General features: G+C 43.2%; 2 pseudogenes across 1 annotated transcript; both read right to left on the bottom strand.

Annotated features, from left to right (window-relative positions):
* Window positions 1–52,204: 52,204 nt before the first annotated feature.
* LOC135970334 (class I histocompatibility antigen, Gogo-B*0101 alpha chain-like) lies at window positions 52,205–55,499 on the bottom strand (annotated as a pseudogene). The gene is made up of 8 exons (XR_010586034.1): window positions 55,407–55,499; window positions 55,008–55,277; window positions 54,492–54,767; window positions 53,640–53,915; window positions 53,419–53,535; window positions 52,949–52,981; window positions 52,795–52,842; window positions 52,205–52,629 (listed from the first exon to the last, which is right to left on the bottom strand). The product of XR_010586034.1 is annotated as a class I histocompatibility antigen, Gogo-B*0101 alpha chain-like (transcript).
* Window positions 55,500–71,216: 15,717 nt separating this feature from the next.
* LOC135970444 (dihydrofolate reductase pseudogene) lies at window positions 71,217–71,777 on the bottom strand (annotated as a pseudogene).
* Between the last annotated feature and the right edge of the window lie 312 nt (window positions 71,778–72,089).

Below are 72,089 nucleotides of genomic sequence, written 5' to 3'. Positions count from 1 at the left end.
TGGTAAATCTACATTGTATGTAAGATAAAGTAAGCTTGTGAAAATACAGTTATCTGCAAATGCTACTATTTCTGGTATTAGACTGCACAGTTTAAGTTTTCTAGCTTCAGTTTACAGGGCTGTGAGAAAAGCACAATTTTAATTTTAATTTCTTTCTTTCTTTTTTTTTGAGATGGAGTCTCACTCTGTTGCCCAGGCTAGAGTGCAGTGGTGCAATCTTGGCTCACTGCAAGCTCCACCTCCCAGGTTCATGCTATTCTCCTGCCTCAGCCTCCTGAGTAGCTGAGACTACAGGCGCCTGCCACCACACATGGCTAATTTTTTGTATTTTTAGTAGAGATGGGGTTTCACCGTGTTAGCCAGGATTGTCTCAATCTCCTGACCTCGTGATCCACCTGCCTTGGTCTCCCAAAGTGTTGGGATTACAGGTGTGAGCCATTGCACCCAACCAGAAAAGCTGTAAATGTTCAAAAGAAAAGTTTTCTTGACTCTGAAAAACAAAGCAAAAAGAATCAGCAATGTTTCCAACAAAAAAAGTTATAAAAGATTATTTCAGCCGGGCGTAGTGGCTCACACCTGTAATTCCAGCACTTTGGGAGGCCAAGGTGGGTGGATCACAAGGTCAGAGGTTTAAGACCAGTTTGGCTAATATGGTTAAACCTCATTTCTACTAAAAATACAAAAAATTAGGTGGGTGTGGTGGTGCGTGTCTGTAATCCCAGCTACTCCAGAGGCTGAGGCAGGAGAATCGCTTGAACCTGGGAGGCGGAGGTTGCAGTAAGCCGAGATCGCACCATTGCACTCCAGCCTGAGCAACAGAGCGAGACTCTGTCTCAGAAAAAAAAAAAAAAAAGAAAAAGGTTATTTCAGTTTCTATTACTTCAGTTCCATGCAATTAACTTGTTTCCTTTGATACTGGGATTAGCAACCCTCATGAACACATCAACTCTCCAATGAGAGTCCTGGAAATTTTCTCTCTAGTCCAATGACACAATCATCAAAGTTATCAGAAACCCGTATTCTAGAGCACCCATGAGAATCCATCTCATGAACTTCTCTAGGGAAACAAGTTTTGGATTGTAACTCATTATATACAGCTTTTTGAGAAGAATAAAAATAAAAAAATCATTGTGGATGACAAAGTCTTATAGTACCATCACTGGTTAAAGACACAATTGACAAGGAAATTTGGTCATTTCTGTGGCATACAACAATTTAACACAATAATATTAATTATTATTACTGGTTGCATATACTAAGACATGAGAATTATAGGAATCTCATACAATTATGGAATATATACTAGTAATACATTTATATAAATATAACCCAGAGAAAGATAAACATTTTATATTTGGCAATGCTTCCTGTTTGATTTTAACATACCAAGTAAGCTGAGTATGTCTCTCTTGGACTTCTAAAAAAGTTATTTTGAGATCCAAAAACTGTATTTAGAACTCGAAATTTTTATTTTAGAAAGTTGGTCAAGTATCAATGGTTTAAAAACTTGATATCACAAAATAAGATCACAGGCACCCATAAAACAAGTCATTCATTTAGCCAAAAGGATAATTCAGAAGCTTTGAAAAGCAAAAATCTTTACTCTGATAGAGGGGAGACTCAGTTTCTCAAACAATAAGACCTAATAAAGATGACATGAGGCCAATGGAATCTTTCTTTCTTTCTCTCCCTTCTTTCTTTTGTAGTTTACTCAAAAGGTAAACAAAAATCTTTTATCATCTCTAATATTATACAAAAATCTTGCTCAAAAGAGAAAATCAAATATTACGTTTGCATTGTCAATTATTAATGCTAAAGCTAATTTTAATAAAATCTTACAAACAAATCCATTCAATCTCAGTTTGAACATAAGGTAAGATTTCCATAAACCTTTTGTAATCTTTTATAATTTTTTTCTACTTTCTTTATCCATTTAGTCTTACGTATCATTCTTTTTTTTTTTTTTTTGGAGACAGGGTCTCACTGACTTACCCAGGCTGGAGTGCAGTGGCATAAGCTCAGCTCAAAGCAACCTCCACCTCGCGGGTTCAAGTGAGTCTTCTGCCTCAGCCTCCTAAGTAGCTGTGATTACAGGTGTGGGCCACCACACCTGGCTAATTTTTGTATTTTTTGGTAGAGACAGAGTTTCACCATGTTGACCAGGCTGGTCTTGAACTCGTGACCTCAAGTGATCCACTCACCTCAGCCTCCCAAAGTGCTGGGATTAGAGGCATGAGCCACCATGCCTGGTCTTCTTTAATTTAAAAAAAAAAAACCCTCGGCTGGGTGCGGTGGCTCATGCCTGTAATCCCAGCACTTTGGGAGGCCAAGTCAGGCAGATTACAAGGTCAGGAGTTTGAGATCAGCCTGGCCAACAGAGTTAAACCCTGTCTGTACTAAAAATACAAAAATCAGCTGGGCATGGTGATGTGAACCTGTAGTTCCAGTTACTTGGGAGGCTGAGGCAGGAGAATCGCTTGAACCCGGCAGGTGGAGGTTAATGGTGAGCTGAGATGGCGCCACTGCACTCCAGCCTGGGTAACAGAGTGAGACTCTGTCCCTCACCTCAAAAAATAAAATAAAATAAAATAAACCCCTTTAACTAGGCAGAATTGCTTTTCCTTTAACAAAAGCCCTATTTCCATACCTTCTTACGTTTTTACCAAAAACATATTCTACTTTTCTTTGCATGTTGCATGTAGAATTATTTATCTTATATCTAGTAATTTAAATTACATATATGAATTGTAATGTTAATTCTTAGCAACTCTTATTTTTAGTGAAAAACCTAGAAGGTAAGCAATTTTTGTTATTACCTCCTGCAGAATGCAGGACAAAGAAAAATACCTGAATCTAGGCCTTTTCATGGTCCCTAAAAGGCTGAAATCTAAAAATAGAAATTTATAGACAAGTTAAACAAGTATCAAAAGTCTTACAGAAGCAAAGTTTTATACCTTAAAATATCTAGGCTGGGCGTGGTGGCTCACGCCTGTAATCCCAGCCCTTTGGGAGGGCGAGGAGGATGGATCACTTGAGGTCAGGAGTTTGAGACCAGCCTGACCAACGTGATGAAACCCCATCTCTACTACAAAAATACAAAATTAGCGGGTGTGATGGTGCACACCTGTAATCCCAGCTACTCGGGAGGCTGAGGCAGGAGAATCGCTTGAATCCGGGAGGCAGATGTTGCAGTGAGCCAGTATCACACCATTGCACCCCAGCCTGGGCAACAAGAGAGAAACTCTTGTTTGTCCGGCGGGGGGCAGTGGGTGGGTACCTGGCAGAGACAATATCTGACCTAATTCAGACCAAATGTCTAAATTTTGAAGTCATTTCTATTGTATTTCACCAATAATTTTAAAATTATCTTTATATACTGAAGACTACTAAAGTCACATGAACTAAAAGGCATTTGAGTTAAAGTTTCTATTTTTCTGATAAAATATTTGATTTAAGCACTTTCATTTTCTTTTCTTTTCTTTTCTTTTTTTTTTGAGACAGAGTTTCGCTCTTGTTGCCCAGGTTGGAGTGCAATGGCGCAAACTCAACTCACTGCAACCTCCACCTGGGTTCAAGCAATTCTCCTGCTTCAGCCTCCAGAGTAGCTAGGATTACAGGCACCCGCCACCACGCCCAGCTAATTTTTTGGATTTTTAGTAGAGACAGGTTTCATCATGTCGACCAGGCTGGTCTCGAACTCCTGACCTCAGGTGATCCACCTGCCTCAGTCTCCCAAAGTGCTGGGATTACAGGTATGAGCCACTGTGCCTGGCCTACTTTTTCTTTAAGCCAATTTATTAGAGCTCTTCTGTATATTTCGGTAGTGGAACCATCACATATACAAATGACACATATAAATACTTAAACATACAGGCACACAGATAGAAGTAGATCTTATATAAGACTCTTCATTTGCCAGTTTTATTGTTATTTTTATTCTTATTTTTCTCAAGACAGGGTCATGCTCTGTCACTCGTACTGGAGTACAGTGGCACGATCCTAGCTCACTGTAACCTTGAACTCCTGGGCCCAAGCGATTTTCCTTCCTCAACCTCCTGAGTAGCCAGTGTTGCAGAATTCTGTCCTTAGTTCAACTAAGACTGGGTTCTTGTCACATGACCAGGAAAGATAGGCTCATGGACACATTGAGGGGTGAGTAGAGCAGGATTTATTGGGTGAAAAGGAAAAAAGAAAGGAAAAAAAAACTCTCAGAAAATTGAGAGGGAGTCCTGCTAACAGGCCCCCACCTCACAGATTGAATTCCAGGCCACCACACACACGCTGAAGAGACCAGGCTCCTCCCCGCCTGCCGAAGGTGGGAATTTCTGGAGGCTCCACCCTATTCTCCCAGTGTGCAGGCGGGTTGGCGATTCTCTGGCGACCTTTTTTATCTGCATAGATATTTGGCTGTCTCACTAGGACTATAGGTGCACAATGCCATGCCCAGCTAATGTTTTTATTTTTTCTTTTTCTTTTTTTTTTTTGAGATGGAGTCTTGCTGTCTCCCAGGTTGGAGTGCAGTGGCGCGATCTCGGCTCACTGCAAACTCCGCCTCCCGGGTTTATGCCACTATCCTGCCTCAGCCTCCCGAGTAGCTGGGACGACAGGCGCCCGCCACCATGCCTGGCTAATTTTTTGTGTTTTTAGTAGAGATGAGGTTTCACTGTGTTGGCCAGGATGGTCCCGATCTCCTGACCTTGTGATCCGCCCACCTCGGCCTCCCAAAGTGCTGGGATTACAGGCGTGAGCCACTGTGCCCGGCCTTGATAATAGAAGTTTTTAAGAGCCAGAGACTTGAACTTGTGGGCATCAGTTTGGGGAAAGAGTCAGTTGGAGTAACATTGTCTTGAGGCATTAACTTTTTTGCTTCTTAAGGCTGTTGGTCTTTTATGTTAGTCTTTCTACAAACATAACATGAGGAAACACCTAGGCTGCCAGCAATGTTTTCAGTCAGCTGAGCAAATAGGTTTTTGGCTAAAGGAGGAGGCGCTGGTAACTTCTGGTTTATATGCTCAAAGAATGACTTAAAGCCTCAGAATTGCTCCTGGGCTGACTGCTTGGTTCGAGTCTTCTTTATAATATATGAAGTTATTTTAGCTTTTTGATCGTAGCTTTGTAATGCCATGGAGTAGCCTGTAGTCCACACAGGTAGATTTGGCCTTAAGATAGTAAGATTTACAGGATTGCAAGTGCTTGTCTTACAATCTGGTTTTGCTGGTGCTTTGATGAGCAAGATTGGCTTTGGCCTCGGTGATGATGGGTCAGTGAACTGCATTGTGCAGTTTCAGCAAGCTATTGCTAGGGCCTTGGAGGGACAAACAGGGGGTGCACATACAATTTTATACTGGCAGTGTGTATAGTACTTTGTAGGACTAGAGATTGTGAGATAGGTTGGGTTTATGGATGTTAACTGACAAATATCAAAGTATATGGATATAGCCCCTGCCCTAGGGAAGAGAGGCTTGGGTTTGACTTATAAGACTTCTTTTTTTTGACTCGTATGAATCTTAAACTAAGTCCTAGGTAAAGACTTAGGGTCATAGCATATATAAGGCTGGTCATTTCTTGGGTCACAAATGGAATAGGTGGTCTGATTATAAGTACGAGTTCTTAAGGGAGTCTTTGTACACTTTTAAGTATAGTACAATAGGGTTCTAGTTATACTATTCTTTGACTAAGTAGTCTGTGTACAGTGGGGACACTTTTCTGTAGGTGTTTCTTCTAGTATGATTAAGGGGGTAACAACAGCAAAACAATGTACAGCGTATTTAAATCTAGCAAGGACAAAAGAGGTCTTTACTTGGGGGAGGAGGTTGAGCAGTGACAGAACAATAGGAAAACAGTTAGTATTACAGGAAAACTACTAGTCTTAAGTTTTTTTTTTTTTTTTTTTTTTTTTGCTTTTTGAGACGGAGTCTCGCTCTATCCCCCAAGCTGGAGTGCAGTGACGTGATCTCAGCTCACTGCAAGCTCCGCCTCCCGGGTTCATGCCACTCTCCTGCCTCAGCCTCCCAAGTAGCTCAGACTACAGGCACCTGCCACCACGCCAGGCTAATTTTTTGTATTTTTAGTAGAGACGGGGTTTCATCGTGTTAGCCAGGATGGTCTTGATCTCCTGACCTTGTGATCTGCCTGCTTCGGCCTCCCAAAGTGCTGGGATTACAGGCTTGAGCCACCGCGCCTGGCCTAGTCTTAAGATTTCTGACTACATTTACTTGCTTGATGAGTCTTTAAGCTTCAGCTCTGTGTAGACTAGTCAGCTTCCGGAGTGACCAGAGCAAGGCTTGTGGTTTCTTCAAGCTTCAGCCGTACATAGACTGGTCAGCCTCCGGAGTGACCAGAGCAGGGCTGTCGTCTTCAGCAGCAGCTTGGTCTTGTCTCAGGATCAGCCGGGTTGGATGATCTGGGTGTTGCTGGCTGGTTCACTTGTCCTGAGCTGCCGATTTTAGCTGACTATGATGGATCTAAGGCACGATTCTTGCAATTGTAACAGCAGTGGGAGTGGCCAAGATTACTGTATGGGGCTTATCTTACATGGGTCTTAGAGAAGTTGGGTTCTACTTTTTAACTTAAACAAAGCTACTAGGTTTAAAGGGTTGTACTGTGTCTGTTAGACTTCTAGGCATTGTTTTATGTACTTAACTATGAACACTTTGCATGGCTATTTCTAAAGCCTGCATTTGCTTTCTTAAGGTTAATTCTTTTAGTTCTTGGAGATCACTTTTAATTTGATGGTGGCTGACTGAACAAAATCTTATCGGGTAAATACTTTATTGGGTGGGGGTGCACTTGACTCAGAGGAAGACTATAGGCAAGACTTGATTCTGTCTCAGATGAATTTCTTGGCAATATTTCTTCAGTAGCTGCTTGAGTGTCTGGTTCATGCGTTCTACAGTAAAAGAATCTATTTTTCTCTTTTTTTCTTTCAATTTTGGTGTAGAAAAAAGAAGTGTCTAAGGCCTATTTTTTTAGCCCTAGCTATTCAGACAGCGTTGTCTTATAACTGTCCTTGGGCTGGGCAAGGTGGCTCACGTGCGTAATCCCAGCACTTTGGGAGGCTGAGGCGGGTGGATCACAAGGTCAGGAGATCGAGACCATCCTGGCTAACACAGTGAAACCCCATCTTTACTAATAATACAAAAAAATTAGGTGTGGTGGCGGGCGCCTGTAGTCCCAGCTACTCAGGGGGCTGAGGCAGGAGAATGGCGTGAACCCAGGAGGTGGAGCTTGCAGTGAGCTGAGATCGTGCCACTGCTCTCCAGCCTGGGTGACAGAGCAAGACACCATCTCAAAAAAAAAAAAAAAAAAAAAAAAAAAAAATATATATATATATATATATAAAACCATCCTTGAGGTAAGCTTGCTAAGCAGAAAAAAAAACTTGTTCTTTCCTTTTTCTTTTTAACTTTTGCCTTGCCACATTCTAAGCCTTAGCTTTAACTTTTTTAAAGTAAATAAATGCAATACTTATTATTATTTTTAAATTTCTGCCTCAGAATGAATAAATAACATGTATTTTTTTTTAAGTCAGGCCTTTGGATTAGGGTAAACTCTAGGATATTTAAGTGAATTCCCTGAGGAATGTGGACACTGTAAACAGGTGAGGGCATTATTCTCTGCTTCTCTGTCCCCACAGAGTCGTCGTTCACCCTCCTCTCACCTTGTCCCCTGCACTGGGAGGCAACCACGACAGGCATGGCCTGTGCTCCTTCAACATCTGGCTTCTGCTTGGGTTTGGATGATAACAGGCACCTGCAGGAGATGGGGGTGTGGGAGGAGAAATAACTCAGGGTTTTCGTTTCCCTCACTCCCTCTGGACAGCTCTGTGGTTCTGTAATCATTGCCGTCCTCTACCTACAGCCACAGGCATGCGGGGCTGCCCCTAGTGAAAGCTACAGATTTCCCTGGGTTCTGGAAACTGCTCCCTTCCTTGCTCTTCCAAGCTCAGAGATGAAAACAGTTTCCTGCCAGGAATCATCCCAGGGAGCTTCAGCACCCTAGTGGCTGTCTTATCCCTGCCAGCACCTGTATAAAAGGTGCCATCTCAGGCCAGGTGCTGTGGCTCACACTTGTAATCCCAGCACTTTGAGAGGCCGAGGCGGGAGGATCACCTGAGGTTGGGAGTTCGAGACCAGCCTGACCAACATGGAGAAACCCATCTCTACTAAAAATACAAAATTATCTGGGCGTGGTGGCATATGCCTGTAATCCCAGCTACTTGGGAGGCTGAGGCAGGAGAATCGCTTGTACCCAGGATGTGGAGGTTGTGCTGAGCTGAGATCGCGCCATCACACTCCAGCCTGGGCAACAAGAGTGAAGCTCCAACTCAAAAAACAAAAAAAGGTGCCATCTCTTTCCTGCCAGGTCCCTGACTGACCACAGGGTGCTCCCCCAAAAGGAGAAGTGACAAGAATGTATTTAAGACATTGCACTAACATGTCTATTCATGATGTTATTTCAAAAAATTGACTTACTACAATAAAATGGAATAATAAGAGTATGTTGGAAACGGAGCAGGAAGAAAGACAAAGATTAAAGCAATCAATCTGGGCATCTGAGAAGCCCCAAGTGCAGAGGCTGCCCTGAGCCTTTAGAGGACAAGAAACAGAACACACCACCCAAAAATGAGAGACAGAGCCTGGCCAGAGCAGGATGATAACGGCTCTCCTACAGAGTACTATTCCTGTAACTCTCTGATGAGAGGGATGAGATCAACATGTAAAAATACATACACACACAAAGTGGAGCTGAGGGCAGGATGGAGGGCTGCCATTCTCAGCCCTTGACCTCCATGGACTTGGAGAAAGGCTCAGCCTGGAGATGTGTGAAGCCTCCGACCTGGAGCAGCACCCGCCCCTAAAGACCAGGCACAAATCCCAGCACAAGGAGGGATCCAGACAAATACACAAGAAATGACCACAGCAGGAACTTTATTGAGCACTGAGCGAGGGTGCACACACCACTCAGCACCTGCCCCTCCACCCATCCTTCTCTCCCGACCTGCCCCTGCCCCAGCATAGCAGGTCCTCAGAATCCAAAAAAAGAACCTAACCTCCATGTTCTCTCTCTGTCTCTGTCTCTCTCTCTCTCTTTGTTTTTTGAGACAGTTTATCTCTTGTTGCCAGGCTGGAGTGCAATGGTGTGATTTCGGCTCACTGCAACCTCTACCTCCTGGTTCAAGCAATTCTCTTGCCTTAGCGTCCCAAGTAGCTGGGATTACAGGCAGCTGCCACCATACCCAGGTAATTTGTGTATTTTTAGAGATGGGGTTCACCATGTTAGCCAGGCTGGTCTCGAACTCCTGACCACAGGTGATCCACCTGTCTTGGCTTCCCAAAGTGCTGGGATTACAGGCATGAGCCACCACGCCTAGCCTCCGTGTTCTCTTAATAGTTTGTAATATCTTAGTACAGTTTCAAAGAAAGGATATGAAAACAATAACTCATAGAGCAAGACATCTATCTAGAGTGTGTGAGTCACAGGGGAGATCAGGGAGGGAAACACTGTAACTCTTTCATTCCCAGAAAAGGAAGGTTGATCCAGGGAAGGGGACCCCAGACCTGGATATTGGGATTATGTGGAAGGGGTTCTGGGGCATCAGGGGAATTGATCCCTCTCCCTATATCATCCTTGTGCTGTGCTTGGGAGTAGACACAGTTTATCAGCTGTGCAGCTCGGGGAAGGGAAGTCAGTGTCCAGAGACACGGGGAGCTGAGAACAATCTATGTCTTACTCGTCTGCACAGGCAGGTCTCAAACTGTGGAGAACATGGTAATGACCAGATTCAGCTCAGCCACTCTCAGCCTTGACACCCAGAGCATTGCGGACAGCCCATTGCCACCCCCTACCTTCAAATCCAAAGATCCCCTATAGCCCAAAGCTGCTCCCCGGCCTCAACTCGTGTTGGCATTGGGCCCCAAGGATCATACTTCAGGAAGCTGTTAGCACCACATCAGTGTCAAGAACCCTGTCACCACTTGGAGAATGATAATAAAGAGGACCCGTCAGAGGCTGCAGGAAGAGACTGTATTTGAGGCGGGACGATGGGATGGGTGAGGCACAGGACTGTGGCTCCATCCTCTCTATTCTAGGGGTTAGAGTTGAGCTGCCTCTGCTGCCCCTTCCATGCTGGATTTTATAGAGTAGACCCCTCCTGAAGTTCTTATGAGGACAGAAGACCCTGTTAGGTGCCATGGCAGAGAGAGGCCCAAGGGTCAGGAATACCTGGTTAATATTGCTCCCAGGTGAGATTAGAAAATTAAAGCATTAAACCCAGGACCCAAGAGAGACGGAAAAGACAATGCAGGACCCTGCAATCAGTCTCTTGGATGTCTGTTTGCAACGAAGGTCTTTCCTTCAGGGAAAGGCACCTGGTATCGTGGTCCTGAGTGTTGCTATCCTGCTGTTCTCATCTGTGAATGGGGCTGGACCTCTACCTTCCTCCAGTATAAATAACTGGGAGGATCTGTCTACATACATTTGGTACCTACATATTAATTAATACTGTACAACAGTTTGGTTTAATATTTTATATCTTATAAGAAATAAACAAAATAGAAGGATGATATTTTTATTAAAGGTAATTCAGATTATATGAGAATCAGATTCCTGGGGCCCTGGGTACCTTATCTCCATGTTTAGAATCCTCATGGAGGATCAGGGGAGTACAGAGCCCCCAAAATGGTCATGAGGCCTGAAGCTCCCTTGTGTAAAGGACCCTCCCCTGTACTTTGGGGCTCAGGGCGAACAGCACAGCTGACACCCAGGGTCTCCAGCCTCTGGCCTCTGCTGTCAGCCTGAACTTGCTCGGCCTTCCTGGCTGCCAAGCTTCTGGTTCCCAGCAGCCTCCTCTCTCACCCTTCACCTCTTCTGATTGGGGCCATTGGCCACTTGACAGGCAGTGCCCTCCTTGTCAGTCTGCCTGTCTGCCGGGTTCCCTCTCAGGGTTTGTGGCTTGACTGGGTTCACTATCCCCAGCCCCAGCGGGAACAGGGAGAAGTGACTCGGCAAGTCTCCCACTCACAGTGGGATCCCTACAGGTGAGACGGGGCAAAGCCATCTTTCCAGCCTCTTCCATACCTGAGAACTTCTTGCACATCACAGCTCCAAGGACCAGAGCAGGAAGTAATGTTAAGCCAGCAATGGTTCCCACGATGGTTAGGATGAGCTTGGAAGGTGGTTCTGAGAAGGGAATGAAAGGGGCCTTGACTTTCAGGTTAAAATCCTGACCCTGTCACAGGGCCTAGAGCAGCTTCCACTGTGCCAGTCCTGTGAAGGGATTTTCACCTCATCCCCCTCTTTACCCACCTCAGTATAAGGGGCCTGAGTAGCCCCTCATGCTCCACACAGCACGGGGATCCCTGCTTCTCCCCAGAAGGCACCACCACAGCCACCCACTTCTAGAAGGTCCCATCCCCCAGGCTTGGGGTCCCCATGCTGTGTGTCCTGGGTCTGGTCCTCCCCTTCCCACGGTCAAATCAGCATAATTTCTGCTGGGTAGAAGCCCTGGGCCCAGCATCTCAAGGTGACTTTCCCATTAAATCCTGAGTGAGGGGTCACAAGCGCTGATGGCTGCTCTGAGGAGAGTCAGAGACTGAGCCATCTTGAGTCATAGACAGTAGGATTCTCACGGATAGAGAAAATTTAATGGATATCTTAGCTATCAGCCTCCTTGTGAGAGGTCCAGCAACAATTTTCAAAGTTAAAAGTAGGTTCAGGATAAGCAATTTTCCTAACCTCTAATGCTCTCTTTCTACAAATGTGTCTCATTGTCTGCAAAGTCACTTTTTTTTGCTTCTAATGTTGGCAATGTTATTTTTCACTTTTAAAATTTCTGTTTCCTTTCTAATTTGCACTCAGATTTTATAAACTTCTGATACTATCTGTTACAGTCTGATATTAGGACCTAGAAGTTGTTTGTAGGATTGCTTTCATTTGCTGTGTCTCTGCTGATTCTCTTTTTCTGGTGTTTTATCTTCTGGTTGGGTTAAAGAGCCCCGGGTGAAGGTGGACCCAAGTACATCACTGTTGATGAGGGTAACTGCTGTCCTTTCCTATTTACCTCCTTGCACTCCTTCTCTCTGTCCTCCTTCCACACCCACCCTCAGGACAGCCTCAGGATCCTGGACAGAATACTCTACCACAAGAAGAAGAAAGAAGATAGAAAAAAGAAGAAATAAAAGAAGGAAGAAGGAAGAAGAAGAAGAAAGAACAAGGAGGAGGAGGAGGAGGAGGAGCATGGTGCTGGGTTTAGCCCCCTTCCCTCCCACAGGTATGCCTCCAGGGAACATAATTCCAACTCCAGGAGGTCCTGACGTGCGTGCGGCCCTGAGGACCCCAATACCTGCCTGCAGCAGCGTCTCCTTGCCAAGCTCTAGGCTTCTGAGCAGCCACCTAGTGCAGTGACCCATCAGGGGTTCCCTTGTGGCTTCCACAATCCAGAACCTCTTCCAGGTACGATTCATCCTCTGAGCTGCAGTTTGTGCCGCTGTCCAGGTCTGTAGGTCCTGAATCGGGGACATGAAATCTCCCCTGTAGTAGGCAGACTGAAAGTGTCCCGGGAGGAAGCTCTCGTCCAGAGCCACGCGCAGCCACACAGTATCCGCAGGTGCGGGCCCTGGACCTGTCCTGGTGTCAACTCAAGGCAGGGCTGGGGAGGGGAGGGAAGTCGTCCAGCCCCTCCTGCCTCAGCCTGCACACCCCCAGTTCCTCCCTCTCTCTGTGATTGGTCACAGCAGAAGTCAGTCATGATCTAGATTGAAGGAGAAACCTGGAGCAAAATGTTGCTTGCACTTCCCCATCCATGAGGGGTCAGCTGAGGCCCTGCCCCCTATGCCTGGGAGACCCTGGCCCAGCAGGTCAGTGTGGGGTTTGGAGGACACCTGTGCCTAAAGCTTGACGTCACTCACCAACTGGCCTGGGTGGTGGTGCCTGGAGCAGCAAACTTTGGACAAAGGGAGCTGCAACACTCATGTCCTGCCTGCTGCCTGGCTGGCTCATAGTGTTTGTGATAGGTGGGGCTGGCTAGTGGGGGAATGTAGGAGTCAGAGTGGTGGGAAAAATGATAGAGAAAGGAACAGACCTTCTGAAAGGTCATAAGGCTCTGCAAAGCTCCAGGGGAGAATAGCTGAAGGCAGCTGTTCTATAACCCTAAGGCAGAGGGCAAGGAGTAGGTACAAGGGAGTGTAGGGGAATTTATCTTAAACAGACTTGTTTACTTATGTTGACTGAGAACTGACCTTTGATCATCCACACACCTGAGGTTCCTTGAAAGGGGAACAATAAATGTTAATTACCCACAGATTGTGTTTGCTCCAGGCTTTTGGCATTGTGCCTGCACTGAACAAAAACAAGCAGCTCCAGCTTCTCGGTACTGCTACACTTTGGCCACTTGATCTGGGCAGTCCCCTAGCTGCTCTTACACTGCGTACCTGTGTCTGAGTACTCCTTTCATCCATCGGTTGGCCAGGGTTTGCAGGACAGACCTGGCAGGGGAACATGTAGTGCCCTTAGCCTGGGTGCTGCACTGCATAGAACAACATTAGGGTAACACCATGTAAGATAGGTACCCGCCATGACCTGTGCAAACATAACACGTGTCACCACACCAAACATGTGGTGGAACACATGGTCCCACCAAGGTTGAGCCCTGATGGACTTTGTGCCCTCTGGGAGTTTATGGGTCTGTGGGTACACAGGGTGGCCTCACCTGTCAGTGAACTGGACTGGACGTTGTTCCTGGGGGAGGCCTTATGTGTCTGCCACTGTCCTCCCCACGTTATCCAGATGCCTGCATAACTGAGAGGCATTACCCTCCCAGTTTTCACAGGTGCGATGAACCGCCTGGCAGTTCTATCCCTTGTCATTAACTGTCTCTGCAGCACGTGTTATGACTATAGAGGCACAAGTGACGGCTCTTGCAGAGCATACCACTCAGGTTCTGAATTACAGCCGAATAGCCCTCCTCCTGTTAACGGATGAGGTTAATCAGATTAGAAAAGTAGTGCTGCAAGACTGGATGGCCTTAGACATAGTACCTGCTGCCCAAGGAGGCACCTGTGTCCTTGTAGGAACACAGTGCTGTACATTTATCCCGGACAATTGGCAAAACATAACAACATACCTGCAAGGGATCACATGGAGAATAAAGGTGGTCAAGAGCCTTACTGATGACCCCTGCAGAGGTGGTGGGCATCCCTAGGTTCTGGCCTATGCTGGACCCTGATAGTCATAAGTAGCATAGCTGGAATCTTAGTAGTGAGCTGTTGCTTTCTGTATTGCTGTTGCGGGTTATAGGTTCAAGGCTCCACCCTAGGGGCACATGTCCCTACCCAGAAGACACCCTTGGCCTAGGGAGTGGAATGTAAGAAAGATGACTGCACTTCAGTCAGGAGTAAGCTGAGGCAGCCTTCCAATGCAGCATGACACAGTGGATTTGGAGCGCAGGCATACAAACCCATGCGTTATGTAACCACACCATGTAAGGCACATAATGTAACTACTCACGTGAGCTCGTGCTTGGCTCAGAAGCATTATTGTCTGTAAAAAGTGTAACTGCTCTGCTAATGCTATGCATAGTGCTTGCTTGCTCGCTCGCACACCCAGAGAGAAATAAAGCTATGTCCCACCTGCCTACAATTGCTCAAGTGGTCTTTCAGCTACCCGCCACCTGTCCACTGACTCCCCTAGGACTCCAGCTTGGGCTGGAGCCTAACATATACGTACCACAACTAACACTTAAATAAATCCAACAAAGAAAGAGATACTATGAACAGTAGCAAAATATTTCAAGATCTTTGGAATAAATGTACTAAAAAATACACAAGTGTAAACAGCAATGCTTTAAGGGTATTTAATAAAGAAACATTCCGTATTAATTAATTATAAGTCTTGATGTGGCAAAATTTGTCAACGTTCTCCAAATCTGTTTACTGAACATAATCTCTATTAAAAATAAAATTTTTAAAAGAACTTGGAAATGTGCTTCTCAAACTTGAAAAGTTGCCAGTGATAGAAAAAACACTCGTGAAGTCGAAATGCAAAATTTATGGATTTACTTCATTTTATAGAGAGATACATTCTAAAGTCATCATCTTGGGATGATGAAAATATTCTAAAATTAGATATAGTGAGTTAAAAATCTGAATAGGTGAAAAACCATCAAATTGTATACTTTAAATGGATGAACGGTATGTGAATTATATCTTAATAAAGTTTAGTGAAAGAAACATATTGAGATGCCATGACAAATCCACTAGAATTTCTAAATTAAAATCACTGACTATTCCAAATATTGGTGAGAAAATGGACCATCAAGAGCTGCCACACACTGCTGGCCATAGTGCAAACTGATACTGTCACTTTGTCTAGCAGTGTGGCATCATCTCTCTGGGTGGGATATCATACACACACACCAGTAAATCCACTCCTAGGCATATAATGTTGAGAGATATATGCTCATTGTACCAACATACATGTGCGAGAAGGCTTACAACAGCATTGTTTATAATTTTTAAAATCTAAAAACAAAGTCACCACAAACAGAGAAGGATTAATTTAATGTGTGGTTTATTTGTTCAATGTAATTCGACAAATAGTAAAACATGAACACTTTAGAGACACCTATAACAACTTAGCAAACATACATTTGAGCTAAAATAAGGTCTCATAAGAGTTGCATAGCACGATTCCATTTGCATGAAAATTTCAGAATTTATATGAAGTTTGAGATAAGCTTTACTGTTTTAGAGATGTATGCATCGGGGTAAAACTTTAAAGAAAGGCACCAACAGGATTACTATGAAATCAGGATGAGGGTGAACTCTAAGGACAGCTGGAGCCGTGCCTCCAGCTTTTTTACTGGGAAGAGGATTTGCTTCCGGGCAAAAACCTCTCCTGCTTTGCAGGCTTATTTTCTTTATATTTGTAGAACAAAAACGTTGATGTAATAAAAAGAACGTATTTGTCCAAAGTGAAAACCGGAAGGGTAGTGCCTCTCAGTTATGCAGGCATCTGGGTAATGTGGGGAGGACAGTGGCAGATACATAAGGCCACCCCCAGGAACAACGTCCAGTCCAGTTCACTGACAGGTAAGGCCACCCTGTGTACCCACAGACCCATAATTTTTATATTTTGTATCCTTTATATTTTTACATTTTTCTATCCTTATCAATACCCCATATTGTGATGAATACAGTGGCTTCATTTTGTTGGAAGGGACATGACAATGGACCTTTTCAGCCAGGATTTCTCTGGGCCTTTCCATGGGATTCAGTCCCTGCCATGGTAGGTGAAGGGAGAGCTCTTGGTATAGGGTTTGGTCTTTATAATGAACCATGCTGTTTGGGCAGCAGGTTTATCTCTGGAAGTTCGAAGGTTAGTCAGGAGTGTGATCCTCTTCCCCATTCAAAAGGTCAAGGTAGAGCAGGTTCTTGTTCAGGGTGCAATGAGTGAGAGAAGGGAAAGTGACAGAGAGTATTCTTTCACCCCTTTGTGACCTGCATGCATCCAAGTCTCTGGTATTTTAAATAATTGAAACTGAGACCTAGATCCACTTATCTGTAAAGTAGAACTGTGGAGGAGGAAGCATGTCATCCCTGCCACTGGAGAGATCCCTGAAGAGAGATTTGTGAGCCCCCTCTTAATCAAAAATGACATAAAATTTCACCAAAATAAAGTGAATTTGTGGCTGTAGATGGGGATTTATTTAGAGCTTTTACTCCCCACCTGCTTCCTAAGACATGGTCCTTCCCCAGGATACCACAGATTCACAGGACTTACACTGGAGGGGTCAGGCGTGATGCTGTTCTTCCTTTATGGCAGAGAGGATGTTTTGGATTGCAGGTATTTTCCAAAGACGGCTGCAAAAATATCTTCCATCACACCTGCTTTTCTTTAGTTTGACCCACCACTCCCTCATCAACAGGTAAGGTCTCTCCACTCCTTAAACATAAGCAGATCTGATATCTGCATTAGCTAATAAAATATGGCAGAAGTGTGCTTGTGTCAGTTCTGGGCACTTCCATTAACCATCCTGCCTGCATCTGGTTCCTTCCACTTCAATCCCTGAACCATGTAACACTCCCAGGCCATCATCTGAACCCAGTCAACACAGAATCCTATGAAGAGATCATAAAAAATTCTTAGTTACTATTTTCATGAATATCCTTTTCTATCCTTCCAATTTCAACTTCTGTGTGTTGTTAGATCCAAAGTGAGAATCTTGTAGCCAGCATATGGTTAGACTCTTTTTATTCTTTCTTTTTTTTTTTTTTTTTGAGATGGAGTCTCACTCTGTTGCCCAGGCTGGAGTGCAGTGGTGCAATTGCGGCTCACTGAAACCTCTGCCTCCCTGATTCCAGCAATTCTCCTGCATTAGCCTCCCTTGTAACTGAGATTACAGGCACCTGCCACTACACCCGGCTAATTTTTTTTGTATTTTTAGTAGAGATGGGGCTTCATCTTGTTGGCCAGGCTGGTCTCGAACTCCTGACCTTGTGATCCGCCCGCCTCAGCCTCCCAAAGTGCTGGGATTACAAGCGCGAGCCACTATGCCCAGTCACATTCTTTTTATTCTATCCATTGTGATAATCTCTGAATTCTGATTGGGGAGTTTACATTTAAAGTAATTACTGATAAGGAAGGATTTAGTTCTGTAATTGTGATGTTGGTTTCATGCATGTCTTATAGCTGTTTTGTCCCTCATCTCCTTCATTCCAACCTTTCTTTGTTTTTAGTCAATTTTTTTCTAGTGATATGCTTTAATTGCCTTCTCATTTTCTTTTGTGTATATTTTATGTCTATTTGTTTGTGATTACTATGTTATTGCACATAACAATACAGTTATGACAATCTTGAATTGAAACCAATATGAAATTCTGCTTCTTTACGTCTTTTCCCACCCCTCATTTTACATTATTGATGTCACAAGTTACACCTCGGCAGGCTGGCAGGCTGGAAAGTCACAATGTTGCAGGCTTCAGGCTTCAGTCTCAAATTTGTAGACCAGGTTGGCAGACTGGAAACTTAAACTATAGTTGCTACTGTCATCTTCAGGCAGAAGTTTTCCTCCTCTGGGAAGCCTCATATTTTGCCCAAAGGCCTTCAACTAATTCAAAAAGTTCCACGCAGATTTTTGAGGGTAATTTCCTTATCATAAAATCAACTGATACCAGATTTTAATCACAACTGCAAAACACCATCATAGCAGCATATAAATTTAGCGTTTGATGAAATAACTTGGTGCTATGGTTTAGTCAAATTGACACATAAGACCCACAATCCCAGTCCATGCTGGTGAACTTGGCGCCCATTAACGTTTTCTTAAACCATACTTAGTCTCCAAATAAAAACAACTATGAAGTCATACTTTTGTCAAAGATGATACAATTAACTTGCATCCAACTAAAAACACACTAACCCTTTCCTCAGAAAAAGATTCAAACTGAATGCATGATATGCACTCTTCTCTTTGATGTACTGTAACCTAAATACCAAGTGTAATAAAAGTTACACCATCATTAATAAAAGGGAACTATTGTTAGCACGTCTTATGTTTTATTACAAGATGATCAGGAAAAGATGAAAAGAAAGGTATTTGCTCAATACATGTCTGGATACATACACACAGACAGAAATATCATTATAAAAACATAAGGAAGTAATGCTGATAACATTTACTGCCTTTATTTCTGTAAGTGCTCACATGGTTACAGCTGGTTATTTATTTATTTATTTATTTATTTATTTATTTACTTATTTATTTGAGACAGGGTCTTGTTCTGTTGCCCAGGCTGGAGTGCAGTGGCATTACCTCGGCTCACTGCAACCTCCACCTCCTGGGCACAAGCGATCCTCCTACCTCAGTCTCCTAAGTAGCTGGGACTACAAGCACACCTCCAAGTCTGACTAATTTTTTGTATTTATTTTCAGTAGAGATGGAGTTTCAGCATTTTGTTCAGGTTGGCCTCACATTCCTAGACTTACGCAATCCACCCGCCTCAGCCTCCCAAAGTGCTGGGATTACAGGCATGAGCCACTGTGCTGGCCACAACTAGTACTTATAAATATTTTTGTTGTTTTTCACTAACCATTCCATATTTCCTTTGCCTTCAGCAAGTCCGTCAGCTGATCAGGTTTCTTTTCCTGCTTAGGTGACTCAAACCTTCATTTCTGAAGGGAATGGGTCATTAGAAGTCCTACCTGACTTAGGTTGTTGTTGTTTTCATTGATTTTAATTACAAGGCAGAGTATTACTAAGAGATGCTCTAAAAGATCTCCTGTGTTCCAGACATAGTCCTATTACTGCCATTGTGTAGTAGCAGACCAATTCCCCATGATGACCAGGACCGATCACCTGAGACAGTGCAGTCACTCCTTCCTTTGTTGATTCAGAATCATGAGGAGCTGAAAGGCCCAGGTGGCTGTCTTAGCTTCCAGCTCAATGGTTCATTTCTGTGTCTCCTGAGGGAGAATTCCTCCTTTTGTAAACCTCTAGATCCTGATCCTGTTCCTCCTGAATGGGCAAGACCTCCCAACCAGGGTCTCCAGCACCTCTTAAAGATGTGTTCAGTCTGGCAATAGGTCTGTACTTTCCTGGAACAGACCTCCCAGAGGAAGGGGCAGACCTTCATCTTTGCTGTTACATAGCCTTCACTGGTGATACCTTCAGGTACTGGAAAATCTGAGGCAACTATGGACTGTAGCAGATCCTCAGCAAACTGTACAGCCCTACAGAAAAGTGGCCAGACTGTTAAAAGAGAAAACAAAAGAAGAGAAAAGAAAACCCACTCAAAGGCCAGCAACCTCAAAGATTGAGGGTAGATAAGCCCACAAAGGTGAGAAGAAATCAGCAAAAGAATCTGATAACCAACCTGACAGAGATGAAACACACGCTATAAGAATTTCACAGTGCACTCACAAGTATTAATAGCAGAATAGAGCAAGTGGAGAAAAGAATCTCAGTGCTTGAAGACTGGCTTTCTGAAATAAGACAAGAAGATGAGACTAGAGAAAAAAGAATGAAAAGGAATGAACAAAACATCTGAAAAACATGGGATTATGTAAAGAAACTGAATATATGAATGATTGGTGTACCTGAAAGAGATGGAGAGAATGGAACCAATCTGGAAAACATTTCAGGATATCATCCATGAGAACTTCCCCAACCTAGCTAGAAAGGCCAACATTCAAATTCAGAAATGCAGAGGACCCCAGTAAGTTGCTCCATGAGAAGATCATCCATCATCCCCAAGACTAATAATCATCAGATGCTCCAGGGTTAAAATGAAAGAAAAAAAGGTCAAGCGCAGCCAGAAAGAAAGGCCAGATCACCTACAAATGGAAGCCCATCAGACTAACAGTGGATCTTTCAGTGGAAATCCTACAAGCCCGATGAGATTGAGGGCCAATATTCAACATTCTTAAAGAAAAGAGTCTCCAACCCATAATTTCATATCCAACCAAACTAAGCTTCATAAGCAAAGGAGAAATCAGCTTCTTGTCAGGCAAACAAATGCCAAGGGAATTCATTACCACCAGATCTGCATTACAGGAACTCCTGAAGGAAGCACTAAACATGGAAAGACAGTTCCCAGCCACTATAAAAGCACAATGAAGTACACAGACTAGTGACACAATAAAGCAACCACATAAGCAAGTCTGCAAAGTAACTAGCTAACATCATGATGATAGGATCAAATCCACACATATCAATACTAACCTTAAATGTAAATGGGCTAAGTGCCCCATTTAAAAGACATAGAGTGGCAAGCTGGATGAAGAACCAAGACCTATCACTATGCTGTCTTCAATACACCCATTTCACATGCAATGACACACATAGGCTCAAAATAAAAAGAAGGAAGAAAATTTACCGAGTAAATGGAAAGCAGAAAAAAAGCCAGGATTGCAACCCTTGTTTCTGACAAAACAGGTGTTAAATCAACAAAGATGAAAAAAGACAAAGAAGGGCATTACAAAATGGTAAAGGGTTCAATTCAACAAGGAGATCTAACTGTCTGAAATATATATGCATCCAACACAGGAACACCCAGATTCATAAAGTAGGTTCCTAGAGACCTTCAAAGAGACTTAGAATCTCACACAATAATAGTAAGAGATTTTAATACTCCGCTGACAACATTAGACAGATCAAGACAGAAAATTAACAAAGGTATTCAGGACCTGAACTCAGCCCTGGATCAAATTGACCTGATAAATATCTACAGAAGTCTTTACCCTAAAGCAACAGAATATACGTTTTTCGCATTGCCACATGGCGCTTACTCTAAAATCGATCACACAATTGGAAGTAAAACACTCCTCAGCAAATGCAAAAGAACTGAAATCACAACAAATAGTCTCTTGGAGCACAGTGTAATCAAATTCAAAATAAAGACTAAGAAATTCACTCAAACCATAAATTACATAGAAATTGAATAATCTGTTCTTGAACGACTTTGGGTAAATAATGAAATTAAGGCACAAATCAGGAAGTTCTTTGAAGATAATGAGAACAAAGACACAATGTACCAGAATCTCTGGGAAACAGCTAAGGCAGTGTTAAGAGAGAAATTGATAGCATTAAATGCCCACATCAAAAAGTTAGAAAGATTTCAAGTTAACAACCTAAAATCACAACCAAAAGAACTTGAGAACAAAGAGCAAACATATCCCAAAGCTAGCAGAAGACAAGACATAATAAAAAAAATTAGCAAAGACATTGTCTCCTGAAGGAGGCAGAGACATGAAAAACCACTCAAAAGATCAACAAATTCAGGAGTTTTTTGGTTTTTTTTTTACTTTTTTTTTTGAGATGGAGTTTCATTCTTGTTACCCAGGCTGAAGTGCAGTGGCACGATCTCGGCTCACTGAAACCTCTGCCTCCTGGGTTCAAGTGATTCTCCTGCCTCAACCTTTCGAGTAGCTGGGATTATAGGCATGTGTCACCATGCCTGGTTAATTTTTTTGTATTTTTAATAGAGATGGGGTTTCACCGTGTTGGTCAGGCTGATCTTGAACTCCTGACCTCAGGTGATCTGCCTGCTTCAGCCTCCCAAAGTGCTGGGATTACAGGGGTGAGGCCACTGCTCCTGGACTAGGGTGTTTTTTTTTTTTTTTTTTTTTTTTTAATTAATAAAATCAATAGACCCCTAGCTAGGCTAGTAAAGAAGAAAAGAGAGAAAATTCCAATGAACACGATTAGAAACAATAAGAGAGACATTACCATTGACCACACAGAAATTCAAGCAACCACCAGAAAATATTATGAACACCTCTATGCAAATAAAGTGGAAAATCTAGAAGACAAGGATCAATTCCTGTACACATACACCTGCCCCCTCCAAGACTGAACCAGGAAGAAATTGAATCACTGAACAGACTAAAAATGAGTTCTGAAATTAAGGCAGTAATAAACAGCCTACCAACCAAGAAAACCCAGGACCAGATGATTGACAGGCAACTTCTATTAGATGTACAAAGAAGAGCTGGTACTATTACTACTGAAACTATTCCCCCACCACCACCACCACCAACAACAACAAAAAAAAAAAAAAAAAAAAAAGGAGGAGGAGAGACTTCTCCCTAACTCATTCTATTAGGCCAGCATCATCCTGATACCAAAATATGGCAGAGATACAATAACAAAAAAGAAAACTTCAAGCCAATATTCTTGATGAACATTGATGCAAAAAGCTTCGACAAAATGCTGACAAGCCGAATCCAGCAGCGCATCAAAAAGCTTATCCACCACAATCAAGTAGACTTCATCCCCAGTATGCAAGGTTTGTTCAACATACATAAATTAATAAATATGCCTCATTATATAAACAGAACTAAAGTCAAAAACCACATGATTATCTCAGTAGATGCAGAAAGGGCCTTTGATAAAATTCAACATCTATTCATGTTTTAAAAAAAACTCTCAATAAACTAGATAGTGAAGGAATACACTTCAAAATAATAAAAGCCAATTATGACAAACCCACAGCGAGCATCATACTGATGGGAAAAAGCTGGACGCATTCCCCTTGAAAACTGACACAAGACAAGGATGCCTTCTCTCATTACTCCTATTCAACATAGTATTGGAAGTTCCAGTCAGGGCAATCAGGCAAGAGAAATAAACAGAGGTATTCAAATAGGAAGAGAGGAAGTCAAACTATTCCTGTTTGCAGATTACGTGATTCTATAACTAGAAAAACCCATAGTCTCAGCCCAAAAACTTTTAAAGCTGATAAACAACTTCAGCAATGTCTCAGGATGCAAAATCGATGTGAGAAAATTGCTAGCATTTTTACACACCAACAACAGGCAAACTGAGAGCCAAATCAGGAATGAACTCCCATTCACAAATGCCACAAAAAGAATACAATACCTAGGAACACAGCTAACTTGGAAGGTAAAAGGTCTCTACAAGGAGAACTATAGGCCACTGTTCAAGGAAATCAGAGCTGATGCAAACAAATGGAAAAACTTCCTATGCTCATGGATAGAAAGAATCTATATTGTAAAAATGGCCATACCGCCCAAAGCAATGTATAGATTCAATACTATTCCTATCAAACTGCTACTGACATTATTATTTTTTTTTTTTTTTGAGACGGAGTATTGCTCTGTTGCCCAGTCTGGAGTGCAGTGGCGTGATCTCAGCTCACTGCAAGCTCCACCTCCTGGGTTCATGCCATTCTCTTGCCTAAGCCTCCCGAGTAGCTGGGACTACAGGCGCCCACCACCACACGCAGCTAATTTTTTGTACTTTTAGTAGAGATGGGGTTTCACCTGTTAGCCAGGATGGTCTCAAACTCCTGACTCATGATCCATCGCCTTGGCCTCCTGACTCATGATCCTCATTCGGCTGGGATTACAAGTGTGAGCCACCGCATCCAGCCACTACCACTGACATTCTTTACAGAACTAGAGAAAAACTATTTTAAAATTCACCTGGAACTAAAAAAAGAGCCTGAATAGCCAAGGCAATCCTAAATAAAAGGAACAAAGCTGGAGGCATTACACTACCTGATTTCTTTCTTTTTTTTTGTTTTTTGTTTAGACAGAGTCTCACCCTGTCATCCAGGCTGGGGTGCAATGGTGTGATCTTGGCTTACTGCAACCTCAGCCTCCTGGGTTCAAGTGATTCTCCTTTTCTCAGCCTCCTGAGTAGCTGGGATTACAGGTATGTGCCACCACACCCAGCTAATTTTTTATATCTTTAGTAGAGATGGGGTTTCAACTTGTTGACCAGAATGGTCTCAAACTCCTGACCTCATATTCCACCTGCCTCTGCCTCCCAAAGTGCTGGGATTACAGGAGTGAGCCACCACATCCAGCCTATGCTACCTGATTTCAACTATACTTCAAGGCTACAGTAACCAAAACAGCATGGTACTGGTACAAAAACAGACATATAGACCAATGGAACAGCACAGAGAACTCAGAAATAAGGCCACACCTACAACTATGATCATTGACAAACCTGACAAAAACAAGCAATGGGGAAAGGATTACCTATTCATAAATGGTGCTGGGATAACTGGCTAGCCATATGCAGAAGATTAAAACTGAACCCCTTTCTTACACCATATACCAAAATCACTTAAAATGGATTAAAGACTGAAATGTAAGATCCAAAACTGTAAAAACCCTAACACAACCTAGGCAATACCGTTTAGAACATAGGCACGGGCAATGATTTCATGACAAAGATGCCTAAAGCAAGTGCAACAAAAGCAAAAATTGTCAAATGGGATCTGATTCAACTAAAGAGCTCTGCACAGCAAAAGAAACTATCAACAGAGTAAACAACCTACAGAATGGGGGAAAATTTCTTTTGCAAACTATGCATCTGACAAAAGTCTAATATCTATAAGGAACTTAAACGAATTTACAAGAAAAAATGAAACAACCCCATTAAAAAGTGGGCAAAGCGTAGGCCGGGCGCGGTGGCTCAAGCCTGTAATCCCAGCACTTTGGGAGGCCTAGACGGGCGGATCACGAGGTCAGGAGTTCGAGACCATCCTGGCTAACATGGTGAAACCCCGTCTCTACTAAAAAATACAAAAAACTAGCCGGGCGAGGTGGTGGGCGCCTGTAGTCCCGGCTACTCGGGAGGCTGAGGCAGGAGAATGGTGTAAAAACCCGGGAGGCGGAGCTTGCAGTGAGCTGAGATCCAGCCACTGCACTCCAGCCTGGGCAACAGAGCGAGACTCCGTCTCAAAAAAAAAAAAAAAAAAAAAAAAAAAAAAAAGTGGGCAAAGCATGTGAACAGACGCTTCTCAAAAGAAGGTATACGTGCAGCCAACAAATGTGAAAAAATGCTCAGCATCACTGATCATTAAAGAAATGCAAATCAAAACCACAGTAAGATGCCATTTCACACCAGTCAGAATGGCTATTATGAAAAAGTCAAAAAATAACAGATGCTGGCAAAGTTGTGGAGAAAAAGGAATACTTATACACTGTTGGTGGGAGTGCAAATCAGCTCAGCCATTATGGAAGACAGTGTGGTGATTTCTCAAAGACCTAAAGACAGAAATACCATTATACCCAAAAGAATATAAATCATTCTATTATAAAGACATAGGCACACATATGTTCATTGCAGCACTATTCACAATAGCAAAGACATGAAATCAACTTAAATGCCCATCAATTATAGACTGGATAAAGAAAATGTGATACATACATACCATGGAATACTATGCAGCCAGTCAAAGGAATGTGATCAAGTCCTTTGTAGGGACATGGATGGAACTGGAAGCCATTATCCTTAGCAAACTAATGCAGAAACAGAGAACCAAATACTGCATGTTCTCACTTATAAGTGGGAGATAAATGATGAGAATGCATAGAGACACATAGGAGAATAGCACACACTGGGGCCTTTCAGAAGGTGGAGGATCGGAGGAAGAAGAGGATCAGGGAAAATAACTAATGGGTACTAGGCTTAAAACCTGGGCGATGAATCAATCTGTGTACCAAACTCCCACAACACAACTTACCTGTAAAACAGCCTGCACTTGTACCCTTGAACTGAAAATAAAAGTTAAAAGAAGGAACTGATCTGTGGATTTTGCCTGTTGCTTAGTAGGTCTGTTTCAATTATGCAAACCAGAACTGAAGAAATAATCACAGGATGGGTCAGGGGCCCACTAGACCCACTGTGAGAATGGTTCATGGATGTAACAGCTTCAGGTTTTCTATTCTTCCTAATTTAATCTTGGTAGGTTGTTTGTTTTCGGGAATTTATCCCTTTCCTCCAGGTTTTCCAGTTTGTCAGTACAGAATTGTTCATAATAGTTTCTGATCATCTTTTGTATTTTTGCAATATCAGTTGTAATGTTTCTCTTTTCTTTTCTGATTTTGTATGACTCTGTTAGAAATAAAGCTTGATGTGGCAAAGAAAATGAGCACTTGAACAAAGGATTTCTCAGCAAGGCAATTTTTACTTCTGCAGAAGGGTGCTACCCGTAAGCCTGATTGCCACGAGAGCACCCAGAACAAGGGAAAGCAGGGGTTTTTATTCCTAACACAGGTTGTTTCTACTATTGTGTCCTGTCTCCATTGGCTGGAGCTGGACTACACAGTCTGAACTGATCCCAGTTGGCTAAAAACTTTACCTTTCTTAAATAAGGTAAAGGTTCAATGGGGAACAAAGGAAAGGAGGGGGTCACTTATGGGAAACCAGGAAGAAAATAAGATTTCCAAATACGGCAAGAGCATAGGCTGCAAGCTGGGACATGTCTGGGCACGTCAGGACAGATCCAGGCAGACTAGGAGTTAGGCCTTGGTTCAAGTACAAGAATATAGAATGTTTTTATTTCTTTACTGTATGTAACAACTACTTGGAGCACAATAAAGAGTCATTAGTAAATCAGAAGATTTGTTAGTATAAAGAGCAAGGGAAACTTAAAGAAAGCTTTTAAGAGGAACTATCTTCTCTAAACTTATTCTTTTTTTTTTTTTTTTTTTTTTTTGAGACGGAGTCTCGCTCTGTCGCCCAGGCTGGAGTGCAGTGGCCGCATCTCAGCTCACTGCAAGCTCCGCCTCCCGGGTCTACGCCATTCTCCTGCCTCAGCCTCCCGAGTAGCTGGGACTACAGGCGCCCGCCACCTCACCCGGCTAGTTTTTTGTATTTTTTAGTAGAGACGGGGTTTCACCGTATTAGCCAGGCTGGTCTCGATCTCCTGACCTTGTGATCCGCCCGTCTCGGCCTCCCAAAGTGCTGGGATTACAGGCTTGAGCCACCGCGCCCGGCCTCTAAACTTATTCTTAACCAAAAAGAAAAACTCTGGAGAGGACTTTTATTCTTTACAGTTTCCCCCTCTTGATTTTACAGTTCTTCCTCTTCAGATCTCCTTAACATATCTTGACTTTGTTGCTCTTCTTGATCAGTTAGAAGGAACAACTTATCTGAGTAAGGGGGAGGAGAATTGAAAGGGGTTTGGTAAGAGCCTTTTCTATAAGCCTTTGCACTAATCCACGAATGCAAGGCATAATAAAACATTCTACAAGGATAAGTACACTGATTATGAGAGCCAGTGAGGTGCGAATTGAGGACATGAGTCGTTACCACTTACCAAACCACCTTTCTATTAAGCTAGTGAAAGGATCATTTATTCCAGAGTTTTTAGCTAGTCCATTTGATAAAGCAGTAAGACCTTGTAGTGCTTTTGTTATAGTTCCATCAGGGGCAGTATTATTAGGGATAAAAGTACAGCATTGAGTTCCAATCATAACACAAACCCTGCCTTTTTCTGCTAGTATCATGTCTAGTGCTATTCTACTTTCCCAAGACGTCTGACCGGTAGGTCTTAGTTGCTCAGCTATTCCCTCATAGCATCCCTTGTGCAATTAATGAATCACTGCTGATTGTATTAAATATAATTTATACAATCTACATTTTTTTTTCCCAAGATGGAGTCTCAGTCTGTCACCCGGGCTGGAGTGCAGTGGTGTGATCTTGGCTCATGCAACCTCCGCCTCCCAGGTTCAAGTGACTCTCTCCTGAGTAGCTGGGATTACAGGAGCATGCCATTGCGCCCGGCTAATTTTTGTATTTTTAGTAGAGACAGCGTTTCACTATGTTGGTCAGGCTGGTCTCAAACTCCTGACCTCATGATCTGCCTGCCTTGGCCTCCCAAAGTGCTGGGATTACAGACGTGAGCCACTGCGCTGGGCTATTCAATCTACATTTTTATTGATAGTCACCCACCTGAATAATGACTTAAATCCTGCAGCTATTTGTTTTCAAGCTTTAAATTCATCTGGTAATCCAATAGCATCTATATAAACATTGGGATCAAAAGACCTATGGGAACACTTCTTGTACTACGATGCCTGGTTGTTAGTTTTTTTGGTGAATTAAATGCCAGTGTGAAAGAGATAGCCAATTGAATTAGAGTGCAAGTACCACTCCAGTTATTTGACAGAGTATCCCACAAAGGTCCACCACAATACCACCATACATCTGCTCGGGGATGGATAAGGGCAGACTGATGGGTTAGCTCTTGGAAGTGCTTGACTTCACTGCATCCCGTCAGGTTTCCAAGAAAAGCCAAATTTTCTCCCTGTTGTGAGAGAGACAAAACAAATTTGGTCCCAGAAGATTGAGGCAGAATGGCCTTCGGGGGCTGACCCACAGGATGCTGGACCTCAGGGAATAGCAGAGAAAGTGTTTGACATGATTTATTACTCCAGACTGTGGGGTCTTGGAGCAGAGCTACCATGCAGTCCATATCTGGTCTATTACAAGACCATCTGAGTGGAAAGAGGACAGTTTGGGCCTTTGGTCTGCCATGCACCCAGCATAACAATCGTTCTTCTTTTGAATGTGGATGGAATATTTAATCCTTTCCAGGCATTTGCATCCTGAGACCCTGTTTCAATGGCTAGAGTTTGCCTCAGGTCTTTTACTTCTACTATAGCTACTTTGGTTTTGTCACTGGGTATAGGTGGGGTGATGGTCAGAGGAAGATGTGATAGAGAGGTGGAAGGGGCAGTAAAGCAGATTTCAAAAATTCCCCTAGGATCCTTTCCTGAGATGTTGGCCCGTATGCCATAAATACGACTTAATGAATGGGAAGAGTTTTGGGATGTTGCAATAGTAATAGTAAGCTGAATAGGATTACATTGGTTATATAGACAATTAGAAGTGGCATTCCCTTTTGAAAAATGGATATATGGCTTTAAGGACTGGCAAAAACTGGTGGGAGCAGTCTAGCCTGGACCTTTGGTGTTCCATAGGACATTAGACAAGTATAGCATAGGGACTCTGTTTTAAGGGGACAAGAGTCCCATTCCCACCAGTTTATACAACTACTATTTTTGGGGTTATCATGATCTTTACAAGAATTTACTATGTCTTTCCAATCTGAGGAAGTCCAAGAGGGACAAAGATATTTATCTGAGGCAGTAAGCTGTCTTTGGTCCTGTAAATTTCCACAAGACATGACTAGACAAGTATCAAAGGTAATAATTTTGGGCAAACTTGATCTAGTTACATTAATGATGAGATGGGGGCAGTTAAGGGAAAGAAAAGAAGAAAAAGAGATAGATAGATTACGTTTTTCTTTTTATCGTTATTCTGGTGGGAGTCGATGGAATAATGATCCATTGTCTCCAGAGAAGGTGACGCCTTCTTGACTCGAGTATAATGGATTCACCCTTTCTCAGTGGTCTGAACTGTTGTTTCAGTCGTTGTGAGCACCATATAGGGTCCTTCCCAGGTAGGCTCGAACTTTCCCTCTTTTCAGCCTTTGATAAGGACATGTTCTCCGGGTTGATGCTGGTGGGCCAGGAATTCAAGGGGTGGAGTCTGTGCTAGGAGACCTTCAGTCCTGAGGGAAGAAAGGGTGGAAGACAGACCAAATACATCATTTCTAAGGAACTGATCTTTTGTTTTGTTCGTAGGAAGGTCAGTAGTAGTGTTTAGATAAGGTAACCCATAGAACATTTCATAAGGCGACAGGCCAAGATCCCTCTGAGGGGCAGTTTGGATTCTTAGTAAAGCAATAGGAAGACATTTTGTCCATGGTAGCCGAGTTTCTAAAATTAATTTGGTTAGATGATTCTTTAAAGTTTGATTCATTCTTTCTACTCTCCCTGATGAAGGCAGAGGCCAGGAAGTATGATATTCCCATTTTATCCCTAATACTTGGATTAGTCCTTTAATAATGTGTGCAGTAAAGTGGGTCCCATTATCTGAATTAATATTCTCTATTATTCCAGACCTGGGTATGATATGTTCTAATAGGGCTTTGACCACATTACTGGCTGTTTCATTTGGAAAAGGGATGGCTTCTATCCAGTGGGTGGAAGGTGGGTGGGTAAGATGATCTACTATTACCAGTAAATACTTAAGGTGGCCTATTGGGGGCATTTCAGTACAGTCGACTTGGACACTTTGAAATGGCCTTAACCCAGGATTTCTCCCTCTGAGAGGTTGTCTTTTTAGCATCTGCTTATGAGATTTTCTGCACACTATACAACTTTCCACTATTTGCATGGTGAGGGTGTATATTCCTATGCACCCATAAACCCTAAGGACTACATCACACATGGTTTGAGGACCCCAGTGAGATCCTTGATGAAGCTGTGACAATATTTCCCTCATAAGAGGTTTGGATAACGTTTCCCTTCCATCTGGTAGTAACCACTTTCCTTTTGAGTTTCCTCAGCTCCTAATTTTTTTTAGTTTTTTCTGATCTACTTGAGAGAAGATAGGGAGTGCAACTGGAGATGGAAGACAAGGGGTTAGTGGAAAAATGGGTTCTGCTGAAGAAGAGGCAGCTTACTTAGCTATTTGGTCGGTAAGATTATTTCCCTGGCCTTCAGATGAAGGATTCCTTTGATGTCCTGGGACATGTACAACAGCTATTTCTTTTGGCAATTGTAAATTTTCCAGTACTTGTATTATTAGGTCCCTGTGGACTAAATTTTGACCTTTGCTGTTAATGAGGCCCCGCTGAGTCCAAATTTTTCCAAAAGTATTGACTACTCCAAAGGCATACTTGGAGTCTGTATAGACTGTTCCTTCTTGATGTGCAGAAATTTTAAGGCCTGATTTTTTTTTTTTTTTTGAGATGGGGTTTCGCTCTGTCGCCCAGGTTGGAATGCAGTGGCACCATCTCGGTTCACTGCAAGCTCCACCTCCCAGGTTCACGCCATTCTCCTGCCTCAGCCTCCAGAGTAGCTGGGACTACAGGCGCCCGCCACCACGCCTGGCTAATTTTTTTGTTTGTATTTTTAGGAGAGACAGAGTTTCACCGTGTTAGCCATGATTGTCTTGATCTCCTGACCTCATCATCCGCCCACCTCAGCCTCCCAAAGTGCTGGGATTACAGGCGTGAGCCACTGCGACTGGCCTAAGGCCCGATTTAATGTGAACAACTCGTATGTTTGTGCAGACCAGTTATTTGGTAACCTTTCAGACTCCCTTTCTGTGAGGGTATCTCCATCTATCATTGAATACTCGTTATGCCTTTTTCCTTTGATTACTTGGGAGAAACCATCTACAAACACGTGTTTCCCAGTCTGAAAGGATGTTTCATTTAGATCAGGTCTCACTTTTGTTTGATAACTAATTAAATCTAAACATCTGTGTTCTGGGCAAAGATCAGGGGTCTGTGGGTTGGGGTTTCCTGTTAAGAAGGCAGCTGGATTAATTGAGTCATCAGTGGTTAAGGTTAGATCATCTCTTTCTAACAAGGTGGCTTCGTACTTAAAAATTCTTGAATCAGTAAGCCACCTTCCCGTCTTCTGATTGAGAATTGTTCTCACTTGGTGAGGAGAACTAGTGATATGATTTCTCCAAAGGTTAATTTTTTGCTCTCTTCTCTGAGCAAGGCTGTTGCTGCCACTGATTGGACACACGGGGGCCATCCATGGGCTACTGGGTCAAGAATTTTTGACAGGAAGGCTATGGGTTGCCAATGGCCTCCATGTGTTTGAGTAAGTACCCCTAAGGCTACTTCATTACCTACATTAACAAAAAGATGAAAGAGCATTTCTAAAGAGGGTAAGGCTAGAACATGGGCTGTCACTAGTAACTCTTTTAATTTTTTTGTCTGCTGTATTTCTGGTAAAAACCATATAAGGGGGTCCAATTCATCCTGTGTAAGTTCTTTTATATAGAGGTTTGGTTACTAAAGCATGAGTCTATCCATAAGCAACAATACCTTACTAACCCTAAAAACTTTCTAAGTTCCTTCTTCGTCTCAGGCAGAGGTAAGGATATGATGCCTTCAATCCATTCAAATCCAATTCTCCATTTTCCCTTACTGATTAAGTGCCCTAAGTACTTGACTTCAGGTTCTACAAACCAAAGTTTGCTTTTTTGACACTTGTAATCCCTCCAGTTGTAAATTATTTAAAAAACCTATTGAAAATCCTTCTTTTTGTCTATCCTCCCCTGAAATAAGCATATTATCCATGTATTGGAGCAGGCATATATATGGCAGTCTGTAAAACTTTTCTATGATCTGTTGTAGTATTTGTCCAAACGAATTTGGAGATTCTGTAAATCCCTGGGGAAAACTGTCAATCAATACTGTTATTTTCTACTGGAGTGAGGGTCCTCCCATTTAAAGGCAAACAGGTCTTGGCTATCTTCTGTTAGTGGGCAAGCCCAGAAGGCATCCTTTAGATCTATTACTGTGAGCCACTCATGGTTGTATGGAATTTTACTAACAATAGTATAAGGATTAGGAACAACAGGGTGAGTTGTTTGAACTGTTTGGTTAATAGATCGAAGATCTTGCACTAGCTGATATGGCCCATCTGGCTTTTTCACAGGTGGTATGGGAGTGTTATAAGGAGACATACAGGGTTCAATGACTCTGTCATGGAGAAGGCTTTCTATTATGGGTTTTAAATTGATCTTAGCTTCTAAGGGTATTGAATATTGTTTTCTTTTTACCTCTTCCCCCGGGTTTTTCAATTTAACTTGGATTGGGAAAATTCGTAATTTTCTTTGGTTTCCTTCCTTTGACCATACATCTGGATGGATGTGTCCCTCATTTAGAGTAGTAAATAAATTTAAGGAGGGGAGGAATTTTCCTTGATTAACATAAAGGCCTAGGTTTAATTTTAGCATTAAATCTCTTCCTGGTAGGTTTGTTCCTGCCTCCTGGATTAACAGAAGTTTAATATTTACTGAGTGGTTCTGATATTTAATGTTTGTTTCTTCTAAGACTTTTGCTTTAAACCCCTCTCCTTTTGCACAAGAAATAAAAACTTCTTGTGACCAAGTTACAGCAGGGGGAAGATAACAAACTGAGGAATGAGCAGCTCCTGAGTCAATTAAAAAGGTGATATTCTCAGGTTTGGGTCCCACCTCTACATTTATCAGGCGCACTTGGTGGGACTCGAGGTAGAAAGAATAGAGCCCCTGGCCCCCCATTCCTCCTGAAAGATCGTAAGTCGGGTGATTTCCTTTTCTTTTTTCCATTCAGGACATTCTATTATAAAGTGACCTTCCTTCCCACACTTGAAGCATTTCTTTTGCCCTATTCGTCTTTTTATTCCCTTGTTCCCTGGTTTGATTCCTTTACCTCTGTTATAGGGTCTGGCAGTTGGGTACCTAGAAGATTTACCAGCGACAGTTCTTTGAGCTGCCTGTTGGGGAGTTCCCTGCTGTAAGGACAACAGAATCTTTGCTTTGTGCTTTTGCTTTTCTTCATCCATTTGTACATACAACATTTGGGCCACCCTTAAGAGTTTCCCTGTGGGATGGTCCTTCAAATTTTCTATCTTTCGTAATTTCTTGGTAATGTCTGGCCAGCTATTTGTGACAAAGTGAAGCTTTAACATTCCTCGTCCAAGTGGGTCTCCTCCATCCAAACCAGCATATTTCCTCATGTGTTCCTTAAGCCTATTAAAACATTCCATAGGCCCCTCATCCTTTTCTTGCTGTATGTTAAAAGCTTTGGTCATATTCTGGCTGCGGGGTACTGATTCTCTAATTCCTTTTATTATCATTTCTTGTAGGTCTCTCATATTCCTCCTATGAGCTATGTTGTTATTATCCCACTGGGGATCTTGAGCAGGAAATTTCTGTTTGGCTGCAGGGACGTTTTGACCGGGAGGATGCTCATGCTCCCAAATGGTCATAGCAGCCCTATGCATCCTGCTCCTTTCTTCCCCTGATAAAAGGATGCCTATGATGGACATTAACTCAGCCCCAGTATACAACTGAGGTCCTAAAAATTGATCAATTTGATCTTCCACTCCATAGGGATGGTCTAAGAGTGGCTTAAGTTCCTTCTTCAAGCTTTGTACTTCTGAACTGGTCAGGGAGCACTTACAAAGCCAATGCCCCCTCCTCCTAGAGGCATTTCCCTCAATGGGAAGAGGTTTGTAGCCAAACCCCTAGAGGAAGGGGGAAAAAGGAAGTTTTGGATATCCTTTTTACATTGTTCTAACTCACGTTGAAGTCTTCCTGAGGGAGGGCATTCAAGCTGGTAATGAGTCCAAGAATCAGAGTTATAAAGAGGGAGAAAAAATCTGAGTAGGGGAAAGGTCTGGGACTGTTATATGTACTGGAGGGGGAGGTGGGGGATGTTGGTCTACTGGGTGGGGGGAAGAAGGTTTGGTGGGGGAAGATGGTCTAAGGGGTCCCACGTGTTGGCGGGGTTCTTGGAGTAAGGGGTATTAATTTCATGAGAAGTAGTTTCTGGCTTGTCTCCTTTAGTTTTTAGATGACAAAGGAGGATGGGCCCTTGCTGCTAACACAGGACATAATGTATTTTCTTCTGGGAAACAGGACTCTTATCATTTACATATTCTATTAAAAGCTGACAAGTTCAATCCTCATTTGACCTGAATTTTGGCCAGAAAACTAAGGGCTTTAGAATAGGTTCCTTGGTCCAAATGAAACAATATACTTTATCATCTGTTGCTTTTTCTTACGTTTAGTCCTCTTGTATCCTTCCAATATTTTAACATGAGTCCTAAAGGACTATCAGAGGTGATTTCACTGTCTGCCTTTTCCTTTTTACCTTCTATCTTACTCAGGATATTTCCCATGTTGAATACTGGTTAGGCTCAGTCCCTCAAACTAGAGACAGTCTCACCTATCCTTCCTTGGAGGTTTAATCCCTACCCTGGAGGTTCCTTGCACTCTTCTGCTTTTGCTTCATCCACTCTGATTGCTTTCCCAGAGGAAATTAGGCTGCCCTTAGCATCAGCAGGACTATATAAACCCCAAGATCAGGATCCCTACAAGAGGGCCACCATAAGCTGTAAGAGGTGCCCACGGAACCACAGATTGGACTCACTCAGTCTGCACTGCAGTAGTGCTTGTTACTTTTCATGCCCTTTAACCTCCAGAATATCTTGACCACCAAGGAAATACTGTTGCCCTTGTGACCTTTTTTTTTTACCTTGGTCTGTGCACAGAGTTACCTGGTCGTCATGGTACTTGCAGGCCTTCTCCTTCCACATTGCTGAGAGCCTGGATTTATTCGTCACTATGGGTAGTCCCAATCCCCTGTCCCTGGGGCCACTGTAGTGGAGCAGTGGGGTGCACTTCCCCTAGATGGGGTGACCAAAGACCCCTTACCAAAAGAGAATGGGAATCCTGGATGAGCCTCCAGAAAATTGTTAGAAATAAAGCTTGGAGTCACAAAGAAAACGAACACTTGAACAAAGGATTTCTCAGCAAGGCAATTGTTACTTCTGCAGAAGGGTGCTACCCATAAGCCTGAGTGCCACAAGACCACCCAGAACAAAGGAAAGCAGGGTTTTTATGCCTAACGCACGTTGTTTCTACTATTGTGTCCTGTCTCCATTGGCTGGAACTGGACCACACAATCTAAGCTGATCCCAGTTGGCTAAAAACTTAAACTTTCCCCAATAAGATAAAGGCCCAATGGGGAGCAAAGGAAAAGAGGGGGTTGTTTATAGGAAACCAGGAAGACGATAATATTTCCAAATAAGGAAAGAGCATAGGCTGCAAGCTGGGACACGTCTGGTCATGTCCTGGCAGATCCAGGCAGACTAGGGAACAAAGGAGTTAGGCCTTTGTTCAAGTACAAGAACATAGATTGTGTTTATTTCTTTACCGTATGTAACAACTACTTGGGGGCACAATAAGGAGTCATTGGTAAAATAGAAGATTTGTTAGTATGAAGAGTGAGGGAAACTTAAAGAAAGCTTTTAAGAGGAACTATCTTCTTAACACTTACCATTCTAAACCAAAAAGGAAAACTTTGAAGAGGAACTTTTATTCTTAACAAATTTTCTCTCTTTTTTTTCTAGGTTTGTTTAGCTAGCGGTTTGTCAATTTTCTTTATGTTTTTGAAGAACAAAATTTTCATTTTGTTGATCATTAACATGGTTTTTAAAAGCTTTTATTTAGTTCTACTATGCTCTTTATTATTTCTTTTCTGCTAATTTTGGATGAGTTTTTTTCTTGTTTTTCTAGTTACTTAAGGTTCATTGTCATATTGTTAATTTGTAAAGTTTCTACTTTTCTTAGGTAGGTATTTATTGCTATAAATATCCCTTTTAGCCCTGTTTAACTGTATCCCACAAGTTTTGGTATGTTGTGTTTCCATTTTCATGTGTTTCAAGAAACTTTTTGATTTACATCTTAATTTCTCTATTTACTCAATGATTATTCAGGAGTACGTTGTTTAATTTTCATGTATTGGTCTAGTTGCCAACATTTCTCTTGGTGTATAGTTCTAGTTTTATTCCATTGTGGCCAGAGAAGATATTTAATATGATTTCAATTTTTGAAAATTTATTGAGACTTGTTTTGTGGCTTAACAAAGGCTCTCTCCTAGAAAATGTTCCCTGTGTTCATGAAAAGAGTGTATATTCCATAGTGTTAGATAGAATGCTCTGTAAATATCTGTTAGCTTTATTTGGTGTAAAATTCAGCTTAAATTCAATGTTTCTTTCTTGATTTTCTGTGTAGATGATCTGTCTCATGCTGAGGTTGGGATGTTGAAGTCCCCTTTCTCTTATTGTGTTGGAGTCTATCTCTCTTGTTAGATATAGTAATATTTGTTTTATGAATCTAGGTGCTCCAGTGTTTAGTGAATATGTATTTAGAATTGTTCTATTCTCTTCTTGGATGGATCTCTTTATGATTATGTGATGAACTTCCTTATTTCTTAAAATTTCCTCTTGCCTTACAGTTTATTTTGTCTGCTATAAGTATAGCTACTCCTGCTTACTTTTGGTTTCCATTTGCATAGATATCCTCTTGGCATTCTTTTACCTTCTGTGTCTATGGATTGTCATGAGGTAGTATTACCAGTAAGTTTTTTTGTAAGCAGAATATACTTAGATCATGTTTTCTACCCATTCAGCCATTCTAAATCTTATAAGTAGATAATTTAATCTGTTTACATTCCAGATTTTTATTAGTATGTGAGGCTTTGTGCCGGGAGACCAGCTCTGTCGGGGAGACTCTAGCCCAGTGGCACTAGAGGAATTAAAGACATGCACACAGAAATATAGAGGTGTGAAGTGGGAAATCAGGAGTGTTACAGCCTTCCGAGCAGACAGCCTTGAACTGAGATTTACCCACATATTTATTAACTCAAGCCAGTGATAAGCATTGTTTCTATAGATTATAAATTAACTAAAAGCATTCCTTACGGGAAACAAAGGGATGGGCCAAAATAAAGGGATGTGTTTGGCTAGTTATCTGCAGCAGGAGCATGTCCTTAAGGCACAGATCGCTCATGCTATTGTTTGTGGTTTAAGAATGACTTTAAGCAGTTTTCCGCCCTGGGTGGGCCAGGTATTCTTTGCCCTCATTCCGGTAAACCCACAACCTTCCAGCATGGGCGTCATGGCCATCATGAACATGTCACAGTGCTGCGAGATTTTGTTTATGGCTAGTTTTGGGGCCAGTTTATGGCCAGATTTTGGGGGGCCTGTTCCCAACAGCTATGTTCCTGTCACATTGTTGTTTTCTGGCTGTTTTATATGTCCTGTGTTACCGTCTTTTTCTCTTGTTGCTTGTCATTATGGTTTGGTAGATTTCTGTAGTAGGACCATTTGAGACCTTTCTCTTCCTCTTTTCTGTGATTGCTTTACCAGTGAGTTTTATACTTGTGTATGTTTTCATGGTGATAATGAGGAAATGTTGAAAATGTTGTCCTTTCAATTGCAGGTTTAGGACTTTCTTGAGCATTTCCTGTAGGCCCTGTCTAGTGGTCATGAAGCCTTTCAGCATTTGCTTGTCTTGGAAAGATAATTTCTTTTTCAATTATGAAGAATAATTATGCTTGGTTTATTACTCTTGGCTTGGCAGTTCTTTTCTTTCAGGACTTTGATTATACTATCCTATTCTCTTCTGGCCTGTAAGATTTCTGCTAAGAAATCTGCTGTTAGAGCTGGGCATGGTGGCTCCAACCTGTAATCACAGCACTTGGGGAGGCTGAGGTGGGCAGATCATGAGGTCAAGAGATCGAGACCATCCTGGCCAACATGGTGAAATCCCGTCTCTACTAAAAATACACACACACACCAAATTAGCTGGGTCTGGTGGCATGTGCCTGTCATCCCTGTTACTTGGGAGGCTGAGGCAGGAGAATCACCTGAACCCAGTAGGCGGAGGTTACAGTGAACCGAGATTGCGCCACTGCACTCCAGCCTGGCAACATAGCAAGACTCTGTCTTAAAAAAAAAACAAAAACGAAAACAAAACAAAAAAGAAAAAAAAAACTGCTGTTAGTCTAATGGGGTTTCCTTTATAGGTGACTAAATGCTTTTTTCTTGCTATTTTTAGGATTTGCATTTTACCTTAGACTATAGAAAGTCTGATGACATGCCATGGAGAAGAATTTTTTGCATTGTATTTTTCTCAGAATTGTTGAACATTTTGTATCTGAATGTCTAAATCACTTGCTAGAGTTGGGAATTATTCATCTATTCTTTCATTAAATAGGTTTTCTAATCTGTTCTTTGTCTCTTTTCTCTTGAGGATACCAATAATTTGAATATTTTGTTGTTTATATTGTATCAAATGTCACAAAGTCTTTGCTCATTATTTTTTTTGTGTGTTTTTGTCTTATTGAATTATTTCACAACGTGTATCTTCAAGTTTTGGAATTCTTCCTTCTGCCTGACCTAGTATGTTGTTGAAGCTTTCAAATGTATTTGGAATTTCATGTCATGAATTCTTTAATTCCAGAATTTCTGGTTTTTTTTGTTTTTTAATTTATATCTTTTGTAAACTTCTTATTCATATCCTGAATTATTTTTATGTTTTCTCTGTATTTTTTTCAGAATTCTTTTGTATCTCACTGAACTTCTGTAAAATAAATGTTTTGAATCCTTTATCTGAAATCTTGAAAATTTCTTTTTGATTAAGATCTATTGTGTTCCTTTGGGGCTTTTCTTTTCTTTTTTGCTTTTTCATGTTTCTGTGTCCTAATGTTAATATTTTTACATCTGATATAACAGTCAGTTCTTCCTATTTTTGTACTTCTTTTTTTTTTTTTTTGAGACGGAGTCTCGCTCTGTCACCCAGGCTAGAGTGCAGTGGCTGGATCTCAGCTCACTGCAAGCTCCGCCTCCCGGGTTTACGCCATTCTCCTGCCTCAGCCTCCCGAGTAGCTGGGACTACAGGCGCCTGCCACCTCGCCTGGCTAGTTTTTTGTATTTTTTTTTTAGTAGAGATGGGGTTTCACCGGGTTGGCCAGGATGGTCTCGATCTCCTGACCTCGTGATCTGCCCGTCTCAGCCTCCCAAAGTGCTAGGATTACAGGCTTGAGCCACCACGCCCAGCCAGTTCTTCCTATTTTTGAATTTTGTTTCATAGTGGAGAACTTTATCTGAAGATGAGTCTGTGGTGTTGGTTGCGGGAGGTACTTTGGATTTGATTCTGGGTGTAGTATGTAGTAGAGTACTATGGTCTCTGTGTAATTTCTTTGGCTGTAGACAGTGTTAACGGTATCTGTGATTTCTTCTGTGCATTAGGGTGTGGTTATTAGTGAGGCTGTGGTGAAAATGTGCTGGGGACTGGGATGCCACATGAGACAGTCTTCAGGGTCCAGTGGTGGCAGTGGTGTGCTGAGTGTTCCTATCTTTGTGCCCCAAGGTGGTGTATACTGGCATTTTTGTTGGTGGTTACTGGTGGGCTGATTCCTGGGCCTCCGGGTGGCTTGCTTGGATGCCAGTAGTGGCAGTGGTTGACTGGGTGGGTGGGTGGGGTCTTTGGCTCCTGGGAAGCTAGCTTGGCAGTGGCAATGATGGGCTGATTCTGTGGGTCCCAAGCAGTGTGCATTGTTAGCGGCAGCTGTGATAGGCTGGGTGGGATGCCCATAAGTGGTGTTTGCAGGTAGGTGACAGCTAAGGTGATTGCACCCAACCACAGGTACCCAGGAGGAGTGCACAGGTGCCCAAGGTGGTGGATTGGGTTGAGGAATTCCCAGGCCCCAGGGCTGTGTTCTCTGTCTCAGTGGGAGGGCTCAATGAAGCTGTTTCTTCATCATTAAATGCTGTGCCAACTAGTCCCTTAATTTTCTTTTTGCCTAGAGGACTGAAACATTTATTATAGTTTAGTTCTGCTGGTTATTTTTTCACTCCCTATATGTCTAAAATTCATTTGTTTGTTTGTTTTTGAGACAGAGTCTGACTCTATTGCCCAGGCTGGAGTGCAATGGTGTGATCTTGGCTCACTGCAACCTCCACCTCCCATGTTCAAGTGATTCTCCTGCCTCAACCTCCTGAGTAACTGGGATTACAGGTGCGTGCCACTATGCCTAGCTAATTTTTGTATTTTTAGTAGAGACGAGGTTTCACCATGTTGGTCAGGCTGGCCTTGAACTCCTGACTTTGTGATCTGGCCACCTTGGCCTCCCAAAGTGTTGGGATGATGGGCATGAGCCACTGCGCCTGGCCTAAAATCTCTTTGTTTTTTGATAGATATATTCAAAGTGTGTTAGCTTAATTTAATCATTACACACGGTATACATATATCAATACATCAAACAATATCTCACAAACGTATTATAATTTGTCAATTAAAATTATACATATCTATTTGAAAAAGGTATTGTTTTCTGGGAATAGAATCTAGTTTCACAGCATTTTCCTTTAAGGACTCTAAAGATGTTGCTCATCTGTCTCCTCATCTGCATTGTTTCCAGTGAAATAACTGCTGTCATGTTTATTATTATTCTTATTTTTTTTACTTTCTGCTTTTTTAATTTTCTCTTCTTCTGTGGTTTTCAACAAATATTAACAAATACATGTTTTTTGTTGTTGTTGTTGTTGTTTTACCCAGAAATATAGAGTGAACTTGAGAAACATTCTATAGGGAGGGCTTTTTGACTATTGGTTGTAAATTTTTAGAAACAGTTGTTTGCTACTTGTTTTATTAGGTCACAGGCTAGTTTCCTCAGAGTATTCTTATATTGAAGAATGTCATAATTCATTTTATTGGTCATCCCTAAAACCATAAAAACCCTAGAAGAAAACCTAGGCAATACCATTCAGGCCATAGGCATGGGCAAGGCCTTCATGACTAAAACACCAAAAGCAATGGCAACAAAAGCCAAAATTGACAAATGGGATCTAATTAAACTAAAGAGCTTCTGCACTGCAAAAGAAACTACCGTCAGAGTGAACAGGTAACCTATAGAATGGGAGAAAATTTTTACAATCTACTCATCTGACAAAGGGCTAATATCCAGAATCTACAAAGAACTTAAACAAATTTACAAGAAAAAATAAATGGGGGCAGTGGGGAGGGATAACATTAGGAGATATACCTAATGTAAACGACGGGTTAACGGGTGCAGCACACCAACATGGCACATGTATACATATGTAACAAACCTGCACGATGTGAACATGTATCCTAGAACTTAAAGTATAATAATAAAAAAAAATTGGTCATCTTGGCTAAAGCATGGTGCCTCGATAGGTGGTCAAGCATTATTCTGGATGATTTGTGAGGATGTTTGTTGGATGAGATTAACATATAAATAGCTAGACTTTGAATAAAGTAGATTGATGTCTATCATGTGGGTGGGCTTCATTCAATTCATTGAAGGTGTAAATTAAAAATATACTGTCCTTCCTTGAGCAAGATGGAACTCTGTAGCAGACAGCGCTGGGATTTGAACTGCAGTATCAGTCAGCTGACTCACAAACAGCTGGGTGGTTTGTGTACAGCATTTGCAAGATGAATGGACAGCATCCTGTTTGGAAGTCCACCTCTTTGATCACTTCTCGGCCTTTTGGCTAAAATCAAGTGTGGAAGTCCACCCCTTTGATCAAAGAAGGTAAAAACAGAGGAGCTCTTGTAGACTTAATTGCATAGTGTTTTCTTAGCAGTGGTGGAAGAATTGAACAGTGATAAAGTTCCTACGTTTTCGTTTTTACTGACTTACAGGGAGTGACTAATGGCCTGGCTGTATAATTAATCAGGAGAGCAATGGGAAAGTTACCTATGAAAAGAATGCCTATATGAGGCAAGTCCTATGAAAATTGCTATGGTAATTTGAGGGGTTCATTAATGTAAGATCTGTTGGTTCCTGATATAGATTGGATGTTGTTCTTGTGCAGATCTCATGTCAAGATGTGATCCCCAGCATTATAGGTGGGGCCTGGAGGGAGGGAGGTGGTTGGATCATGAGGTCAGTTTCTCATGAATCCTTTAGTACCATTCCCTCAGAATAACTCCCTTCCAGGTTTAAAAGGTGATTGAAATCAACAAGAATTTATCTCTAAGTGTTTGCCAGGTGCACCTGAAATTCCAGCTATGAGAGCCGCTGAGGCAGAAGGATATCTTGAGTCCAATCTTGAGTTAGATTTTAGCCTGAGCAACATTTGAGGCCAGCCAGGGAAACATAACAAGACCACATCTCAAAAACAACAACAAAAAATCCACATTTGCTTGTGGTGATCACATGAGTCCGTGAGATGAGTATACATTGGGATTGTAGCAATGCAGAGATAGGTGGAATCAAGATATATTCCTCTTGCATTCACACATCACAGGCACAAAATACACATAAGAAGGGCTTTCTTTAATAAAAAAAAGAGAGATAGCATATGGCTATGTAGCAGATTCTTTTATGGGAAGGCCTTGAAACTACATAGCTGGCGAGTTAGACTGATACCATTAGCCCCAGGAAGCAGCAAATGGGTGTTGACAGGAATGATCCTCACCCTGGAGTGGGCTTTGTTCAGCTGGTGGTAGGTGTGTTACCAAACTAAACTGGGGTCCACTCACCTGGGGCAGTAAAAGCAAACATCCACACTGAGACTGTAGTGGGAGAAAGGAGGGCGTTTATGTGCAGGGCGCCAAACAAGGAGAATCGGGCAACTCACGCTTAAGACCCAAACTTTTTGATGGCTCACAAGCAAGGATTTTTAAAGGCAGGGGCAAATTTTGGGAAAGCAGAGTTACAGGCAACATCATAAATCAATGCATAGAAGTGATACACTGCTTCGGCCTTAAAAGGTGGAAAATCCTGATGAGGGAGCTTACAGGTCTTAGGTAGATTTAAAGATTCTCTGATTTGTGATAGATAAAGAAGCAAAGCTTCCTTACACAGCTTCCTTACACAGCTGGGGACAGTAGAGAGGAATGTCCAGTACTGGTTTGTGGGCTTGACTCTCTCCAGGCCTCTGAGGAATAAATTTAGAACAAAGAACGGCGGTCAGAGTTCAGTCCTCAGTTTCCCCTTTATAAGGTCTCACTGTCAGTGGATCTATTAGGTGGGAATCTATGTTTCTGAAAAACAACTCAGGGACATATGTTAAGATGTTATTTTTAGTTTCTATAGAGAATCAAACATCTTGTGACTCTAACTTTGCTGGCTATTGTTTTAAGCGATCATTACCTTCTTGTTTATAAGGTCACTCACTTGCTTTTTCGGGCTGGCTAGGTGCCTGGAATTTCTCTTGAAGGAACTGAAGGTTTTTCTTTATTTCCAGGTTAGGAGGCCATGGCAGCCTTCTAAGAGAGGTTCCTCCTTTATCTCAGATGCAAATGCTCGGAGTGCTACAAAGAACTTGAATGGGAGGTACTGCGACTATGTGGACCACTGAGTCACATTTCTTTACACCGGAAAACGCACCGGCTCAAAATGTCCAACAATGGTCAGAGAGACATCCTCCTCAAAGGAAGAGTTCCATAGAGAATTACAATAGCCATTTGAAACATTGGGTATATAAAGCAAGAGTGGGGAAACAAGCACGAAGGGTGGCTTATACACCTTCATGAGTGTGCTCACACTTGACATGAGAGTATCTTCTCTTTTCCTGGTGGATCAGGGGAAGGTGCTGGTGTGATCTATATATATTCCTTCCCATGGTGGGAGGACACTGGAATAATGACTGTAATTCACCTCAACTTGCATTTCTCATCCCTAATGCAGTGGTCCCAGGACTAGGGATGCAAATAGAGTCCAGAAACAGGAATTATTCCCAGGCAAGAAACTGTAAATATATTTTATGTCCTTTATGTAATAATTCCTAGGGGCCTGTAGAAGAAGGTTGTACCTTCACTGCATCTGGCAAAGTTGGGGCTAACACTGAATGCAGCTGTATTGCCTGGGGTCAGATAGCCACCCAGTTCTCTACCTGCATAACCCTACCCTCTATGAACTGGAATGGATGACGGGAGACACTTGCTAGAACAGTATTGGTCCCTGCAGTCTAACCCAGCACAGCAGCAGAACCTAGTGTTCCTTCCAAAATTATAAATGTTTAGTATAAATGAAGAGAAGGACAAATAGTAGCTGAGGGTAAATGAATGAACACATGGGTTATGTAATGAGGAAAATCCAATGTTACATGAACTACTCAAAAGAGGTGTAAGCAAGAAATGATATTGTCTCTTAGCTCGATTTCACCAAATGCCTGAAAGGGTGCAGCCATATGTTGCTGAGGCTATTCCTATTTTTGGACTGCACTGGGATAATTGCTAATGACCAAAGAGGATTCTGGTAATGTGCCAGGATCTTTTCACTGTTATGATTCTTCTGGCATAGGAGATCTGTGATTGGCCAGGCACAGTGGCTCACGCTTATAATTCCATCAGTTTGGGAGGCAATGGTAGGAACATTCTTTAAGGCCAGGAGTTTGAGATCAGCCTGGGCAAAATAGTGAGACCCATTCCTATAAAATATTTAAAAATTAGTTGGACATGGTGGTGTGCACCTGTAATGCTATCTACTCAGGAGGCTGAGGCAGAAGGATCACTTGAGTTCAGGAATTCGAGGTTACAGTGAGCTATGATTGTGCCACTGCATTCTACCCTGAGCAACAGAGCAAGAGATTATCTCTGAAATAAAATAATAAATATTATAAAAAGAGATAATATGGTCAAAACCAGGGTGTGATCTGTGGTCCAATAAAAATATTTGGTCTATGTCCCTGTTTCCTGACAACCATGTTCTAAAACATTTGCAATCTCCTCAGTGATAAACATGACTTCAATATGGCAATGAGATGACTGTGGGGCGAGGGGCTCCTAGATAGCTTCAGAATGGGGGCTGGTTGCCAGAAACACGAAGCTGTGATTAGAGGATTGGAACTTTTAGCCCCATCCATAAAGTCTGGGAAGGAAAGAGTGGCTCGAGGTTGAGTTCAGTCACACAATGGCCGGTGATTTAATTAATCTTGCCAAACAATGAAATTTACATAGAAACCTCTAGAGATTGGGTTTCGGAGAGCTTCCCAATTGGTGAGCACATCTGTGTGTCCATGTGTGGGGAGGATGGTGAACTCCATCTCCACGGGGACAGAGGCTCCTGTGCTCAGAGCCCTTCCAGACCCCACCCTGTGCACCTCTTCATCTGGCTGCTCATTTGTATCCTTTATAACTGCTATGGTTTGAATGTTTCCCCAAAAAACCTTCTGTTGGATATTTCATACCAAGTGCAACATTTTAAAGAAAGGGGACCTTTGAGAGGTGATTGGACCATCAGAGCTCTGCCTTCATTAATGGATTAAGGCTCATCATAAAAGGACCTGAGGCTGTGAGTTTGACCTCCTTTTCCCCCTACCTCTCACCCTCTCTTGTCCTTTTGTTTTCTACCAGATACAGTCTCTTGATCTGAGAATTGCCATCCTCCACACCATGAATGAAACAAATTTCTGTTTGTTATAAGTGATCCAGTCTCAGGTGTTCTGCTATAGTGGCATAATTTAAACCAGGGGTCCCTAACCCCCGGGCTGTGGACTGGTACAAGTTTCTGGCCTGGTAGGAACCAGACCGCACAGCAGGAGGTGATCGGTGGGCGAGAGAGCATGAGCATGACCACCGGAGTTCCGCCTCCTGTCAGATCAGTGGCGGAACTAGATTCTCATAGAAACACGAACCCTATTGTGAGCTCTGCATGCGAGAGATCTAGGTTGCATGCTCCTTATGAAACACTAATGCCTGATCATCTGAGGTGCAACAGTTTCATCCAAAACCATTTATTTCCCTCTGCCTTCCGCCACCTCCACTGGTCCGTGGAAAAACTGTCTTCCATGAAACCGGTCCCGGGTGCCAAAAAGGTGGGGATTTAAGCTACAACAATAAAAAAAACTGTAATACTGAGTGTGAAAGGAAAATAAAATGTCAGGACTCCAAATTCCCTATACCAAAGGGAAAAGTTAAGTTTGGAGACTGAGTGATGGAAAAACTGCCTTTCTTTTGTTCCTAAACAAATAACTGCAAAGATAGAAGACCCCATATCTCCCCAGGTGGCCTCCCTCACAAACTGCTCACAAGATAATTCCTTGTGGGCCCCAACATCTTTACTCTAAAACGGAGTTTTGTTGAATTTCCCCCAACAATGTAAATTAACAGCTTATCTTCACAGGTACAGGACAAACACAAGACTAGACATCATACCTTCATCCACATGGTGACTTTTCTACCCAACATTTACTTTATCTTATGTAAAATGCAGATTTACTGAGCACGAGATGAATGCATAGTTGACTATTTTTTTCCTCTCCTGGCTGGTCTTTCCCCTATAAATATTGCAGTCCTCAAAACCCTGTTAGGAAAAAGCATGGGCCACAGATGCTACAATGATTTGTGTCTCTGTTTCCAAGGTGCATCTTCAGCTCGGCAAAATAAACTTCTAAACTGACTGAGACCTGTCTCAGACTTTTTTTGGTTTACATGACTATAGCAACCTCCTGAGTTCTTTGAGTTAGTTTAAGAATTCTCAAACCTTGGGAGGTGAGAGACCCCAACTTTGCAGTCATGATAGACAGAAGTGCAGGTAACCTGGGACCCGATACTTGGGACTTGCATCTGAAGTGAGGACAGTCTTGTGGGACTGAGCCCTTAAACCTGTGGAGCCCGAGGTGAACTCCAGGTAGTTAGTGTCAGAATTGAGTCGAACTCTAGGACTCCTAGCTGCTGTTGGAGAATCAGAAAGTTATTTGGGTGGAGGAAAACTCCATCACTGTCCCACAGAGAGAAACTTAGAGTAAGAGCAAGCAAGTACACCTCTATCTTTTTGGTCCCAGAGGAAAAGATAAACAAAATGTAAGCATTTATTTCATGTCCCTAATCTACTAAACACAGGTTGCTACCAGCTGTTCATTGTCCAGACGTGGAGTGGTCCTACCTCTAACCTAGAAGTTAGGATTTCTTAGGCCTTTGAGGGTGTCACATAAAAACTAATAAATGTTAGAGATTCTCTCCCCAGAAATATTTCCACACACAAGAAAATATAAATATTAATATAAAACATCAGTGTGGACCCAGATCCTCTGAGATCTTACAAACCTGGGTGTTTTAATCCTAGTAAGAGACAATGCTGAGGGGAGATGTTTGAATAAATATTTCATCATCACACAATGCCACTCCAATAATCTAGACTATAAACTGGGATAGACAAAAACTTGATGTAATAATCTATCCTTAAGGGAATGGGTGGAAATATGTTATTTATTAGTCACCGGTTCATTCAGTCACTCTGCATGCCTACCAGATAACAGATAAAGTTCTCGTCCTGGATCACTGCTCCAATAATTAAAATTTGTCACTTTTCCCCACCCCTTACACTCCAGCACCTGAACCCTCTTACTACACCAGAATTCCACACTGTCAATGAAAAGAGTCAAACTCGGTAACATATTTGGAGAGATTTATTGTGAGCCAAAAGTGAGTGACCACAGCCCATGACGCAGTCCTCAGGAGACCTTGAGAACGTGTGGTCAAGGTAGTTGGGGCACAGGTTGGTTTTATACATTTTAGGAACATATGAGACATCAATCAAATACTTTTAAGCTATACATTGTTTCGGTCCAGAAAGTTGGAAAAATTTGAAGCAGGCAAGGGTTGCGGGGTAGTGCTTCTGGGTTACAAGTAGATTTTTAATTTTTCTGATTGGCAATTTGTTGAGTTACTACCAATAGAAAGGAATGTCTGGGTTATGATAAGAGGTTGTGGAGTCCAAAATTTTCTCATGCAGATGATTCCTCCAGGTACCAGGCTTCAGAGAGAATAGATCGTAAATGTTTCTGATCAGATTGAAGGTCTGTGTTGGTGGTAAATGCTGGTCAGCTTTTCCTGAATTCCAAAAGGGAAGAGGGCATAGTGAGGCATGTTCAACACCTGCTTCCCATAGTGGCCTCAGCCAGTCTTTCAGGTTAACTTTTGAGCACTCTGGCTGAGGGTGTCAATTGAGATGGTTAGGAAGGGGTGGCTTTGATGTTATTTTTGGTTTACAACATGCAAGATGTTGAGAGGAAACAGACACCACCTCCCTCCCTGGAAGAGGACAATACTCCAGTCACCCCTGCAGTTGATCATGGACATGCGTCTTAAGCTCCACCAGTCTGATGACCACCTGCTGAAGAGGTGTCGTTGTCCTAGGTAAATACTAAGGGTTTATCATCTCAAGCCAAGAAGATTAAGGCCACTGACACACGAGGAGTGAGTTTAGGAGCAAAGGGTTTAATAGGCAAAAGAAAGACAAAGGGGAACAACTCTGTACTTGTGAGAGAGAGGGGCACCCAAAAGGGAATTCTGGCCTGGTATGGGAGTGCATCGGATTTTACAGGCAGGCTTGAGGAGATGGTGTCTGATTTATGTAGGGCACATAGATTGGTTGGACCAGATGTGATATTTCCATAGTGCAAGTGGAAGGCTGTTCACCCCACCCTCATCCTATTATGCAAATGGACTTGCCACTTGGCCGGCGCCATGTTGTCTGCCCCTTATTGTAAGGAAGGAGCCTGGCAAAGAGAAGGGAAGATGGAGTCAGCATTGTTAACATGCCCAGTCCCAGGTGTCCGATTCCTATTGGCACAGCTGCCAGCATTCACCCGTGCAAGCTTCCAGCTTACTTGTCTATGTCTGAAGCTTGATATTACAGGCTGCACCTTGATAGAAAAGAAAATAATTTGGAGCCTGCTTTTCATTAAAAGCCTTCTGTACCCTCTTTCACTCCTATATCACTGCCAGACTCTGAGCCAGAATGCGGTGACAGAGAGGCTGGGACTGTGCAGAACACATTTTAGTAAAGAGGGCTGAGTGACAGTAACGATGTCCAGTTTCCAGGTGCAGCAGTGACATCTCTCCTGGCCTCAGGGTCCAGTGTCCAGCACCAGGTGTCAGAGGTGTGAGCAGTGGCGTCTGTGCTCAGCAGCAGGGGCAGTTGTTCCTAGGAGGGACCTGATCCAGGGTGGGCTGTGGATTCTGTTCCTGGATGTGTAGGTTCCAACCTGCTTCTGTGGCCTTCCCCACAATAAAACTAGCCCCCAATACCAGATATATGACTTTATGTGTACATTACAGAAATTTGTTTTCCATAGTTTGCTCCAAGAAGTGAGTGGGAAATGAGTCTGTGGGCGGGTGTCAGAGAGCCCCATTCAGAGGTGTTCCTTGTGTGAGAGCCACATCCTGAATTGTCTACCTGGCCTCTACCCCACTGTGGAGAGAACAACAGGGAATGTCACATCTCATAACTGATGATACACATCCTCCCTTTTCTTTCTGTGAGAAAAATCCTCTTTTAAACAGGATTTGAAAACCCACCCCATCCACCCACCCTGGGCACTCTCTGATCACTGATCTCAGTGGTTCCTGATCTAGTTGAGCAACAGGATTGCTGGCGGGGGCTTAGAAAATACTCGGGCCACTTCCCAGAACACCTGTCTCAGAGTTTTATGCTCAAGACCAAGGAATCCTTTATATAACAAGCCCTAGAGGTGAGGCTGTTGCTCAGGCATGTGGGATCCTGGTGTTCTTGATCTGGAGACCAGCAACATGAGCTCCAGCCTTTTCATACATCAAGAATCTCTTGCTCTACTCCAGACTTCCTGGATCTCAGCACCACATCCAGGTGATCCCTGTTCACACAGAAGTTCCTTGTCTAAGTGTCCTCTAGATGTGGGGTCGGAACCGTGCAGTCTGCTCTGCGTGTGGTCTGATCACATCCCTTAGAATTGGAGGTGTAGGGTTCAGTCCTTGCCCTCATTATTTTCCACAGTCAATCACTGCCTTGGGTGCCCTCATCCATGCTTGAGGTTTTAAGTATTGTTTATATGGTGTGACCTCCTAAATCTATTTCTCCTGCCCAGTCTATTTCTCCTTTCCTCTAAACTCCAGAGTTGTCTGTCCAAATTCCACCCCAGCTCCCTCACCTGCATTCCTAGTAGACATCTCCACTGAGTGCCTGTGATGCCCCCTCCTCAGTATGTTCCTGCCAGAGTCTCCCCATCTCCACTGACAGCAGCTCCACCCTTCCTTCTACTCACTCTTTTTACAACTATGGGTGTCCTTAATTCGTCTTTCTCACACCACAGATACAATCCATTGGCAAATGCTGTGAGTCCATCTTCAAATGCATCCAGAATCCCCTCACGTCCCACTCTTTCCCCTTCTCATGCCCTAGTCAAGGTCACCGACATCTCCAGTCTGGAATACTGTACTCGCTTCCTACTGTTTTCCCTTCTGCCTCCCTCGTCCCTCAGCTCTCAATTCTGTTGTCAGCACAGCAGTCAGAGATCCTTTTAAAAGAGAAGTTATATCATGGCCCTCTTCTGCTCAAAACTGTCCTCTGACTCTTCATCCCACTCAGAGTAAAGGTCAGATCCAACCCCATTTTCCTCAAGCCCACCTGCTCTGGCCGCACCTCTGACCTCACCTCAGTTTCTCTCTGTCCAGCCCTCCTGGCCTCCTTGCTCTTCTGGGAACACAGACACCTTCCTGCCATAGTGCATTTGGACTGGAGGTTCCTCTGCCTGGAAATAACTTCCCCAGACATCCTCATGTCCCTCAAATCCTTCCTCAAAGGTCACCTTTGCAACAAGACACACACTGGCCATCCAGCACAATAGCCACCTTCCCTGTCCCCACTGCCCACATCCTGGATCACCTGCCTCACAGCACTTACCACTTTCTAGAACTTTCCTGCCTTAATCTGGTTATAGTGTATCTATCGTCTGCCTCTTCCCACTGGAACATAGGCTACAAAAGGCCAGAGATTTTTCTGATTTTACTTCAATGGTGTTCCCCAGATGCAGAACAATTCTGTCCTATGTCTGGCCAATGACAAAGGTCAGTTGAATGAATGATCACTGTAGAGCACCTCCCTATTCTAAAGACAGTATCTTTATTAACATAGCCTCAGGCCAAATGCCATTTTGTGGCAGCTACAGCACAAGGTCCCCTCACACTGAGATAGAGGCCACTTATGTTTTTCTCAGCAGTGCTGCTTGTGTGCCCTCCCTCCCCCATCCCTCTTTCTACAGCAACGCACCCCGCACCCCCCACCCCAGCACACTGCAACTCATAACCAGGTTCTCTGTTCAGGAAATAACAGTCCTTGATGATGGGTCCAATTTCAGAGACAAATAAGTCTAAATTAGACTCTGCTTTATAGATTCATGAGTTGGGGTTGGATTCAGCACCAAGATCACTAGAACCAGGGCAGGGAGAGAGGGCAGGAGAGCAGAGCAGAACAGAAGCTCTAGAAGCAGGGCAGGAGGTGAATGGCTCTGAAAATTTGTCTCAGAATGCACAGAGACCCCCGTGTGCAGGGGCCGCCCTGGGAGATGTCTGAGCCTCTGTGGTCACAGTTCCCACTGGACAAGTTTCCACTGAAGGGACAAGGACGATGGGGCAGTGGTGACCCAGCTGAGGACTGACCACATAAAGCCCATGAAGAACTGAACAGCAACTAGGCACAGGCCCAGTCCACACTGGGCTACTCACAGCCTTCTCCACCCCCCACCTGCAACAGACTCAGCACAGGGAACATGTAGATTCTGGAAGGTTCTCAGGTCTTTATTTGCTCTCTCAGATTCTAGGATTTGACTTATTTAATTAATCCATCAACCTCTCATAGCAAATATTTGAGAAAACAAATTTATATTCAGATTCTTATTTTCATTAGGGAAGTAAGAAGTTGCAGCTCAGTGCACATAAAGTTGAGACTGAGATGGAGACATCCAGCCCTACCTCTCTGGAACAGGAAAGATGACTGGGGAGGAAACACTGGTCAGCGTGGGAACAGGGGACACGGTGGACACGGGGGTGGGCTGTCTCTCCACCTCCTCACATTATGCTAACAGGGACGCAGACACATTCAGATGCCTTTGCAGAAAGAGATGCCAGAGTGTCTTGAAGTCACAAAAGGGAGATGTGAAGAAATCCTGCATCTCAGTCCCACACAAGACAGTTGTCTCAGGCTACAGAAAACAACAGTCATGAACAAATTCAAGTCAGTCATGGTAAGTGATGACACTCCGAACAGCCACCACACACTCGAAACGTCACAATCAAAGAATCTCCATTACCCAGGCCTTTCCCCTCTGCCCTCCCCCGCCCCCCACTCTAGACCCCAAGAATCTCACCTTTTCAAGCCGTGAGAGACACATCAGAGCCCTGGGCACTGTCGCTGACTGGGGTAGAACAAAAACAGGACCTGGTCAGAGCCCGCAGGAGACATGGGACAGGAGGAATTATGGGGTTCGTGAGCTCCTCCACACTCCCACCCCCACCACTTACACGCAGCCTGAGAGTAGCTCCCTCCTTTTCCACCTGTGGGAAGAAAATGTCCTGTGAGGGGACTGGGAGGAAGCAGGGCCATAAGATCTTAGAGGAACCTCCTTTGGACCCAAGAGAAATTTCCAGAATGATGACTACAGACCCAGGGCAGGATCAGGAAACAGGAGGAAAGCAGGTGTGTGTCCTGGACCAACTCCCCTCCTAAGGTCTGTCCTTAGCAGGGACCTTCCCCTGACACGTGAATGCTGGAATCAGGACCCCAGTACCATAATAATCAAGGTGATACATCTGTCCTTCATTGTCACATGTGCTACACAAAAGAGTAAGTGCTGGCACACAGGGCCCCAGGCTGGGTTAGCCCCTGTGTGGATGCTGTTTCCCAGGAATGAGGCAGGGAACATTTCTACCTGGGGCTTGAAATCCCCAATGGGACAAGAAAACCCAGACCCCACCCCTCACCCCTTCCCTACCTGAGCTCTTCCTCCTCCACATCACAGCGGCGACCACAGCTCCGGTGACCACAACTGCTAGGACAGCCAGGCCAGCAACAATGCCCACGATGGGGATGGTGGACTGGGAAGATGGCTCTGGGAAAGGAGGGGAAGATGAGGGGCCCTGACCCTGCTGAAGGGCTCCAGAAGGGCTCCTGCTTTCCTTGAGAAGAGACATGACCCCTCATCCCCCTCCTTACCCCATCTCAGGGTGAGGGGCTCCGGCAGCCCCTCATGCTGCACATGGCACGTGTATCTCTGCTCTTCTCCAGAAGGCACCACCACAGCTCCCCACTTCTGGAAGGTTCCATCTCCTCCTGGCCTGGTCTCCACAAGCTCGGTGTCCTGAGTTTGCTCCTCCCCATCCCGCTGCCAGGTCAGTGTGATCTCCGCAGGGTAGAAGCCCAGGGCCCAGCACCTCAGGGTGGCCTCATGGTCAGAGACGGGGTGGTGGGTCACGTGTGTCTTTGGGGGATCTGATGGGAAGAGTCAGAAAATTCAGGGGCTTTGCATCTCTCATGGGACACTCCAGCAGCACCCATGTGACCACCCTGAGAATGAACAGGACACCTGGGGTGAGGAAGGGAGCACAGAAGCCAGACACCAGACTGGACACAGGCCACCTGGGATAATCTCCTATTCCTTGGAGAGTTCTAGACTCTGAGGTAGGAACAGGGACTTCTGGTCCTGACCTGAGTGGAGGCCGAGGGACTCAGAAAAGCTGGAATCAGACCTTCAAACACATTGAGTGTGAGGCAGAGAACAAGGCCTGAGAGAAAAGTTCACGGTGCCCAAGGCTGCTGCAGGGTTCAAAGGAGACCCCTGATCTGTATTCTAGGGACTGTCTTCCCCTCCATGTCCTCAGAGACGTCATCCCTTAATTGTCCTAGAGAGCAGAGGGGGCCCTCAGAGGAAATTAGGAAAACTCATGCCATTCTCCATTCAAGGGAGGGCGACATTCTAGCGCTGATCCCATTTTCCTCCCCTCTTCATGGGAGGCCATCCCGGGAGATCTAGAGGTGATGGGGAAGGCTCCCCAGTGCCCCTGGTACCCGCGCGCTGCAGCGTCTCCTTTGCGTTCTCCAGGTGTCTGCGGAGCCACTCCACGCACGTCCCCTCCAGGTAGGCTCTCACCCTCTCCGCGTCACCGGCCGCCTCCAGCTTGCGCTGGGTGTTCTGAGCCGCCGTGTCTGCCGCGGTCCAGGAGCGCAGGTCCTCGCTCAGGGCGATGTAATCCCTGCCGTCGTAGGCGGACTGGTAATACCCGCGGAGGAGGCGCCCGTCGGGTCCCAGGTCGCAGCCGTACAACGTCTGGAGGGTGTGAGACCCTGGCCCCGCCCCCGCGGTCAGCCCCGCCCACCGAGCTCCGCCCCGCCCTGACCAACCCGCGGGAATTTTGGCCTCAACTGAAAATGAAACCCGGTAAAGGCGCCTGGGGCTCTCCCCGGTGGAGGGTCTGGGCGGGCCCCGCGGCCTCGGCTCGGATCTCGGACCCGGAGACTCGGGGCGACCCGTCCGTGGGGGATGGGGAGGGGTCGTGACCTGCGCCCCGGGCCGGGGCCACTCACCGGCCTCGCTCTGGTTGTAGTAGCCGCGCAGGGTCCGCAGGCACCCTCGAAAATTCTGTGCGGCCTCCTTGGCTCTCCGTGTTTCCTCTTCCCAATACTCCGGCCCCTCCTGGTTCATCCACGGCGCCCGCGGCTCCATCCTCGGACTCTCGGCGTTGCTGTCGAACCGCACAAACTGCGTGTCGTCCACGTAGCCGACTTCGAGATACCAGGGCTCCCCGCGGCCGGGCCGGGACAGGGCGGTGCTGAAATACCTCATGGAGTGCGAGCCTGGGGGCGAGGAGAGGCTGAGACCCGCCCGACCCTCCTCCCCGCGCGGCTCCCCGGGTCCTGCGCCCCCGCCTGCGGTCCCCTCGCTCCTCCCGGCAGAGGCCATTTTCCTCCCGACCCCGCACTCACCGGCCCAGGTCTCGGTCAGGGCCAGGGCCCCCGAGAGCAGCAGGAGGAGGGTTCGGGGCGCCATGACCGCATCTCGGCGTCTGAGGAGACTCTGAGTCGGGGTGGGCGCGTGGGGACTTTAGAACTGAGACCGCGGCGACGCTGATTGGCTTCTCTAGAAACCCGACACCCAATGAGAGTGGGAACTGGACTTGTCAGGAGTATCCTGGAAGATACAGGTTGGGAGAAGATACAGGAAGATACAGGTTGGGAGATACAGGTTGGGAGAAGATACAGGTTGGGAGAAGAAGTGAAACTAGGGGAGTGGGGAATCCCCAACTCTGTGCCTCCCCAATGCAGACAAGGCTCTGGGAGCCTGAGACCCTAAGAGCCACGCCCGGGACCTGGGACTTCGTCCTGATCCCTCTTCTCCTACACCAAGCCTCTTTGTCACACTGTCTGCCTGAGTCCTGGACGAGGATCTGTCTGTAGAAACCAGGGAGAGACCCCCAGGCTGCGCCCAGCCCCTTCCCCTTCCCTACTCGTCCTGGAATCCCAGTCCCTGAACTGGACTCTCTGCCTCCCACTCCCTCTCCCCTTGGACCTTTGTACAGGGAAACTCACCACGGGGAACTTCATGCCAGAGAGAGCTCGCCCTGGGAATGGAGGTGTAGAGACAGGGTTTTTTCCTCGAAACCTGGTGAAGTTTTGTCTGAAGCCACCACGTAGAGATTCTCATAGAGACGAAGTTTCCTTTTTGTTTATTAATACAGTAGGTAGCACAATGTTGATAATCCCTGAATGATTAGAATTCCAATCTGTAAAAGACCTGTGTCAAAACAGCATTACAAAGCTCTTAAGTTTTACTTTCCCAGACTATGGATCTGTGGCTCTGGGTTGTTGCATTTAAAATTACCTTCATTCCTTAGCCCGGAGTTTCCCTGTGTGAGTCCAGAACATCTCCTGAATACAGAGAAGCAGGGTTTGTTACTGTCTATTGCAACCAGGAGCCTGTAGTCATCACCTCAAAGTTGCGAGTGCTCCATGCAGACCCAATGCTCTTCACCGACGCTCAAGCACTGCCTGTTTTCCTGAACTATGCACATCTAAGCAGTGTGCATATTTTATCTGGACACTTGGTATTTTTATAACTCTTTTTTTTTTAATCATAAAGAGCCAATTAGCTTTTAGGAAGTCCAACAAAATGTATTGAATACCGAATGCAAAGAACCCCCTGCTAGGCTCTTCCACTGCTTTAGAATTCTTTCCTCTGCTCCTTTTCCTCACCTCCTGCTTCTCCAGCCCTTCTCTCTGCCCTTCTCATCCCTCACACCCCACCTTCCCCTAAGTCCCCACTACCCTGTCACTCCTGAATTGTGTCACTAACACTGTCCCTCACCTCCTGCCCATGTCTGTTCTCCCCACAGTGCTCAGCGGTCCTGCTAATGTGAGCAAAGTCCTGTCATTTCTTCACTTAACAATGGTTGGATTCTCGTCTGCAATTTGCTATATGTTTTCAATTCGTCTCATCTCTTTTTGTTTCTGTTCCTCCTCTACTACTTCCTTATGTATCAAATAAACATTTTGTAGTTTATGATTTTAATTCTCCTAGTGGTTTTTGGCTATATTTCTTTACACTAATTTTTTACTGTTGTAAGAATGGAAACCCAATTCCTTGGCTTTTCACAGTGAAGTTCAGGTTATATTAAACGACACCCGGCAAAATAAAGGACACTTGTAACAGTGTAGCTTCGGGGGCAGAGCAAGATGGCCGAATAGGAACAGCTCCAGTCTCCAGCTTCCAGCGGGAGCAACACAGAAGACAGGTGATTTCTGCATTATCAACTGAGGTACTGGGTTCATCTCACTGGGGAGTGCCGGACAATCGGTGCTGGTCAGCTGCTGCAGCCCGACCAGTGAGAGCTGAAGCAGGGCGAGGCATCACCTCACCTGGGAAGCACAAGGGGGAAGGGAATCCCTTTTCCTAGCCAGGGGAACAGAGACACGCAACACCTGGAAAATCGGGTAACTCTCACCCCAATACTGTGCTTTAAGCAAAGGGGCACACCAGGAGATTATATCCCACACCTGGCCGGGAGGGTCCCACGCCCATGGAGCCTTCCTCATTGCTAGCACAGCAGTCTGCGATCTAACCACAAGGCAGCAGCGAGGCTGGGGGAGGGGCGCCCGCCATTACTGAGGCTTAAGTAGGTAAACAAAGCCCTGGGAAGATCAAACTGGGTGGAGCTCACAGCAGCTCAAGAAGGCCTGCCAGTCTCTGTAGACTCCATCTCTGGGGACAGGGCACAGCTAAACAACAACAACAACAACAACAACAAAAAGCAGCAGAAACCTCTGCAGATGCAAGCAACTCTGTCTGACAGCTTTGAAGAGAGCGGTGGATCTCCCAACACGGAGGTTGAGATCTGAGAACAGACAGACTGCCTGCTCAAGTGGGTCCCTGACCCCTGAGTAGCCTAACTGGGAGACATCCTCCACTAGGGCAGACCGACACCCCACACCTCACACGGTGGAGTACACCCCTGAGAGGAAGCTTCCAAAGCAAGAATCAGACAGGTACACTCACTGTTCAGCAGTATTCTATCTTCTGCAGCCTCTGCTACTGACACCCAGGCAAACAGGGTCTGGAGTGGACCTCAAGCAATCTCCAACAGACCTACAGCTGAGAGTCCTGACTGTTAGAAGGAAAACTAACAAACAGGAAGGTCACCCACACCAAAACCCCATCAGTACGTCACCATCATCAAAGACCAGAGGCAGATAACACCACAAAGATGGGGAAAAAGCAGGGCAGAAAAGCTGGAAATTCAAAAAATAAGAGTGCATCTCCCCCTGCAAAGGAACGCAGCTCATCGCCAGCAACGGATCAAAGCTGGATGGAGAATGACTTCGATGAGATGAGAGAAGAAGGCTTCAGTCCATCAAACTTCTCAGAGCTAAAGGAGGAATTACATACCCAGCGCAAAGAAACTAAAAAGCTTGAAAAAAGAGTGGAAGAATTGATAACCAGAATAATTAATGCAGAGAAGGCCATAAACGAACGGACAGAGATGAAAACCATGACACAAGAAATAAGTGACAAATGCACAAGCTTCAGTAACCGACTCGATCAACTGGAAGAAAGAGTATCCGCGATTGAGGATCAAATGAATGAAATGAAGTGAGAAGAGAAATCTAAAGAAAAAAGAAGAAAAAGAAATGAACAAAGCCTGCAAGAAGTATGGGATTATGTAAAAAGATCAAATCTACGTCTGATTGGGGTGCCTGAAAGTGAGGGGGAAAATGGAAGCAAGTTGGAAAATATTCTTCAGGATATCAACCAGGAGAACTTCCCCAACCTAGTAGGGCAGGCCAACATTCAAATTCAGGAAATACAGAGAACGCCACAAAGATACTCCTCGAGAAGAGCAACTCCAAGACACGTAATTGCCAGATTCACCAAAGTTGAAATGAAGGAAAAAATCTTAAGGGCAGCCAGAGAGAAAGGTCGGGTTACCCACAAAGGGAAGCCCATCAGACTAACAGCAGATATCTCGGCAGAAACTCTACAAGCCAGAAGAGAGTGGGGGCCAATATTCAACATTCTTAAAGAAAAGAATTTGCAACCCAGAATTTCATATCCAGCCAAACTAAGTTTCATAAGTGAAGGAGAAATAAAATCCTTTACAGATAAGCAAATGCTTAGAGATTTTGTCACCACCAGGCCTGCCTTACAAGAGACCCTGAAGGAAGCACTAAACATGGAAAGGAACAACTGGTACCAGCCATTGCAAAAACAAGCCAAAATGTAAAGACCATCGAGGCTAGGAAGAAACTGCATCAACTAACGAGCAAAATAACCAGTTAATATCATAATGGCAGGATCAAGTTCACACATAACAATATTAACCTTAAATGTAAATGGACTAAATGGTCCAATTAAAAGACACAGACTGGCAAACTGGATAAAGAATCAAGACCCATCAGTCTGCTGTATTCAGGAGACCCATCTCACATGCAGAGACATACATAGGCTCAAAATAAAGGGATGGAGGAAGATCTACCAAGCAAATGGAGAACAAAAAAAAGCAGGGGTTGCAATACTAGTCTCTGATAAAACAGACTTTAAACCATCAAAGATCAAAAGAGACAAAGAAGGCCATTACATAATGGTAAAGAGATCAATTCAACAGGAAGAGATAACTATCCTAAATATATATGCACCCAATACAGGAGCACCCAGATTCATAAAGCAAGTCCTTAGAGACTTACAAAGAGACTTAGACTCCCATACAATAATAATGGGAGACTTCAACACCCCATTGTCAACATTAGACCGATCAACAAGACAGAAAGTTAACAAGGATATCCAGGAATTGAACTCATCTCTGCAGCAAGCAGACCTAATAGACATCTACAGAACTCTCCACCCCAAATCAACAGAATATACATTCTTCTCAGCACCACATCACACTTATTCCAAAATTGACCACGTAATTGGAAGTAAAGCACTCCTCAACAAATGTACAAGAACAGAAATTATAACAAACTGTCTCTCAGACCACAGTGCAATCAAACTAGAACTCAGGACTAAGAAACTCAATCAAAACTGCTCAACTACATGGAAACTGAATAACCTGCTCCTGAATGACTACTGGGTACATAACGAAATGAAGGTAGAAATAAAGATGTTCTTTGAAACCAATGAGAACAAAGATACAACATACCAGAATCTCTGGGACACATTTAAAGCAGTGTGTAGAGGGAAATTTATAGCACTAAATGCCCACAAGAGAAAGCTGGAAAGATCTAAAATTGACACTATAACATCACAATTAAAAGAACTAGAGAAGCAAGAGCAAACACATTCAAAAGCTAGCAGAAGGCAAGAAATAACTAAGATCAGAGCAGAACTGAAGGAGATAGAGACACAAAAAACCCTCCAAAAAATCAATGAATCCAGGAGTTGGTTTTTTGAAAAGATCAACAAAATTGATAGACCGCTAGCAAGACTAATAAAGAAGGAAAGAGAGAAGAATCAAATAGACGCAATAAAAAATGATAAAGGGGATATCACCACCGACCCCACAGAAATACAAACTACCATCAGAGAATACTATAAACACCTCTATGCAAATAAACTACAAAATCTAGAAGAAATGGATAATATCCTGGACACTTACACTCTCCCAAGACTAAACCAGGAAGAAGCTGAATCCCTGAATAGACCAATAGCAGGCTCTGAACTTGAGGCAATAATTAATAGCCTACCAACCAAAAAAAGTCCAGGACCAGATGGATTCACAGCTGAATTCTACCAGAGGTACAAGGAGGAGCTGGTACCATTCCTTCTGAAACTATTCCAATCGATAGAAAAAGAGGGAATCCTCCCTAACTCATTTTATGAGGCCAACATCATCCTGATACCAAAGCCTGGCAGAGACACAACAAAAAAAAGAGAATTTTAGACCAATATCCCTGATGAACATCGATGCAAAAATCCTCAATAAAATACTGGCAAACCGGACCCAGCAGCACATCAAAAAGCTTATCCACCATGATCAAGTTGTTTTTATCCCTGGGATGCAAGGCTGGTTCAACATACGCAAATCAATAAATGTAATCCACCATATAAACAGAACCAAAGACAAAAACCACATGATTATCCCAATAGATGCAGAAAAGGCCTTTGACAAAATTCAACAGCCCTTCATGCTAAAAACTCTCAATAAATTCGGTATTGATGGAACATATCTCAAAATCATAAGAGCTATTTATGACAAACCCAATATCATATCATACTGAATGGGCAAAAACTAGAAAAATTCCCTTTGAAAACTGGCACAAGACAGGGATGCCCTCTCTCCCCACTCCTATTCAACATAGTGTTGGAAGTTCTGGCTAGGGCAATCAGGCAAGAGAAAGAAATCAAGGGTATTCAGTTAGGAAAAGAAGAAGTCAAATTGTCCCTGTTTGCAGATGACATGATTGTATATTTAGAAAACCCCATCATCTCAGCCCAAAATCTCCTTAAGCTGATAAGAAACTTCAGCAAAGTCTCAGGATACAAAATTAATGTGCAAAAATCACAAGCATTCTTATACATCAGTAACAGACAGAGAACCAAATCATGAATGAACTTCCATTCACAATTGCTTCAAAGAGAATAAAATACCTAGGAATCCAACTTACAAGGGATGTAAAGGACCTCTTCAAGGAGAACTACAAACCACTGTTCAGTGAAATAAAAGAGGACATAAACAAATGGAAGAACATACCATGCTCATGGATAGGAAGAATCAATATTGTGAAAATGGCCATACTGCCCAAGGTAATTTATAGATTCAATGCCATCCCCATCAAGCTACCAATGAGTTTCTTCACAGAATTGGAAAAAACTGCTTTAAAGTTCATATGGAACCAAAAAAGAGCCCACATCTCCAAGACAATCCTAAGTCAAAAGAACAAAGCTGGAGGGATCACGCTACCTGACTTCAAACTACACTACAAGGCTACAGTAACCAAAACAGCATGGTACTGGTACCAAAACAGAGATATAGACCAATGGAACAGAACAGAGCCTCAGAAATAATACCACACATCTACAGCCATCTGATCTTTGATAAACCTGAGAAAAACAAGAAATGGGGAAAGGATTCCCTATTTAATAAATGGTGCTGGGAAAATTGCCTAGCCATAAGTAGAAAGCTGAAACTGGATCCTTTCCTTACTCCTTATACAAAAATTAATTCAAGATGGATTGGAGACTTAAATGTTAGACCTAATACCACAAAAACCCTAGAAGAAAACTTAGGTAATACCATTCAGGACATAGGCATGGGCAAGGATTTCATGTCTAAAACACCAAAAGCAATGACAACAAAAGCCAAAATTGACAAATGGGATCTAATTAAACTAAAGAGCTTCTGCACAGCAAAAGAAACTACCATCAGAGTGAACAGGCAACCTACAGAATGGGAGAAAATTTTTGCAATCTACTCATCAGACAAAGGGCTAATATCCAGAACCTACGAAGAACTCAAACAAATTTACAAGAAAAAAACAAACAACCCCATCAAAAAGTGGGCAAAGGATATGAACAGATATTTCTCAAAAGAGGACATTCATACAGCCAACAGACACATGAAAAAATGCTCATCATCACTAGACATCAGAGAAATGCAAATCAAAACCACAATGAGATACCATCTAACACCAGTTAGAATGGCAATCATTAAAAAGTCAAGAAACAACAGGTGCTGGAGAGGATGTGGAGAAATAGGAACACTTTTACACTGTTGGTGGGATTGTAAACTAGTTCAACCATTATGGAAAACAGTATGGCGATTCCTCAAGGATCTAGAACTAGATGTACCATATGACCCAGCCATGCCATTACTGGGTATATACCCAAAGGATTATAAATCATGCTGCTATAAAGACACATGCACACGTATGTTTATTGCAGCACTATTCACAATAGCAAAGACTTGGAATCAACCCAAATGTCCATCAGTGACAGACTGGATTAAGAAAATGTGGCACATATACACCATGGAATACTATGCAGCCATAAAAAAGGATGAGTTTGTGTCCTTTGTAGGGACATGGATGCAGCTGGAAACCATCATTCTCAGCAAACTATCGCAAGAACAGAAAACCAAACACCGCATGTTCTCACTCATAGGTGGGAACTGAACAATGAGATCACTTGGACTCGGGAAGGGGAACATCACACACCGGGGCCTATCATGGGGAGGGGGGAGGAGGGAGGGATTGCATTGGGAGTTATACCTGATGTAAATGATGAGTTGATGGGTGCTGATGAGTTGTTGGGTGCAGCACACCAACATGGCACAAGTATACATATGTAACAAACCTGCACATTATGCACATGTACCCTAGAACTTAAAGTATAATAATAAAAAACAAAAACAAAAACAAAAAAACAGTGTAGCTTCATTTAACCTAACATTATGCTATTATTGTTTTATATATTACATCAATCTATATTATGAACTCAATGATACAGTGTAATACTTTTTGTTTTAGACAAGCAGCCACATGTCTTCAGGAAATTAAGAAAATGAGTGTGAATGTGACATGTGAATGTGACATGTGTATGTGCATCATTCCTGTTGTTAATTGTTCCTTTCTATATATCTGGGTCACCATCTAGTATCATTTCCCTTCAGCCTGAAGAATTTCCTTTAAAATTAAATGTAGTACAGGACCCCTAGGAAATGAATTTTGTGGCTTTGATGATCTAAAAATGTCTTTTTTTTTTGCCTCCCCTTCCCTCCCTCCCCCCACATTTTTTTTTTTTTTTTTTTTTTTTTTTTGCTAATTAGGGTGTTTACTTTTAATAAAATTCACCAGTTTTAGCTGTGCTTCTTGGTGAATATTGATAATTATTTATAGTCCTGTAACTACCATACTGCCCAGTAGAGAAACACCGAAAGCAGAGAACCCCCTGCCAGGCTACTCCACTGCTTTGGAGTCCTTTCCCCTGCTCCTTGTCCTCACCTCCTGCTTCCCCAGCCCTTCTCTCTGCCCTCTTCCCTCACACCCTCCTCTCCTCTTAGTTTAATCCTTGCCTCCCACCCTCACCCCTTCCCTTCACTCAACCACCGCTCTGTTTTCTGTCACTGCAATAGTGAAATTTCTAGAATTTAATGGACATGCAATCATATGATATGTAGTCCTTCGTTTGGTCTCTCCCTTAGCATAACGGTGTTTGAGATGATGCCATTCACTCATTTTTGTTGCTGAGCAGCTGCTGAGTATTGCTGGAATCCCAGTTTATTCATTGCTTTCTCTATTCTCTAGTTGATTGACAGTGGATTCCTCCAGCTAGGGTTTGTTATTAATGAAGCCACTAGAAATAACTGCTTACAAGTGTGACCTTACATTTTTATTTCTTTTGGATAAATACATATTTGTGGAATTGCTGGGTCATGTGGTAATGGATGGGTAGCTGTATAAGAAATTGGCACACTGCTTTACAAGTTGACTGCCACATTTTTTGCATTCCTACCAGCAATATCAGACATTCCTATTTTTTCCATATACTTGACAGTATTTAGACTTATCAAATGTCTTTTTAACTTTACCTATTCTAGGTGATGTGTGATGGCTTCTCATTGTGGTTTTAACTTGCACTTCTTAGATGACTAGTATTGTTTACTATCTTTTCATGTTCGTCTAAGTGACTTATTACATATATTTTATGAACTATTTTGCAAATTTAATGATTAATTCCAGAGACTTTTTCAGAATCTTCTAGTGTTTTCTACATATGCAATGAAGCTGGTGACAAAGAAAGACTTTTGTTTCTTCGTTTCCTATCTATTGATCTTTTTTCTTTTAAAATTATTTTTATTTGGTACACATGAGGTCTCACTATCAGGCTGGTTTCCAACTCCTGAACTCAAGTGATCCTCCCACCTCAGCCTCCCAAAATGCAGGGATTACAGGCATGAGCCACCATGCCCTGTCCTTCTATTGGTCTCATTTCATTTTCTTGCCATGTTGCACTGGTTAGGATGCCTGTTAGGTGTTTAAACAAGAACGATGAGAGCTCACATGTTTGTTTACAAGGAACTTAAACAAATTTACAAGACAAAAAACCCCAGCCCCATCAAAAATTGGCAAAGGATATGAATAGACACTTCTCAGAAGAAGAAACATATGAAAAAAAGCTCAATATCAATGATCATTAGAGAAAAGCAAATCAAAACCACAATGATGTACTATCTCCTGCCAGTCAGAATGGCAATTATTAAAAAGTGAAGAAACAATAGATGCTGGCAAGACTGTGGAGAAATAGGAATGCTTTTCCACTGTTGGTGGGAATGTAAAATAGTTCAACCATTGTGGAGGATGGTGTGACCATTCCTCAAAGATCTACAACCAGAAATACTATTTGACCCAGCAACCCCATTACTGGGTATACACCCAAAGGAATATGAATCATTCTACTATAAAGACACATGTACATGTATGTTTATTGAAGCACTATATTCAATAGCAAAGACATGGAACCAACCCACATGCCCATCAATGATAGTCTGGGTAAAGAAAATGTGGTAGATATACACCATGGAATACTACACAGTCATAAAAGGAATGAGTTCATGTCCTTTGCAGAAACATGGATGAAGCTGGAAGTGATCATCCTCAGCAAACTACCATGGGAACAGAAAACCTAACACCGCATTTTCTCACTCCTAAGTGGGAGTTGAACAATGAGAGCACATGGACACAGTGAGAGGAACAACACACACCAAGGCCTGTTGGGGAGTCAGGGGTGAGGGGAGGGAACGTGGAAGACAGGTGAATGGGTGCAGCAAACCACCATGGCAGACTACACATATGTAACAAACCTGCACGTTCTGCACATTTATCCTGGAACTTAAAGTAAAATAAGTTAAATAAAAAAAGAAAGTGCATGTCTTACATGTACACATATGTTTATTGAACCACTATTCACAATAGCAAAGACTTGGAGTCAACCTAAATGACCATCAATGGTAGACTGGATAAAGAAAATGTGGCACATATACACCGTAGAATACTATACAGCCATAAAAAGAATGAGATTATGTCCTTTGCAGGAACATGGATGGAGTTGGAGACCATTATTCTTAGCAAACTAATGCAGGAACAGAAAACTATATACCACATGTTCTCACTTATAAGTAGGAGCTAAATGATGAGAATACACGGGCACGTAGAAGGGAACAACACACACTGGGGTCCACTTGAGGGTGGAGGGTGGGAGGAGGGAGAGGATCAGGAAAAATAGCTAATGGGTACTAAGGCTTAATACTTGGGTGGGTACTAATGGGTATAGAAATAATCTGTACAACAAAACCCATGACACAAGTTTACCTATATAACAAACCTGCACATGTGCCCCTTAACTAAAAATAAAAGTTAAATTAAAACAAACAAACAAAGTGCATGTCTGGAAAGAGCATATGGTTGGATTCCATATTTTTTTTAAACCAAGTCACACAATCTTTGCCCTTCATTAGAGTGTTGATTCATATAGGTTTTTGTCATTATTGATATGACAAGTTTTTTGTCTACCATGTTATTTTCCCAGTTCTGGTTTCTCTGTTCCTCTTGTCCTGACCCATGTCTTCTTATTAGAAACCATAGAAACAAAAGAAAGTAGAATAACATCTTTAAAGTGCTGGAGGACAAAAAGGTTAACTAAGAATTCTATATTCAGCATAGATGTCCTTCAAGGATAGGCAAATAAGGAGATATTTCAGGTAAAAGAAAATTAAGAGAATTTCTCGCCAGCAGATCTGTACAATAACAACTGGTAAAGAAAATTCTTCAGACTAGAGACAAATGATACCAGGCAGAAAATGAGATTATCAGAAAAGATGAAGATGATCAAAAATGGTAAATACTGAGCTAAGTGCAAAAGGCTATCTTGCTCCCCTCATTTATTCTTACTTTATATACATAGAACTGTTTAAAGGTAAGAAAAAGTTTTTTATCGTGGGACTTACAACCTGTATAGATATATTCCATATAATATCTATACCATAAAAGATGGACATTTTGCAGAGGATAAATGGTTGCAATATTTCTATATTTATGGGTACTAGTACATTATTAACTGAAAGTAGACTGTGAAATGTTAAGAATGAGTTAAGTTCTGAAGGAAATGGCAACACTAAAAACCATTCAAAAGATCAACAAATCTTGGAGATGGTTTTTTGAAAACAAATCCCAGCCAGTCTTGAGTCTCATCATCCTACGATTTCAGAACTATTGCGAATACAAAAGTAATCACAGAACAGTCCTGCCCAGAAAGAGGAGTTATCCCTAAATATGGTGGCCCTGGGAGAGTTGGCCCTTCCTGCTGGACCTCTTCCACATGGGTACTTTCTGCAGTGACTTTGTTGTCCTGCTATTCCACTCTACCCAGTGTCCTGACCCAAGAGACAAGGGGCGTCTGCTGCTGTGTCCACACTTGGAGAAGGAAACCTTGATGGTGTCTGTATATTACAAGCCAGGCATGACAGCTCACCCCTGTAATCCCAGCAGTTCAGGATGCTAAGGCCAGACGATTGCTTGAGATCAGAAGTTGGAGACCAGCTTGGACAACATTGTGACACGCTCATCTCTAAAAGATATAAAAATAAATAAACTTAGCTGGGCCTGGTGGTGGACACTTGTATTCACAGGTATTGGGAAGGCTGAGATGGGAAGATCCCTTGAGCTTATGGGTTCAAGGCTGCAGTGAGCTATGATCGCACCACTGGTCTCCAATCCAGGCCACAGAATGAGATCTTGACTCCAAAAATTACATTGTAAACCTTTGCTCACTATGGGTTATTTTATTTATTATTTATTCAATATGTATTTTGATTTTATTTCACTGGCAGCACAATAAACCAGGACATGCAGAAACTAGAAATCACATCCATTTTCCAGTGGTAAAAAGTCCAGTCCAGGGAGGTGAGAGGGAGACAGTCCTCATTAGCGCTGAGGATTCAGGGAGAATGAGATGGGCTGGGCAGGAAGGGTTTTTGTTTGTTTGTTTGTTTTCTGTGAAGGAATGTAACTTTTTATTATGATAGAGTTGTTTTATTAAAGAAATAGATGAAAATGGTTAAGTAAAATCAAATGGCTCTAAAAGTCTTACAATGAAAGCAACAGTCCTGCCGTTTGTTCTTTCCAGAGACAAGCACTTTTCATTCTCTCAGTTTTTCCTTCTGGTCGTTGCCTTCCTGGGTTTTTCCAAATTATTATTTTTTCAGTTTTTCAAATGGGTGCATATATTAATACATGTAATTTTAAAAAGCCTCTTCAGTTTATAATGCATCCTAACATTTCCCTGCCCCGTCCCTCCTAATCCTCCAGAGCAATGACTTTCAACTCTTTTAGCAATGTCTTCTGTTCTTCTCACATAACTACTTAGTCATTTCTTGATTATTTTACACATTTTAAGTGATTTCTGGAATGACAGATGAGGATTTAGCTCTTACACCATCACTATCTTCACTTTTCCTCCCTTATTGTCCCAAAGTAGTCACCAGAGTTAGGGGCTAAGCAGTCACCACATCATTATGGCTATGTATATATTGCTCATTGTTGAGAAGAACAGAGTATTGTGCTCTTACTTCCTATCCTGTACTTCCTTCTGCCCTAGAATTAATGATTGCCTAACCAGCCTTCACCATTGTTTTTTTCACTTTTGCTTTATCTTCAATGAATTTCTTTCCAAATGCCCCAAATCTGGCAATAACCTATTATTATTTTTAAGAGAAGGGAATCTCACTATGGTGGCCAGGCTGGTCTGAAATGTTGGACTCAAGCCAACCTCTTGCTTTTAGCCTCCTGAGTAGCTGGGACTGCAGGCATGAGCCATTCTATCCAGCTAACCTATTAATATTTCTACTTTTGTTTGTTTGTTTGTTTTAAGCCAGCTCCATAGCTGCAATATTTCCTGTGTTGGATCCTATTTGCTGGATCCATGTCATTCTCTGGTTTGTCTACTCCTGCATTTTGCTGGAGTATTTCCTCCAATAGCTTCCCAAGAAAGGGTACATGGAGGTAACCCCTGAGTCTTTGCTGGCCTAAAAATATATTATTTTACTTTCACCCTTGATTATTTGGCTGAATATAGATTTATCCGTTGAAAATAACTTTCTTTCTAGAATTCTGAAGTCATGCTTCCATTGTTTCCAGCTTTTTTTTTTGAGGCAGGGTCTCTTCTGTCACCCAGGCTGGAGTGCAGTGGCACAATCACAACACCCTGCAGCCGTGACCGCGCGGGCTCAGTTCATCCACCTCAGCCCCTGAGCAGATGGGACTACAGGTGGGCGCCACAACTCCCAGCCAATTTTTGTATTTTTTGGAGAGATGGGGCTTCACCATGTTGCCCAAGCTGGTCTCAAGGGATCTGTCTGTCTAGGCCTCCCAAGATGCTGAGCCAATGTGTTACAGGGGTGAGCCACTGTGCCTGCCAGTTTTTCTTTTATTCTCTCTCTTCTTCCTTCATTTCTCAAAGGCATCTCAAACTCAGTGGGCCCCAAACCAAAGTCAAATTCCATCAGAATAACCTGCTACATCCAACTTTAAAATATATCTTAAATCACAGTTTCTTACTACATGCAACCTTCTGGTTCAAACTACCACGATCCCTCACTTGAACTTAGAATTGGTTTTCCTGCTTCTGTATTTTTTTAAATCATAAAATATTTCAAATAAACCATGTGTGACTTTATACTTTTTACTACATAAAAAGAATAAAGATCTGCCAGGTGCGGTGGCTCACGCCTGTAATCCCAGCACTTTGGGAGGCTGAGGCGGGCGTATCACTTGAGGTCAGGAGTTTGAGACCAGGCCTGGCGCGGTGGCTCAAGCCTGTAATCCCAGCACTTTGGGAGGCCGAGATGGGCGGATCACGAGGTCAGGAGATCGAGACCATCCTGGCTAACACGGTGAAACCCCGTCTCTACTAAGAAATACAAAAAATAGCCGGGCGAGGTGGCAGCGCCTGTAGTCCCAGCTACTCGGGAGGCTGAGGCCGGAGAATGGCGTGAACCCGGGAGGCGGAGCTTGCAGTGAGCTGAGATCCGGCCACTGCACTCCAGCCTGGGCTACAGAGCGAGACTCCGTCTTAAAAAAAAAAAAAAAAAAAAAAAAAAAAAAAAAAAAAAAGGAGTTTGAGACCAGCATGACCAACATGGTGAAACCTCATCTCCACCAAAAACACAAAATTAGCCAGGTGTCGTGGTGCACGCCTGTAGTCCCAGCTACTTGAGCGCCTGAGGCAGGAGAATCGCTTGAAGCCGGAAAGTTGGAGGTTGCAGTGAGCTGAGGTCGCGCCACTGTACTCCATCTGGGTAACAAGAACGAAACTCTGTCAAAAAAAAAAAAAAAAAAAGATATGAAGAGGTTATACACTTAAACATGGAATTGCTTTAAGTGTTTGCCATTCACGGTTCCCATGCATGCCAGCAGCTTCTTACTGCAAACACCTGGGACTTGCTATAGGGCAGCTGGAGTACGTTCCACCCACACACAGGACAGGGAGCTGACAACCAAGGAGTGGAGGATCAATACTCCAGCTTTCTCTCCTCTGTTTTCCTGTATCTCAGCAGTATGGAGCTTGTTATGGATGAGAACCTGCTCACTGACTTTAAACTGGTTTCCTTACCTTCTCAGTTCCATTTCTCCATACCTCAATTGATGATTTCTGGTAAGAGCTAGCAAATAAACTGTTTTCACTGAAATTTCAGTCTTGGAATCTGCTTTGGGTTCCCCAAAAGACCGAAATATATTAATTTTCTGGACTTCCAGAAAATATATCCAGTGATATATTAATCACTGGACTTCCAGGTTGCTTTCAATTTTTCACTCTTACAAACAAGGCTGCAATATATGTCTACAAACCTCTAGATATACAGGTAGGAAGATTTCGGTATTTCCCACTAGTGAAACTGCTCAGTTGGAAGGTATGTGCATCTTCATCTTAATAAATACTACTGACGTTTGAAAAGCCTGACGATGTCAAGGACTGGCCAGAGTGCCATATGCGATGGGTGTGGAATGGCAGCTCACTGTAGCAGGTGCGGGGTTTCAGTTGGGGTCTTGCAGAGGCACTTAGTTATAGCAAGAATATTTCATAAGTGGTATCTGATATATTCAAGACTAGTGCGGAATAAAAACACGTTGCTTAGAAATAATTATTCATGGATCCAAAGTCAACAAAAGTCTTTTTCTTCTCATGTAAAAATATATCATTTTTTTTCCAGAGGGAGGCGAACAACTTAAAATAAACCAGAAAACACCTTCATATTAATCATTCTTCTCATATACTTCAAATTTGAACTTAATGTCTTTCTCCTTCGGGACATCAGAGAGAACACCTGGGTATTCTGGCAGAAGTTTATATTTTTCCAAATCAATTTCTGGAAAAAACGTGTCACTTTCAAAGTCCCACATGATCCTTGTCACAAATAGTTTAATATGGCTTGGGTGATTCATGGCTTCCTTATAAACAGAATTGCCATCAACTATCCAAATCATCTCTACTTTATTTGCTAATTCTGGTTGTTCAGTAAGTTTTAAGATATCATCCAGATTTCTGGCAAGAAAATGAGCTCCTTGTGGAAGTTCCTTGAGTTCTCTGCTGAGAATTGAATTAATTCTATCCTTTAAAGATCGATTCTTCTCAGAAATGGAGAACCAGATCTTCCTACACATAACACCAGATTCTGTTTACCTTCTACTGAAGAGTCTGTGTCATTCTCTGAAAATACCTAAATTCATTCCTGAGTGGCGGCCAGGGCAGGTCCCGGTTCTTGCCAATGCCCGTGTCAGGGACACAGCGACGATGCAGTTTAGCAAACGTACCATGACAGCAGCGGTGAGCACCTCCGACCCCGCTCACTACACCAGAACGCGCGGCCCAGATTGGCCGGAAGGTTTTTACTCTGAACCTGGAGGATAAGCAATGACATCCCTGTCTCCACCTCAAAGCCCTTCCTGAGCATTCACCTCCTGGGAGCAGGAGCAGCGCAGCAGCGCCACCTGGTGGTCCATGCTCTTCCTTTTGCAGATAACTCGCAGCCCTGAGGTCCTCCTCTCCTTTCCATGCACCTGGCATTTCTTCACTGGACACCATCCTGGGTCAAGTTTCCTGTAAAGCAAAAGCAGCGCACAGGGCTT

The sequence above is a fragment of the Macaca fascicularis genome, chromosome 4 (genome assembly GCF_037993035.2).
Source record: "Macaca fascicularis isolate 582-1 chromosome 4, T2T-MFA8v1.1".
NCBI lineage: Eukaryota > Metazoa > Chordata > Mammalia > Primates > Cercopithecidae > Macaca > Macaca fascicularis.
This window is presented reverse-complemented; position numbering and strand designations above follow the sequence as displayed.